General features: G+C 40.0%; 2 protein-coding genes across 2 annotated transcripts; both read left to right on the forward strand.

Annotated features, from left to right (window-relative positions):
• The first annotated feature begins 322 nt into the window (after window positions 1–322).
• Window positions 323–4,257, forward strand: rerglb (RERG/RAS-like b). Its single transcript, XM_080496752.1, has 5 exons — window positions 323–454; window positions 1,147–1,203; window positions 1,725–1,798; window positions 2,140–2,288; window positions 3,230–4,257. The coding sequence occupies exons 1-5, from the start codon at window positions 403–405 to the stop codon at window positions 3,513–3,515; spliced, it is 618 nt and encodes a 205-aa protein (XP_080352878.1). The 5' UTR covers window positions 323–402; the 3' UTR covers window positions 3,516–4,257.
• Window positions 4,258–10,012: 5,755 nt separating this feature from the next.
• Window positions 10,013–23,370, forward strand: stk33 (serine/threonine kinase 33). The gene is made up of 14 exons (XM_080497773.1): window positions 10,013–10,144; window positions 14,057–14,173; window positions 14,701–14,814; window positions 14,950–15,054; window positions 15,215–15,353; window positions 17,204–17,286; window positions 17,949–18,036; window positions 19,652–19,727; window positions 19,810–19,922; window positions 20,050–20,135; window positions 20,222–20,294; window positions 20,591–20,760; window positions 21,093–21,188; window positions 21,489–23,370. The coding sequence occupies exons 2-14, from the start codon at window positions 14,087–14,089 to the stop codon at window positions 21,699–21,701; spliced, it is 1,443 nt and encodes a 480-aa protein (XP_080353899.1). The 5' UTR covers window positions 10,013–10,144; window positions 14,057–14,086; the 3' UTR covers window positions 21,702–23,370.
• The last annotated feature ends 48,719 nt before the right edge of the window (window positions 23,371–72,089 follow it).

Below are 72,089 nucleotides of genomic sequence, written 5' to 3' on the forward strand. Positions count from 1 at the left end.
GAAACATTGAGCCTTAAATATTTTCTTCATGTCATTAAACAAAATCACATTATTGACATTGGTAATGGCTTTCTACGGTTTATAACAATGTGCACAACAACGGACAATTAAATAGTGAATTAGCTTTGAAGCAAAAAAAAAAAAGAAAGAACAAAAAAAAAGAGCTAAATTCATGTTTAAAAAGAAACTCTTAAAACCTGTCAATCCTCGTGTTGGCTGACCTTTTTGCCTTTGTGCTTCAAAAACTCCTTCGACCGGCTGAGAAGGGGCAGAGACTCAGTTCTAGTTTTCACAGTGCAGACAAGCAGTGGTGGGAAAGCTTTTCGAAGACACATCCTCACAGTGGCAAGAAGACTTCAGGAGAGAAAGAAAGCAGACTGTTTCTTTTCTGTTTCCACCACGATGAGTGAGATCAAGCTGGCTCTACTGGGGAGTGACGGGGCTGGGAAAACAGGTAAATACACAACAATATTGTTTTTGCTTTAATGACGGACCCTGTGTATTGTTGATCTTCCTATTCATGTCGTTCATTCTGAATAGAGGCCACTATGCAGAATGATTAATTAATGTGTATCTTTATACCTTTTGGAGTTTATTATAGATCAAATGCAATGGGACATTTTGGGTTTGTTAACTAGCGGTCTGCGTCACATGGCTCTGGAGCTTCATGCACTTCAGGCTCCATGTTGCTTCCACAAATGTAAATAAACAATCATTTGTATTTGCATATTTTAATTAAACCAGCAAATCCTGTATTAGTTTTTATTTTAAAGATGTTCGTCACCTCCAGACAAATTTCATTTCACTGGATATTTTTGTAATCATGGGTGACATACGGTATTGTTCTGTAAGAAAAAATGTACAGCAGTCAATTAATAGCAACTTACGTCATATTTTTCACACTGAATGTATTGATTACAAAATATAATATAAAAAAAAAAACTTCAAGTCAGCATTGTTTTGCAATATGTTTGTATATTTGTAAATATACAGTATATTTCATGTATACCAAAACAATTTACATTGCATAGCAGGGTTGAGCATAAATGAATACACTTCTTTTCAACAATGCCATTATTTGAAAGTCTGGATTTGATAAAGAGAATGCAGCAATGACTACTTTTCCATACTCTTGTTTTCCAACAGCTATTCTGGTGCGTTTCCTGACCAAACGTTTCATCGGAGAGTACGCTTCCAGTGCAAGTATGCAAAAATACTCTCACTAAGCAAACAATGTTGCTATATCATTGAAAGACTATATTGCATATGACTCTCATGTGGTTTCCCTCAGTGTTTCTCTTGGCCTCATACTAATTACAGTATATCAAGTTAATGTGAATCAACAAAACTTTCTTTTCTGTCAGTTTCATTCAGATTCGAAATAAGTAATGATCTGCACTTTTTTACCATCTGTGTTTATTGCATTTATGGACTGTAATAGAAATGCAGTTTTCAGGGGGCCGCAACATTTCAATCCCTTTTCACTTGTGGTCTAAATTAATTAGGTTGTTTGCCTCCTCTGAGTAATTGTGTACTGCAGTAAACACAGAAATCATTGTTTCATAGTTCTGCTAAACTGGCATCATGCTGGGCTGATTGCCTCTAAGAGAGCCTTGTGCTTTTTTCATTTACAGTGTTTCACTCTGTATTTGTATCAATGTTACTTTATCAGAGAATATTTTACCTTTAAAATAAACACATATGTTTTTCTTGTTTCTCTCTAGATTCTTTGTATCATAAAAGGCTGTCCATTGATGGGAGACAGTTAAACCTGGAAATATTTGACCCTTGCTCTCAGGTGGGAATAATCTGATTGTTAATGAATAAAACCACTTCAAGCATCCAGAACAGACTTGAAAAACTTCTATTTTTGTATGTGAGAGTAGGTGTGTTTGCTATAAGCTGCACGGTTATGTTTTAGTGTCTCAGAGTTTTGGATCGGGGTCCATGGTCGTTCTCATTTTGGGGACTTGGGAGAAAAAGGGTTGGGATCCACTGCTCTAGGAGCATAGACTTAATGATTGTGTACCATACACTGTATTTAGATTTACTTTATTTTTAAGTAATCCCATAGAGTTCCAAACCTTCTGAAGTCAGGTCACTTGATTGGATCCCCTCATCCTACCTTTGCTGTGTCAGAGTGGAGGCAACAGCTGCATCCTGGAGGAGCCTGTGAACTGGGCAGATGGGTTTGTGGTGGTTTACAACATCAGTGACCGAACGTCCTTCCTTCATGCCAAAAGTGTCCTGCGGCAGATCAAAGAGGCCCGGGAGGAGAGCAGAAAGGGGTGAGTGACCAGAGTCAGCTGGTAATGAAGCTGAGCTGAGGGATTTACTTTTATGAACTAATGAGCTCCATTCCTGGAATAAATGTGTGCAGGCCTATCAGTAGGACGATCAGTGTGGTATGCTACCAGCTACAAACCACATTCCAAGATGCTGTATTGCACTATGTCCCAGCATGCAGCGTGGTTTCACTTTGCAGTCAAACAGGACCATTGTGCATAAAAGCATGGCGACAAAGACAAAGGATCTGAGTTAAACTCATATAGTTCATATTACAAATGATTGTGTGACATAAACATGTAGAACTTACAATAGAACAGTCGACATATCAAAAGTTGAAAAAGGTCTTTTATTTAGAAAGACTTGAAGCGGGCAATAAAAGTCTAGACAAGTCAGCGGTACAATTGACGTTTAATTTTGTATTCAGTAAGGTTATTCTGTAACAAGTTATTAAATCCTGCTTGTATGACTATGTTACACATGGTCCTGAAAATTTAACAACCACTTCTCATTAAACCTACCTGGCAAAATAAAAAATAACAACAACAAAAATACACTTGAAATTGTAATGCATTGGTAAATAGGCAAAAGAACACTTACATCATACTTATTTCTGTGGTATATATTAATCTGAATTGAAAGTAAAAATCACAGAATTTTATTTTTCTCATGTATTCACACTTGATAAATACTTCATGACAGTTATTTGTAAATCTGTTAGTCAAGAAGAGTCTTGAGTTTTGATGGCAAAAGAAATTAGTAAAATGTATATTTAGCAGTAAAACATGCTGTTTTAAAAATTGGACAGATATGTGTGACCAAATGTAGAGAAGTAAGAAAAACAACCCAGAAAAAGTACAGATATTTGAAAAATGAACAAACACTGACAACGTGTGTGCTTTGCATATTACCGCCTCTGTCTGAACTCCCCTTTCTATGACAGACTGGAAGATATTCCAGTCTTCTTAGTGGGGACCAAGCAGGACCTCTGCAACGCTCGGCAGGTGTGTGAGGAAGAGGGAAGATCTTTGGCCCAGGAGGAGCGCTGCCACTTCCAGGAAGTCTCTGCAGCTGAGGACTACTTGGGGATATCCAACCTCTTCACTAAACTCATCCGTCATGTGATGGACAACCTGAAGCACTGTGCAGGCCGCAGACGATACAGTGGCTCCAAGTCCATGGCCAAACTCATCAATAATGTGTTTGGTAAAAGGAGGAAGTCTGTCTGAGGATGGACGAAATCACTTCCTGCTCATTTTAATGTATGTCGCTAAACATTTTGGTGATCAGGATTCATAGCCAGCACTTTAGTCGCTTCTAATAATGTGAATGAGTACTCTATCTATCTATCTATCTATCTATCTATCTATCTATCTATCTATCTATCTATTTCATTTCATTTCATTTTATTTATTCTTTTTTCAAGGTAATGCAACCTAAAATAAAGCAACAATCCAACAAAAAACAAACAAACAATACATTCCATGAAAAGAAGAACAGGAGTTGGATGAAGAAAAAAATCTTATAAACTCCAACCCCATTCTTGAAGAAAAACGTACAAACTAGATGGCCTAACCGATGTAAAAAACAGCAACAACAAAAAAACAACAATTACATATACACATACATACACATACACATATACACACATATACATACATTCACCACCGTCATCATCATCATTATTGTTGTAAATTTTAACGTTTTTCACATTCGTCTCTGTACAAGTTAAGTGTCCTCTGTTTATACTTATATTTAAATTGAAGAATATTTGAACAACATTTTAGATCATTTTCTAGAGAGTTCCACTGTATCACACCAGATACTGAAACACACATTTGTTTAAGGGTTTTTCCTGCGAAAGGTTGTTTAAAGTCATTATTTCTTCTGCTTGTCTCACTGTTTACTGTAAAAAGCGCTTGCAGTCCATGCGGTAACAGGCAGTGTTTTGCCTTGTGAACAACTAATAAAGTTTGTAAAGAAACCAAGTCCTTCAATTTGAGTAGTCCTGACCTCAGAAACAGTTCTGTAGTATGTTCCCTTGGAGCAACTCCATTAATTATTCTTATAGCCCTTTTTTGTAAAATAAATAAGGGCATTAAATTTGTAACATAACAATTTCCCCATACCTCTAAACCATACATTAAGTATGGCAAAATAAAGGAGCAATATAGGATTCTCATTGCCTTATAATTCAACATAAACTTTACTTTACTCAAAACTGCAATGTTTTTACAAATTTTATTTCTTACGTAAGCTATGTGTGACTTCCACTTAAATTTATCATCAATGAGGACTCCTAAAAACCTAAATTCTGACACTCTCTCAATACTTATTCCATTTAAAGTCAAAGTAACACTTTCAGGGCATTGTTGATTTGTGAACAACATAAATTTAGTTTTGCTTAAGTTTAAGGACAATTTGTTTTTATTAAACCATTTCTGAAGTTGAACCATTTCTTGTTCAATAGTTTTCATTAATGTTCTTAAGTTCTTCCCTGATACAAAAAAATTTGTATCATCCGCAAAAAGAACAAAACGTAAAATCTTTGATTCCTCACAGAGGTCATTAATATATAAAGTAAAGAGTTTAGGCCCCAGCACAGAGCCTTGAGGGACTCCACACTTTACTGTTTCTAACTTGGATTCATGGCCTATATGCTCTACATATTGTTGTCTATTTTCTAGGTAACTACTAATCCAGTTTAACACCACACCTCTAATACCATACGTCTGTAATTTAGATATCAATATACCGTGATCGATCGTGTCAAAGGCCTTTTTAAGGTCAATAAAAACTCCAACTGTGTGATTTTTATACCCCAATTCTGTTGTAATGTCCTCCGTGATTTTCATCAAAGCCATAGCTGTTGAGCGGGTGCTTCGAAACCCAAACTGATTGTCATGTATCAAGGAATGTTTCTCAAGGAAATTGTCAAATTTATTAACAAAAAGCTTCTCCAGAATTTTGGAAAATTGAGAAAGCAAAGATATAGGCCTGTAATTTGTAAGACTATGCCTATCACCAGATTTAAAAAGGGGGACAACCTTAGCCACCTTCATTTTATCTGGAAAGAAACCTGTATTAAAAGACAAATTGATAACATATTTTAATGGTCCTACAATGCAATGTATAGTTTCTTTGACAATGTACATATCTAAGCCATCACTATCACATGAATGTTTACTTTTTAATCTGGAGACAGTAGAAATAATTTCACTCTCACTGACTTCGCCAAGAAATAGAGATTGCATGACTCTGCTTTCACCTGTACAGCTTTTATTTTCGTTATGTAGTGGTATAGATTTGGCCAGGTTTGGGCCAACACTGACGAAAAATGAATTAAATTCCTCAGCCATTTTTTCACCACTTACCTCAGTATTCTGTTGATTCATTAAGTATAGTGGCTGACTATAATTTATTTTACCGCCCATAACCTCCCTTAAGACTTTCCACATTCCTTTGATATTACTTTTGTTTTCCATTAACAAGTTTGTATAATAATCTTTCTTTGCACGTCTCATTACAGCAGTCAACTTATTTTTATAGGCTTTATATTTTTTTTCTGCATTTATTGTCTGATATTTTACAAAGTCGCGATAAAGCTTGTTCTTCATTTTGCAAGACTTCAATATACCCTTTGTTATCCAAGGTTTTTTTTTTTTTTTTCCTGCTATATCATACCGTATTTTTGTTGGGCAATTTTTATTATATAACCATAGATACTTTTTTAGGAATGACTCATAAGCTTTGTTTACATTATTTGTACTATAAACGTTTTCCCAGTGTTCTTTCATAAGATCATCCCTAAATTTATTTAGTCTTTCCTCAGTTCTGGACCGAATGACTTTGGGGCACTTTTCTTTGTTTGTTTTCACTTTACAAAAGTCAGTTACAAATATGGGTAAATGATCAGTTGTATCATTTATCAAAAGACCACTTTTGACAGTTTTATCAAGTATATTAACAAAAATGTTATCAATTAATGTGGCACAGTTGGAGGTTATTCGGCTAGGCCTGGTAATAGTTGGATAAAGGCCTCTGCTATATATTAAATCTAGGAAATCTGAACTACTGGAATGATTAGACACATTCAAGAGATTTATGTTGAAGTCTCCACAAATTATAGATTGTTTGTTTTCATTCATCCCAACTAATAATTGCTCCAACTTGTTATTAAATGCTGTAATGCTAGACCCTGGAGTTCTATATATGCATGTGACAACAATATTCCTCTGTTTGTTCATTTCGATCTCAACGGTTAAACATTCCATTAAATCTTCTATTGCAGTAGTCATACACTCAATTGTTTTGCATTTCAACTCACTATTGACATAAAGAGCAACCCCCCCTCCTCTCTTCTTGATCCGATTAACATAAAACAATTCATAGCCCTCAAAATTAAATTCTGCACCTTTCGCATCCGTTAACCAAGTCTCAGACAGAGCTATAACTGTAAATTTATTTTTTAATGTGTTCAAATAATCATGTATTTTACTAAAATTTGAATACAGGCTTCTACAATTCAGATGAATAAGAGAAAATGACCCAGCCGTTTCTATGTTACTATTAAATTCTGCGTCTGTATAATATTTACATGTATCATTTGTGTTTGGAAATAAATTTGACTCGGAGTCCAGTTCATCCTGGTCATAGACACGACCTTCTGTGTATTCAGCTTGTGTAAGGATATGTTCACACACTGCGGACATCGCACTTAATTTATACAAATAAGCACTAGCCACAATGTTATATCCATACCTTACTCGTCGTCAGTCTTTTCATTTTCATAGCCATCCAAGGAAACTCGAAGAGATTCAACACTGGCTGTTATTTCCCCAGCGGGAGCGTGTTTGCTCCTACCGCGGGGGGACTGCCATCCCGCAGCCCGCAGCGCTGAGTCCCAATCCGGTTCTTTTCTTGGGACTTCCATCGTTACGCCAAAGTCCTTTAGACCCTCTGCTGCTTCTCGTGGGTTTCCAAAAATCTTAGTCTTTCCATCCTGCAGAAACAGCATGAGTTTTGCGGGATAGAGAATGCGAGACTTGATTTTTCGCTCCTGGAGTTGTTTCCTTGCGCTCCTGTATTTTGCGCGCTCCTTAAACACTTCGGTGGTGTAATCCTCGTCAAAATATATCCGTTGATCCTTGATACGAATGTCCTTTAGAGACCATGCAGCATGTAGCACTCGTTGTTTCTCCTTAAAACTTCGAAAACAAACGATAATAGATCTGGTGAAGTCCGCAGCAGCGCGTCCCGCGGAGACACCTGTTGCTGCGACGCGATGCGCCCTTTCAATGTAAATCTCCTCCCGGATATTAAGGTGCTCACGAATTAGCTTTTCTAAGAACACAATCATATTGCTACCTTCTGTTTTCTCCGGTACTGCGTAAATTCTTAAATTATTTCTCCGTGAACGGCCTTCAAGATCCTCGCACTTCTCCTCAAGGTACTTTTGTTTACGCATCAGCTGAAACAGCACTTTAGTCAGATCCATGCTACGGTCCTCGTTATCTCCAATCCTCTGTTCGGCGTCATTCACCCTTGTTTTTAATTCTTCGAAGTTCAGTTTTATGTCGCTCACCTCCTTCCGAAGCACACCAAAGTTCCCTGCCGTTTCAGTTCGAAATAGTTTGAGTTCCTTCAGTATTTCAGACGTACCATCGACGCTGCCAGCGCCCTTTTCCTCCTGGCAGGTTTGGCTTGCTGGCGTGGCATCCAACTCGACTCGTTTTGGATTTGTTTTTGGCATTATTTGTAGTTCCTTTTTTCATTGAATGATAACTTGATGTTTCAAATTGACATACAGTTTATCTGAGTCCACAAACAGTAGTCAGTGTTTCAAGTTTTAGCTTTTGTTTGTCAAGCGTTTCACCCTGGCACCGGCTGTTCGGCCATCTTTGACGAGAAAAATCTATCTATCTATCTATCTATCTATCTATCTATCTATCTATCTATCTATCTATCTATCTATCTATCTATCTATCTATCTATCTATCTATCTATCTATCTATCTATCTATCTATCTATCTATCTATCTATCTATCTATCTATCTATCTATCTATCTATCTATCTATCTATCTATCTATATACCTACCTACCTACCTACCTACCTACCTATCTATCTATCTATCTATCTATCTATCTATCTATCTATCTATCTATCTATCTATCTATCTATCTATCTATCTATCTATCTATCTATCTATCTATCTATCTATCTATCTATCTATCTATCTATCTATCTATCTACCTACCTACCTACCTACCTACCTACCTACCTACCTACCTACCTACCTACCTATCTATCTATCTATCTATCTATCTATCTATTTTTTAACATTTATTAATGGAAACTGACTCTGTACTTCAAATCTCACCTTGTTAGATGTTGTTATGGAGATGGTTATTTTGAGATTTTGAAGCTTTCTGTAGAAGCTGTATTTTGATAGCTGTTCTTATGGTTTGTTTATGTTGCTTCTTTGATCTTACGTAGTAATGCAGGGTTTGAATCGATTAGTTATTATTTTCCTTGCCAACAATTTTGGTTGAGACCACTGATTAAAATGTAAACAGCAACAGAAATCAATGATGTTCAAACCGCTTTTAAAACTGAAGATAAAAGAACTGTGTTATATTTCATTAAGATTAAAAAAAAGATTTATACTTGAAAATATAGACTGATTGTTAATTTCATACTCGGAACATAATATAGAACTGTTAGAACACAGACAATAAAAGGATCTGTAGTCGTAAAAACTGAAAATTCTTTGATTTTGGCCAAGAGGTGAGCTAGATCCAATATATGTATTGGAAATATAATTGAGGAAAGCCTCCGAATTTTCCCTTCCCTTATTGCCACTATTGTGCACCCTTGAGCGAGGCTACTAAACCCGAGATTGTTCCCATGTTAGATGTTAAGGTTTTGCTATGAATAGGATGGGTCAACTTCAGGTGCACAGTGGTGCAGTGCTTAAATGTTAAATGATTTTCTGTTCAAAAGCACCGTTTTCCATGTTTAGCAATCCCAACGCACTTCTCAGTGTTAGTCAATGGTGAGGGCTGCCATGTGGAGGGCTCACCCTCCATTGGGAACAATTTGGCTTCAGGGTATTGCTCAAGGACACTTTCACACATGGACAGGGTGAGATGGGGACTGAACTCATACTTTGTAATTGAAAAATAGCTTGCTCTGCCAAAGGAGGCACCGCACTCTCGCTTCATAACAGGAATGTTTGAATTTGAGTGTGGGCTGGGCCTTTCTGTTTGAAGATTGGTTGATTGGTTGGTTGGATGGATGGATGATGGATGATGGATGGATGGATGGATGGATGGATGGATCAAATGCGGAGAAATAATCTAAAAAGTAATAACGGCGTTTATTCACATTGTGTGCGATATGTACCAATCCACCTCCTAATGGTTTTATGAACAGTCACAGTTGGTAAACTGCAAAAGATTCCACAAAGTGCTGACTCCAAAATCCAGTATTTTATGACAATTCACTGTGATGGAGAATATTAATGAGCAACTGCTAAAATCAGACCTTCAATTCACCCACTAGATGGAGACCATGCTCCAAGGAAAATGCCCGGTGATGCAGAGAAACATTAGTTTCTCGTGTCAGTAATGAGAGCCTTTAAGCCTTGTCCAAGCTTGAGAATCACTAATCGCCTCGGCGTGGCGCAGTTTACAAAAAAAAAAAAAAAGAGGTGAAGAGACGAATGAAACGCCAGGCACAGAAAAGTTCTCCCAGCATCCGGAGTAAGTTTGTCCTTCTTCCCCTTCCGTAGTCACTTCCAGAAAAAAAAAAGTTTTGACTCCCGTCTGCTGAACTGCAATGATCCAGTCTGCGAGGTAAGTAACATTTAAATACTTCACCTCACTAAATTCCAATCTTCCCCCTTGTGACCAAAGTGAATTCATCTTTATTTTTTTCCATGAGCTCGTATTTTTTTTTTTTTTAATCTTTGTTTGACAGGACACGTTTGTACCGCTTCATGTTACGTTGCCATGACAACGCGTGCCTCTGCTGACGCCACGTAAAATTACAATACACGCTTTTCTGCGATAATTTATCCGCACAAACAGGAGCCGCTTTAGGTTTGTTCTTTCCTCTCAGAGGCAGCTGACAAATGATCAATTAATTATCTGTACCTTTAATTGGAATATCCTAGGCAGCAGTTTTGTGGACGCACGTGAGCCGTTTGTGGTGGTGTTATTTCTCAGTTGCGCGCTCAGTGAAGGTTGTGCTTGCTGCTTTTAGGCTCCGTGTTTTTAAATTCACCCCAGGCGGTAAGTCAATTGAATGCAAAACTAACAGGACCATTAGAGATTGTTGCAATTAGAGGTAGTTTCACGTCCATTAACTAAGCCGATTAGTTTAATTTACCTGGCCAGTCGCTTTGTGGTTATGTGTGAAACGCTACTGAGCTGTTGCATAAATCCCCAATTGAATAAGACAATGATTCAGACTTGGTCGTCACCTTTTGTTCGTACACTTCAAAGTCTATCGAGTTTGCCAGTATGACACACTGAACAACAACATATTCCTATTTTAATGTGCAGACTCTATCTGGGTTGCCACTGAAATGAATTAGATTTGTTCTTGTTTCTGCATTGGCCTACATTTTTCTAGATGTCTGCCTCCCTTGCTTCTCAAGGCTGAGCCCAGCAAGGGCAGAGATTAGCCTCAACCAGGATTAAACCAATAGGAAAATTTGAATTTGTTGGCCCTTATCTCCCAGCAACATGTGGAGTGCCCTGAGCAAATGGCAGAATTTGATCTTTAGCTTCCTTTTGGCAAAAAGCATGTTTTCTTGCCAATAGACACTTATCAAGCATGAGCATTGAAGACAGGAGGGATTCTTGGGGGTGGGGTGTGTTGGCTTTATAAAAATTTGTTTATATGAATTGCTTAGTTCATATGTAAGAATTGTAACTTCAAGTTGAGGCTCCCTTTTCTTCATCCATCAGTTTTTAGGTACAGCATATTTTCGTAGCTCTTAAGTAAGTCTGCTACATGCTTTAATGGCTTAATGTGGATGTGTTCTTGGTATATTACATTTAGACCACAGGCTTTCATAATCTTTGTGCATATTATTAGGATTCACTCCATAGTGTAGTGAAGTAGATGGGATATTCGCATTCTAAACATGCAATTTCTTGCCTCATCAGGTAATGTAATTCCACACTTCATTAGGACTGTGAAGTTTATCATTTGTCATCAAAGCCAAGCTGTCAATAAATGATTAAGTTTCACATGAGTAAAATGTAATATTGGGGCTCAAGCAAAACGGATAGCTGTGTACATTTTAATTGCAGTTAGTGAGATTCTGTGTATGTTTGATTTTCAGGCTGTATTTCAACAGATGCTTATTGCAGCTAGAGGCAATGTGACAGAGTTTAAGCCTAATTTATTCTACTGTTTATGCAATTAGGGAAAGCAGTCTTCTAATGGCCATGGACCATAATTGAAATGTGTCATATCTTAACGGTCTGGTTGAGATTGAAAAAGGCTTACTTTATCTTTTTTTTTTTTTTTTTTTAACTATAAAACTACGATATTCTCACATTATGTATCTCCCTAATTGTTGAGGTAGGTATAGTTTAGAATCTCAGTTGCAGTTTTATTGACATTAAGGTTTGAAGTGAAGTGAGTTTTTGTACATTACCTCTGGTTAGGGTGAGGAAGCTGAGGAGGTTTACAGGATGAAACCTCTCCCACGATAGGCGCCGTCCCTTGTGTGTTCCCAGTCTCTTTGTTCTGACATGACAGCCATTAGGTAATATGTACGTAGAATCACCCAGTTGTGTAAATAACCAAAAATTGGCGTTTGACAGAATGATGGAGAGGTGAGGCAAGTATGGACTTGACCTGTGATGAACTGTCGGCTCTAATTACTTCCTGCTGAAACTGGAGATGAGGCTCAAACTCATTGTAAAACGCTAGACCTCAGTCTGCGTCTCCTTGAGGTTGAGGTGTGTGCTAATGTTTGCTCATCTTTCAGTGTTGGTGGATGAACAAAGACTTTTGTGTTTAGATATTGTTAATTCGTGCCATGCACTGCCAGTTTGTCATTGTTCGACCTACTTGGTAATTATGTATTTTTTCTTTGGTGAATCCATCATGAAGGTAGAAATGCAAAGAGACACATACACAGTCTCTGGTCATACTCTGACTTATTTAGGTCACAAAAAGAATAATTATGCAGTCTAGACTCGGTCCTTCAGGGAGGTTTTTCCTGTTTTAAGTACTGATGTACAGATATCTAGTCAGAAAATACAGCCTTAATGGACAGTGTTTTAGGTGCACATGTGGCACGGGGGCATGATTGTCGCCCAGTCGTGTTGAGTGGTTTAAATCCCAAATGGAGTTCCAGCAATTTGGTCATGCAACAAACACAAGGGGTCACATTTTGTAAATGACTAAACAGTCCTGTCTTTGTCACTCCATTAGCAAGTGTTATTTAGAACAGTTTTGCCAGAGTAGTGGGATTTGGAAGATATGAATCTCATGGCTTTTGTAGTCCACTACAGTTATTTCATATTGTCACAAAAGCTCTTATATGTTTCAACATAATTTTAACCTTAGCAATAAGGCACAGTTACTATGAATACTTGTGCGAATTCTTACTTCTGTCACTTTGGCTTCACAACGCAAGGCCTCACTTTCTGTGGTTCAGAGAAAGCTGATATGCAAAGTGCCAGTTTAAATTCAACAACAAGTGAAGAAAGTAATCTATCTGTGTTTTGACTTGTGGTTTGACCTGTAGTTTTAGAAACACAGATTAACCGATTGTAGACAAGTAAACCTGGCTTAAAGCAATTCAAGTCCCATGTCTGTAACTGACCCTGGTTGAGGTCAAACTTCTCACCCTATCCTGATCTTGATATCCGATTTCCCTTTGCATCGGAGATCTGGTGCCAAGGACCAGGCCCCTCTGTCTGGGAGGCACCTGCGGCACACAGGACCGTCCCCCATCACTCAAGTCCTCCATGATACACTCGTCACAAGCCGCTGTCTTGCACAAATGAGCTGTGATTGAGGTGATTGGAATTTCCAGAGGCTGTCACAATCGTTTTGATTGGGAAATAGACAGGAGATAATGGGAGAGACAGGCCTGTTATGAGAGCCCTGTCATGACTAAAATAATGCATCAGAGTGAAGAGGTTAAAGACACCGCTTCCTTGTTAATAATTAATTGCTGTGCGTGTGGTGGATCCACTTCATCGCTCCCAGTCATCACTTGATAATTGCTTTACATTTAATTTGGCTTTAGAGACTGTTTTTGAAGCTGGGTAAATTGCGCTTGAAGTGAATATGGACTCAGACAGAGACAGCAGTTTGCTTATATACCATGAGTTAAAAAGTGACAAGTTTGACATGAAGGAGTAAAGTTTTAGTTATTCTGCACATAACTTTGAAAATAGACTCTTGGAATGAAAATGATCAGCATATTTAACATACATTTTGAAATATCGATGAAGCAAATTTCAGCGTTCATGGTTACTTCTATTAGTTAACTGGGATATTTAGATGTGCAGCTTTTTTCTGATTTGTTTTAATGCAGCATTGCACAATGGTGCCCATGAAAGAACGAGGAAAATATGAAGATTGGACTTATATTTTGAAATTTCATTTAATCAGTTCCCCCATGAGAAGTTGTGGGTTGGTCTTCATGGAAACACATTTCATGAGAGCAAATATGTGTCCTGTAACTTGTTATTTCTGAAGAGATAATGACTGCTCTCTCCCTCCTTCTACAGATGACCAATTCTGATGTTAGTGGATGAGACATGAACCTGGTGTCCGCTCAGACCAGTAAGGATCTGCTGAAGAGGGATGTGCCAGTTAATCGCCTGGAGAATGATGCAGACCTCAGGGTATGGAGAGCCTCTATACTTGACATAAGTTGTTTTGTCACCACTGAGGAAGGAATACATGATACAATTTATAGGTCACTCTAAGTACTGCATAAGCGGAGGGCCAAACTTTACATTGCTGCTGTATAGCTCCCCTTCATTTGGGGAATTTGACTGCTCCCTTTCCCAAACCCAAAGCAGCTACTGCTCACTCTTGCATGCACACAGATAATAATCAAGTTAATTAGACCTGAGATTGAACGAGCTGCAGCAGCAACTTAATCATTTGTGACTTGATTAAAAATGCTATATTCTGCAGCTCCAGAGACCAGACAACTTTAAGTTTTTTTGAGGAAACTATAAATTAGCATGTACTCCAGAATTCAGGGTAGAGTTAAAACATAATGTTTTTAAAAAGTAACAGTGAAATGATGCTCAGGTCTCAAATAAAGGCTCAAGAGAAATCCTCTGCTGTTTGACTGACACTGGGCAGGCGTAGATTACAAATGCATTAATGCTTTTTTTGTGTTGTTTTTCTATCCCCATAGGAAATTTATGAATTTGGAAGGAAACTGGGTCAAGGTAGCTTTGGAGTTGTTTATGAAGCCACCCACATTGAGACACAGACAAAATGGGCTATTAAAGAGGTTTGCAGATCAGCGGTGAGTCTATCTGACATCCTTCTGGGAAGCCGTTTCCTTTTCAATGTGACGAAGAAAACCAGTTGCACTAATAAGAGAAGTTAATGTTTTGAGAAAAACCAAACACAGCTGTTATTGGACTTTCTGTCACACTAGGCTGGAAGTTCGAAAGCAAAGATGCTGTGGGATGAAATAAACATTCTTAAAGAAGTGAATCATCCTCACATAATACAGGTTCAAGCAATCTACCACACCACTAAGGTAAGACATCATCCCAGAATAAGCACATTAATTTGAAAGGGTGAGTGTAATGTGGGTAATATGATATAATCTCTTGTTCTGAATACATCTCTGCACAATGATTACTGACGACTGTGCAAATGGATTCACTGGTAAGAAGCACTTTTGTTCTTGTTTTTAGATGATATATCTGGTGACTGAACTGTGCAGAGGAGGTGACCTGAAGCAGCTCTTGCAAAGGAAGACGGTCTTCACAGAGGATCAAACGAGAAATATAATGTGTAGCTTAGCTGATGCCGTTGTCTACCTTCATAAAAGGGGTAATGCTGTTTTAAACTGCAGTGAGAAACTGATTTTGAGGTTTGTTGAAATCAAAAGCAGATTTTGAGAATTTATTTTGAATAAAGTACTAGTAGTAACTAAGTAATATCGGCTCACCAATATATCCATATTGTTTTTGTTCTAATTTGCAATGGATTTCCTGCCAACATAGTGTTCAGTAATGACAGAAATGACTCTTATTTGCATAAAATAGCCACAATGAATGAATAAAAAAAAGCAATAAACATTTTAATTAAATCTGATTTACTTAGAAATGGAGTTTCACTCCTTAATGGTCAAACTTGTGGTTAGTGGTAATTTACTATGTTGCTTGGCAATGAGGCATCATTACATTGGGCTAATGACTAATTTACAACAAGCTAGGGAGCAATACTGATTAACAGGTGTCTCAGATGGAGAGTCCCTGTGTGTGGGTTTTCCTCAACTCATCAGAGACTAATGAGGAAGCGCTGGCTTTGAATTACAAATCTGGAGCCCTTTTGGCCAAATGACCGATCTTGATAGTCTCATGCCCTGAAATTCTTCAAGTAATTCTGAGATTATTGATTTTTTATTTTTACCTTATTCAGCCTCAGCTGCTATTTGCCTCAGACGTGCTTTCAGGCTGCTAACGTTAGGCCTTGTTGCGCCACATAGTATATTTGTCTTTTCTGTGTAAGTCTTAACAGTGCACATTCATCTTTCTTTTTTTCCAAAGTTGCATCATCTATCCTTATATCTGTCAAATCATTTAAAATATACTATACCAAATGTTGAATTATAGGTGGCTATTATAGTGATATTTATTCTTATTAGTCCCCTCATAAACCAAAAAATTTAAACTAAATAGTGTAAAATGTAAACTGTATTCCAGAATTGGTGAATTTTATTATGATTTGATTATGTGTAAAAAAAGAAGAAGAAAGAAAGCGTTTTTAATATGGAAATGGAAATTTAGCAAATCAAAAAATATGAATTCTTAAAATGACAAAACCCCAGTCAGGTGTAGTTGTATTGCGCAGCTCCTCTATTGTACTTTCACACGACATCAATACTGCATGTATAACATTGTATACTTGGTTAGTTCAAACCGTGTACTGCTCACAAAGACTGCTCAGGGCTGTTTTCAGCTCTGTTTTCCGCCTGCCTTCACTCACACCACCAAGTTTTGTTCGCAAAGCCCTTTAGTCAGGTCTGCTTTCAGCAAGTTTAACAGATCGCTCCGTAAACATGTTCAAACTACAAAACATGGTTTATCCTGAACAAATAATTCCACCCTAGACAGGTCACCGGTCCATCATGGGGCAAACACAGAGACAGGCAATCACACACTCACATTCACACCAACAGGCAATTTAGAGACATCAGATATCCTCAAATGTCTTTCAACGCATGGGAGATAAAACCGGAGTACATGGGGATATTATGCACAGGCAGAACATGGAAACCACGCAGAAAGGCTACTAACTGGATTCAAACTGGTGATATTGTAGCTGTGAGGCAGGAGTGCTTAACCATTAAAACCACAGAGCCATCCTTAGTAATTCATATAATCCATAACTACGATGAACAACTTCTTTTCCAGAGGTGTAACAGCCTCCACATCGATTTATATTATTCATGGAATGAAATCCAAAATAAGGTGAAGGAAAATGATTATTTTTTGCTGTGAAAGGTTGATGAGGCCATATTTTGTGGTAAAAACAGGTTGTTTTTTTAAACAGCATTAGTTGCTAGTGCTGAATGCCCAACCATACCTTGTTAATTCATCCAATCCTGTCACGATCATTAATGGAAAAAAGAAGATTGAAACCCATTGCATCAAGGTTTTCTTCTTTTCCTCCTGAAGATATAGTGCACCGGGACCTGAAACTTGAAAACATTCTTGTGAGAGACTCTCTGGATGAAGATGATGAGAAGATCAATATCAAGGTAAAACAGTGACATCAACTGTAAAACTTTCTTGTCGTTTCTTTGCTGGACTGATCGGTACTTTCTTTTTCTTTCTCGCCCACTGCCTCCTCTATAGTTAGTGAAGTCTTTAAATACTGCCTCATTATGACAGGCTCCCCCCGGTCTTTTTTTTTTTCTAGTACACCCTTTCAAAGAGAGAGTAAACTGTGTCTTTAAAGAAATCACAAGCAGTGCGCAGCATGTTAGGCGCATTGACGATAAGCCAGCCACAGCAGATACCTGGTGTGTGAGCTGAAACAAGGCTCGGCCACAGCATAAATGTTTATCTCACTCTGTTTTTTTGTTGTTGTTGTTTTTGTTTCCTTTGTGTGAACGCACATACATAAACAGAAACTTGCTGTACATGTAAGAGAATGTTGTCATGGCACAGCATAACTAACTTTGAGCTCACAGGACTTGGATGTTTTTCTTTTGCAATGATGTGATGGTCCTCTATAAATATATGGACCTGTAGCAGCCAAGCTTTTCAAGTAAAGAGCCAGCAGTCTGTGTTTATGCCCAAGCCCTGGCTTTGTCCAGACAGGGGCACATTTAACAAAGACTTGAATACGGGTTGTGTCAGCGCAACTAAATCATGTTTATTTATATCACCAATTTCTCAAGTGCTGTTCTCTACCCAGGTGACAGACTTTGGATTATCTGTGAAGACAGAAGGTGTAGGGATTGCGAAGGGAATGAGGGAGGCCTGTGGCACTCTTATCTATATGGGTAAGTCACCAGTGTTACCAACAGCAGACCGTTTTGAGCCACAGGTGCCCAGGGACGCTATTCACAGAGATATGATGCTCTTAAAGAATGAGTTTAAATCTGTTGCTGTGTACTTAACTTGTATTTATACATATTTAGTATTTCTACACATAAAGTATTGTACTGGTAAAATACTGGTAAGTAAGGATACTTTAAAAATAACTATCAAACGATTAACGCAGAATGATTCGTGTAAATTTTCATGCATCGTTTCAAAAGACATCAACACAATTTGAAGGCTGTCTTGTTTCCACAGTTTTTCTGTATTTGTAAAATGTCTCCGTTGTTTCTTTTCCTCTTTGCGTTTTCCTCCATGGTGTTAAGACCCTTTCCTCACCTTGTACCTGGAGAAGGTGCCATATCACTTGGCTTTAGTGTGTGTGTGTGTGTGTGTGTGTGTGTGTGTGTGTGTGTGTGTGTGTGTGTGTGTGTGTGTGTGTGTGTGTGTGTGTGTGTGTGTGTGTGTGTGTGTGTGTGTGTGTGTGTGTGTGTGTGTGTGTGTGTGTGTGTGTGTACAGGGCTCATCCGTATCGGTGCAGAACAAATGTTGGATTAACCAGATGTGTCTGTGACTGTGATATATGGTGAAACATTGGCTTGTTGTGTCTTGTGTTGGCCGCAGCTTCTTATCTGACCACTGTGCTTTCAGTGAGTGACCTCACTTTTTTTTATTGTGGCTGCACCTCACCTGGTGTTGCCCCCCCCACACACAGCTGTTTCTGTCACAATCCAGCCAAGTTAATGGTATAGTTCATTAGCACTTATTTGGAGTAATGGTCCAATCATGCACTGGGGTATGTGCATAATACATTTCTAATGTATTGCCCTTTCAGCTTATTAAGGTCTCAGGCTTTTGGAAACATAATCATATAGAACTCTAGTAAAAAGAATGATGATTTACTAAAGACACACTATATTTAAATTACATTTTAGATAATAGTAAACTTGCACCCAGCATTTTACACATCTGTTTGAGACCTACAGGTAGACTATGGCTGTATAGGCATACAACATGAAGAAATTCCATTATGTCTTGCATGCCACCTTATAATTTTTTTTCACAGGATTTCTCTCATGAACACCTGATAATGAGGTTGTGTGAGGAAAGACACTATATGTCGGTAAAAAGTCCTTCACTTTGAAGAATAGTGTTTTACACTGACACATTTATGTGTTCACACTATAGAAAACCACTAACCTTTTTAGTCCTTTTTCCCGACAAGCTGTATTCCCTGACCCCTCCCCCCCTTATAAAGAGGAACTCGGTTGACTTTTTGTGCAAGAAATTGGTCGTAATTCCCGTTGAACGGTCCAATCTCAGAACACCTATTAACATAGATCCAAAAGATTTCAAAGTGTCAAAAAATGGCTTTTATAATTATGCATTTGGAAGTTAAACATTTTCAGCAGATCTTGTGATTGTCAGTGATTATACATGTATTTGCATTTTTTGTCTCACTTGGTGTTGCCACTAGTGATCATTTCAACTAATCTAACATTGTATTCCTACGCTGCCACATTTCAATGTTTTATTCAAATTACAATCAACATATTTACACATGTGTGTCATTTACAGCTCCAGAAGTCATGAGTGACCGTGGTTACAGTCAGTGGTGTGATGTGTGGAGCATAGGAGTTGTCATGTACATGTTGTAAGTAGACAGACACAAGTAACTTTCAAACATATACGCACATACAGTGGAAACATGCACCAACATGTCTGTTTCCCTTTAGACTGTGTGGAAAGCCTCCATTTTTCACCAAAACAAAGTCAGCCCTGCTTGAGAAAATTAGGAAAACTCAACTCAAATTCACTGAACCCATCTGGGAGACAGTCAGTGATGCAGGTAAAACTTGATTTTCGATGACAAAATCAATGCAAATTTACTGTACAGATGTAGCATGCATTCAGGTTGATGGGGCACATTGTTGCTGATAAACTCACTGACTGGCTTGAGGTCTCTGTCTCGACAGCAAAACATGTACTGATTTGCCTTTTGAAAGTGGACCCCGCATACCGCATGTCTGCCAGTCAGCTCCTAGAAAACCCCTGGATCACAGTGAGGCGCCAATTCTGCTAGCTGCATTCATGAACTTTACCAAATGAGTCACATGAGGAGCTCTAATAGTGTGCTCTGTGCAACAGGGCGACACTGATGTGCCTGCTGTACAATCCAATGTGCTGGAGATGATGCAGCATCACCTGGAACAGGAAGAGAGTAATATTTCATATTTATTCAAAATTTTCATCACTGAATCACCATAGTACCATGTGATGATGAAGGTTGTTTTTTTTTAACCTCAGTAATGGATAAATAGAAGCTGGAATTGTTTGTATTTCAATCATTTCTGCAGTGTTTGTAAAACTCTTAAACAAAAATTATATGATATGCAACCCAACTATTACAACAATGAAAATTGCAGCATAAATCAGTATGACAAAATATTTAAATAAGGCGAGATTTCCTAAATCTGCGCTGTAGCTGGTTGTAAAATTGTAATTTCTTTCACATAGGAGAGCAGAGTTTGGAAGTATTATCCCCAACCTCTTCTGAGGACATCCTGGATCAGATCCCCGTTCCCCAGGCTGTTTCCACAGAAACAAATACCAACTGCAGTAGCCATGCCAAGCACAGCCCCAAGAACAACCACAGTACCTCTACATGCTCCACATCCACTAAACAGGTACTTTGACATTCAGACCTCACTACGGGGGCCTCTACATTTGACAGCTCTTTAAGATTTGTCTTGTCTATTGATCAACTGCATGTGATTAATCTAAGTTCTGTGTTGTATGTTGTTTCTGCCGACACATCAATTACCTCTTTGGGTTAACTATGTGTTATTAAATCTAGACTATGAACATGTATTGTTTTCGTCAGCATCTCTTTTATGCAAAAAACTCCTCAATCTGTCCAACAGACAGTTTCAATACAGAATGAACTACTACTAGATAGATCACAACCTGTCTATTTTTGGATATGAGCTGTGAACGTCTCATGTTGTGTTTTGTGTAGAGTGGAGGAATGAAGACTCAAGTGAAAGGCTGTGGCCTCCTGCAGGACACACGCCAAAGCAGTTCTGACATCTCGGTACAACCACCCACAACACAGGTTTTTTTACACCCTCCTTCACTTCTGCCTTTTCTCCTTCAATTTTTTTTAGATTTTTGGTTATTTATATAGATTTTTATATGCATAATCTATTAAAAAAAAAAGAAGAAAAAAAAGCAAATGTCTTCTGTTTCTGAATTTAAAATGTTCTTTATTGGCTTTGATATTAAATCACCACTAGATGGTGCCAGACTTACCTCTTACAGAAGATGCTAATAAAGGTGCAGCCATGCAGCTGTTTTACATGAAAGTCATAGTTAATTCTGTTACGTAAGATGAACATGAATCTTATCCCTGCAGCCTCATGCTGGTGTGAAAGCGCCCCCACTGCCGAGTGCAAAGCCGCGCAAGCCTCAGGACAGGAGCGATCCCGGCACAGGACAGAAACCTGCTTCCAGCCAGAGTAAAGCAGATGACCACAGACCTTCTACCTCCAGTAAAGTAGGCCCGGGTTCTACAAACTCCCAGCACTCCCAAAAACCACTACTTGCTCAGAACAAAACAAAAAAATGAGCTATATCACATAGGAAAATGAGGGAAATGTTAATATTTGCTCTATAGTATGCTGTCACGTTATTTTAGCACTGACATGAATGTAACCACTATGAAATGTGCAATCCATATGTTGATGACCAATGACCAAGAGGTTATGGCAGTGCCAAAAAAAACTGTGTGCAGGTGTGAAAATTACGCATAAGTCCAAAACCACTGCTGCTGAGGGTTCAGCTTCAGTACTACTTTGTGCCAAACGAATTGTGGTCTGAGATGGTAAAAAAATTGCTGGACAAATGCACACAGCAATACACATGGAGAGTCTCACCCTTCCTAAATACAGACAGTTATAGTTATATACTGTCCAGCAAATGCAGAGAATGATGAATTTTGTCAGATATAGCTGATGCCTTTATCTTAGATTATCTACCTTGTTAGTTATTTGGGTGAAGCCAGCCACTTAAGAGATCCAAGCAAAGCACAGTTCATGCCTTAAGGATTTTTATGTTTACCCATATCCCGAGTGCTACAGCTTTTCTTCTAAATTAATTTGATGTACAGTAACCCTTATTACAATAAAAAATGTTCATCATGTATGTTTAGGGTATATATGCATAAATACAATTGCAATACATTGTCTTGTGCCAAATATATAGCACTGCACATTTTCAAACACTAGATTCATTGCGAGGAATGAGTGGTATTTTCAATAAATGCGAATAAATGGGATATTGTAGATACAATACCACAGAGGATACAGGAGTAGTTACTGGATATCATTTCACAACACAAAAGTAAGCAGTGGGAGATTTTCTTCTTTTCTCCTCTGACCTCTCAATTCCAAAATGTCCTATATGCAGTGACTGCACCCACTCAGTGTCAAAACAGAAAAACTGTCACACAGGCTGGTTACGCTCCATCTGAATGCAGAGGATTGGGACTGAGGGCAGCCACGGGTCTAATCTCGTTTGGAGGCCATTGAAAGCGGTAGGAGCTACTTTGAGGGCACTGCCATTCAAGCACAGGTTTTTCCGCTGTCGAGAGAATAATCCCCAGCATAGATACAACATTAAAGTATCCAAGCATAACACACAGTGGGTGAATTTCAAATCCACCCATTTGCATCTTGAAGTGAATGAGTGCCAACAAAGGGGCCCTGTGCTCATGTGCTGGCATCGTGTTTTATTGTGTATTTGTGAATGTAGCCTGCATTTCTTTTTTTTGTATTGAATGTTTCTGAAAGTATATCAATGCCAACATACTGTGATGATCTGATGTTTCTTGATTTAGTCAGTCGATATGCAAAACATTGTTTTCACTGTTTATTTTATTTTAATTTTTAACTGAGACTGAGAATTAACAAATGACATGTGAATTATCTTTGATTTAAGCTGCTTGCCAAAATGACTGCTACATTACTGACAGGCTGTACGACTGTGGTTTACTCAGACTGCTGAAAACAGCAGATGGAGCTGTAGGAAGTTGCGGAATTCATTTCTTGGAGTCCTTCTGACAGGAGGGTGCTGTCCCCAAAGCTACCTGGTTTTGTGCATGAAGATGTGTAATTGGGACTGATTGCTTGAGCCACTGCCTATTAAGAACTGTGATGCCCATGTAATGTGTCTCTAATTAATATGCTGTATGCTTTTATCTTGATGGTCCATTGAGGCAAATTAAACCGTTAACTGTGTTGTGATTTTGTTTGGGCAACAATTCCAGAGATGAAAATCAAGAACACACTACAAGGATTTCTCTCATTACTTAAACCTCTTCATTTATGCTGGATTTGCATGAAATGTACTAATACCTTCAGTTCAATTTTTTCAGAGGAGATGAGAAGAAATGGCATTCCCAAGCTTATTTTCCTTGTTTTTATGTGCCAGACATTTATGAATGTGACCTTCAGGAAACTTCGGGAAGATATATGTCCGGCTCAGAGTTCGATTTATGTAAAGAAGCTGAAACACAAGTAATGTAAAAATAATGGCTGTTTTCAAATATACTAGCAGCAGTTTCCAGTGTTTAAATACTGTTATCCTCTATTGTTGCAAGGAGACAAGATCCCCCCCCCCCCCCCAGTTTTGCTTTTATTCCTTTTGCCAAAACAACAGAGACAAGAGATGGTTGAGGAGGGGGGCAAAATGAGAGGCTGTATGGTGGATAGGTTAGGGGCGTGAATTTGGGACAAAGCATGGAGGAAAAGGAAATTAGAAAATTCGTCGGGATGGAACGAGGGATGCGCCCCTTCTCTTCCCTACAAATCCTCCCCCCAGTTCTTCCAGCAGTGCTCCTGACAGATGGAAGTAAGGGTGGGTGGGTTGATGGGCTGGAGGGATTAAAACTCTGCAGCCCCATTTTGGAGCCTGAAGAGAACGTCACTCCCGCAAAGGTGGGGTGCAGGGAGGCACTTGTGGCGAGAGTTGTGGGCCGTGTGAAGTGGGAGCACGCTGGCTAATGTCAAAAGAGGCAAGGATGCTTCCCCTCCCTTGGCCTCCCCTTGGTTCCATCCACCCTCATCCACTGAGGAGTGAGGGTAGGGGGAAGGGAAGGGGGGTGGGGGGCTGCATCTCAATAACCTTAATAGAGCTCCTTTTAATTAATCAGCTCATCTGCAGAGGCCCGATACCTGCAGCTGACCCCCCCCCCCCCCTCAGCCCACCCACCCACCCTCCGTCCTCACCCCCCGACACAACATCCTCACACTGCTGCTGTGACATTGTGGTAATGAGGTAACACAGCTACAATGTCATGGAAATGTTGCAGAGACGTTATCTGTGGGAGCTCATCACACATGCTGATGTTCCTGATCCCCTTCAATGTTTGCGTTGTGTGCGAAGAAAATGCGTGTGTCGTACGACAGTGGAAACCCCCCCCCCTTCGCACATACACAAGCATGCATGCACGCACACACAAATGACAGATACATACGGCCAAATGGCGGGAGGAAACCATGATGCTGCTATTACCACAGAAGAAGAGGGAGGGGGTGGGCCCACGTCAACTAAACATTTGAAACAGATGGCAATTTCAAAGCAAGCCTCATCAATCTTTGTTGACACTACCCCCCTTTTTAAAACTACTCTTATTTGGGATATTTGCAATTATAATACATACTGTAAGCTCATTTGAATAGCAAATTAATTACTGAACACACTGGAGTAAATACCTCTTTTATAAGTCCTTGTTAAAAGTGAAAAGTTCTTGACTACGGTTGGGTGGTGTGTTAATTTACAGTGATATCTAATCCCAAGTTACTTCACATAAAAGGCATTACTATACATATTTTAATAGGGAGGTGGTTGTTTTCCAAGCAATTTTCTGCTAGAGTACATTTTTAATTTATTCATATTAAATTTATTGGTCTCTGCATACCCGCTCAGTAAAACTAATCAACACCATGTATGGCCCTCTTAAAGCCACATCTCTCTTTGGCAGACAGACAGGCAACCTCTGCATTAGGATAAGCTCTCCTCTCTTGTGCACAGAGCTGGGTGAAATGCCCCGCATTCAGTCAAGCAGGAGGATGCCACCTCCAAGGAGACTCTTCAGTTCTTGCAAACAACCTTTTAATCAGACGGGGTGGGGGGGAAAAAAGGCTGGAAAATGAAAAATGTGGCTAGCCTTGAATGATCCAAAACACTGCAATTTCGGGCGGATGGTGACCATCTCCGCCGCTGTCAGAATACAGTCAGCTGGGGACAATGCCTTTCCTTCTCTCTTTCTGTTACTTCTTGCCCTCAAACTCATCTGCCCTTGAATTGGTTTTATGGAGCTTTGGCAGTCATTTAGCACAGTATGACTGGAGTTCTTATCACCTGACTCCACTATACACTCCAAATATCTATCGACCCATTGACACACCTTGAGGAGGAATCTACACAACCTTACACATGGAAATGATTTCAATTAATTACCATTCCCCTTTGACAAGGCAGACAGGAAGGGGGAAACAAAGGAGCTCAGACAACAGGAGCATTTCTCTGGTGTAATGTGCACCATGTGTAATGAGCAGCGGAAAGGTCATTTGACACATTTCTGCCAGAATGAATTCATTTATTTCAAGTACTTAATTCTGTAGTCACCTCATTGGGTGGCAGTGCACTGAGAGGGTGCATTACCAGGAGTGGAGGCTTAGCTTCCTCCCAACAGCTCATAGTGACCACAGGTCTGTGGGAATACCTGAAGAACAGAGAGATAGTGAAATGGAGTGTAGGAGATCCAATCACCTCCTCTATCATAGGAGAATCACCTTCATCACCTTCAGCGTAATTGGAACATTCATTACAGTTCAGTAAAAATGCAGGTCGCCATTAGATGAGCAATTTAAAAGTCGGCTTCTGGAGAATGAGAGACTTGAGGGGTCATGATACGGGGTCACAGTCAAGTAAATAATAGGAATTGGTCCCGTGAGACTTGGAACACCACAAAGCTCATGGTCACGCACCAAAATACAACTCAGGAAAGGAGGGAGAAATTCAATCATCAGACAGAAAATAAAATGCCCCCTGTGCCCTCCCAACATCTCAGTAATTAGAATTAGAAAAGCAGACTGTAATTTGCTGTCATAAACGCACTCGAACTTGATGAATCTTGAGGCTGCCGCAGTGCTTGTGTAGAAGTAATTTTCTTCTTTCAAACAAAAAGTTTCCAATAAACATGTACAATTATTTTGTACCTTCTTGATAAGAGCCTCTACTCTTATCTCAGATTTCCAACAACATTGCAGTGAAATGAAACACTGGTGGACATAGCCACTAACACAAAGGTACATACACAAGAGCTTCAACAAGGGAGGCATTTGGCATTTTCTGGAGTCTGTTGTGGAGAGATACAATGTGAGCTTTCTGACATAATGTGTGTAGAAGTAGCATCAGAAGATGGTGCATTGAACTCATAAAGGGATGGACATGGTCTGCAACAATACTCAAGTAGGCCTTTGCATTTAAACAACAGTAAATTGATACTGAGGGACCTGAAATGTGCCAAAGATTTTTCTTCACATGATTACAGCATTTACAGCAGCCTTCATGTTTTTCATATGGAATCCAAATAGTGCAGAAGAAATGGAAATGCCTCAGACAAGGAACCTGTTTCCAATTTTCTATCATCAAACTTTAGTTACCTGTGCAAACTATAGTCTCAATTTGCCTTTCTTAGTTGGCAGGAGTGGCACTTGGTGTGGGTTTCTGCCCACAGCTTCAAGGTTCGACATATTGACAAGGCCTTCTTCATTGCTTGGTTCTAATGAGTTGTTTTTTTTTCTTCGAGTTACTGCAGCTTTTCTGTCATTTTACAACCAGTCTGCTCATTCTGCTCTGACCTCTGGCATCACCAATTCATTTGCTCCCAGGGAACTGTCTTGCGCACTCCACATTTTCTCTTTTGGAAACAGGTCTTTGTGAACTTTAGAGATGATTGTGCGTGGAAATGTGAGAAGATCAGCCGTCTGTATATAGTCCGGGCAGTCTGTCTCGTACCAGCGACCATGCCACGGCTGAAGTCAGTTCTTCACTTTTCTTTCCTGATCACTCTCGGTGTGAACTTCACCAGGTCATCTTGACTATGTTTGCATGCCTAAATCCAGTGAGTTGCTGTTATTTGATTAGCCGATTAGCTGTTTCATATCGTGAGTAGTTGAAGGGGCAGGTAAGTGTACGCCACATGATAAAAAACAAAAAGTTCTGATGCATTGAGAACAAACTGCAAATACTGCAAATATCTTTGGCACCTTCCCAAGAACACTCCAGAAATGGAATTACTGGTTCAGTCGATTATCAAATTCAACTATCATCCACAAAGTTCTCACAATAAAGATCAGGTTGAAGTTTAAGAGCGGTTTGGATGTTGCTGGCACTAAAGTCCTAAATCTGGTAGAACTTTTTTTTATGTCTACTGTTTTGGAATACTTTTTTTTTTTTTTTATTTCTCTACAGGGAAACATCTCACTGTAAGCAAAACCAGTAATGTTAGTCTGATCAAAGGAAGCATATTTAATATGTTTAGGTTTGAAAACGGAGTTGTTACTTTTGTTCTGAAGGTTATTTTTATAAAACTTTGTTCTAAACAAAGAAATCCTAACAATAGCTCATTGGCTTATGAGCTGTGGTGCTTTGCGAACTGCAAACATGCCTGAAGTCACAAGTGATAACACGATTTCAGATTCTCTTTGAGAAATTTAAACACTCACAACAAATCTGGGTATTTATTTCTTTGTGAAGCTCCCACTAATGACCATGTTTTTGCAGGAGTAAATGCGTCCACATTAAATATGAATAAACACATCATGATGAAACAATTAGGCAATGGTCCTCTGTGTAGCCAGCTTAAGTATCTGCATGCCTGAAAAATGGTAATAACAAAAAACAAAGCTGCAGAGAAGTATTCACCAATTAGCATTACTTCTCTCTGGAAAAGAAAGTAATTAGTGAGTTTTGCATTGAGAAAACCCACACAGGAGCCTCTCACGCCAAGAACCTTTACGATTGATGGAATAAGATAATAATCAGTAGTATGATTAGCTATTGTGGGGGAGCCCAGGGTTCATGGGAGGATGACACACGGCCTCAGAGTCAGGAGCTCTCATGCAGCATATGGGGGGTGCTTCACTCTCAGTCCTTTTACCACTCGGGAGGCAGATTGGACTTCTCACTCTCAGCTACTCCGCATTATTGTCCATTATCACACCGTGGTCCATGTGTAAGGTGACAGTGGTGCTCTGATGGAGAGGCGACAGGGGGACCTAGGCTGCAATAACATATTATTAGCTTTTTTCACAGCTCCACTGGGCTGGATTTACACTGGATATCCAGAGACCTCTGAGGGCAGCCCACTGTCACTGCGGTGTCCTCCAGCGGAGCAATTGCCTGAGATGCACAGGTGTGTGTGTCTGTGTGTGTCTGTGTGTGTGTGTGCGTGCGTGCGTGCATGCGCATACACGTGCTCCAAACTGCGCCTTGCATAGGTGCATGGCCATTCAGTCCACACACACACACACACACACACACACACACACACACACACACACACACACACACACACACACACACACACACACACACACACACACACACACACACACACCGAGGATGTGTGTGTCTATAATCAGTGACCGGCCCAACCAATTAGCCTCAGTATGCTGTCATTCTTGTGTGTTATTGTAGTGCTACATGTTTTCCTTTAGTTCCGTAAACACAACTACTGCCGTCACTGCAGTAGGTCAATACATATAGATAGATAGATAGATAGATAGATAGATAGATAGATAGATAGATAGATAGATAGATAGATAGATAGATAGATAGATAGATAGATAGATAGATAGATAGATAGATAGATAGAAAGATAGAAAGATGAATGTGCTGCCCCTGTTTAATAGGAGGAGCTCTTGTCCTTGGTAATGTTAACAGTCTCCCTTGTGACTGATGCCTCTTGTCCCAGCCCTGTTTATAAAACAGTCAGAACTTCGTTAGGGGACAATAACATCAGCCAAGCTCAATTATGGTGACATTTTGCTGACATGCAGATTGCCTCCCCTCAATCTTTTTTGTGTGTGTGTAAAGTAGTGGTGTGCCAGTCACATATGGATGGATGAACTTTGGGAGAATCAATGGTATTGATGATTCATAGATCATACGGGACAACAAGACTGACATCAGGACAGTGAATTCATTGCAGACGGACAGTCAATATTAAATTGTAATCATAATCAGACAAAGTGAGTTATGTTTAATCAATAGCACAATTATGATAGAACAGAGGCCTTGTCCTTCTAATACAGACAATAAGTGAGTTCAAACAAGCTGCATTGTGTTTATATCAACATGAGCATGTCCGCATGCCTACGCATTGTTACTGGCATCTCTCCAGTTGTTAGGGATGATGACACATTTTCTCAGGCAGTGTATTTGATGAGAAAACTGAAAAGGTGATCAAAATCAATCCTATTAAATGCACCAGCTGTATTGTACTTGGGACAGAAATATTTCAAGCAATTATGATAGATAAAAGTTACCAATTCCATTGTGAAATATGTCAGGGAGATATTCAGAGGAGCACAATAAGACTTGTAAATCTAGTTAGATGATGACATTTATTTGTAATTGGGCTCTGATATATGAAAGTATTGTATAGTGTTTCACTGGAGCAATACTCAAGTATGTTGAGTAAAGAAACCACCCAGTGTTGGTATTGCAGTTTTCTGTGGTGAGTTCACTCTGTCTTGGGAAAGCAGTATTGGGAAAGTTTGTATATGAGAAGTTAGAAGCAGAGGACCTTGAGAAAGGCCAGAGTCTGCTCTCAGTGGATATCCTGCAGAGGTTTGGAGCCAGCCTTAACAACCTTCCTCAAGAGTTAAAGAAAAGCAACAAACTCTAGTAGCAGGTGGCAGTGGCTCGCATAATGTTTTGTTATCAGCTTCTGTTATGATCTGGTGGTGTTTATATATATTGCTTTATATTGTGTACACGTATACATATATATACTTACGCAGAAGGCACACGTAAACTTTTGAAAGTTGGACTCGTGGAGAGCAACAGCAGTATCTAACTTTTGTTGTCAAAATGTTTTTGATGTTATGAGTCAATGTTCATTTACTGAGATGGGAGGGTCAAACACATGGCCCGCGAGCCAAAACAGGCCAGTGTGAGGGTTACATTTGCCAGTGGATGAGTTTCTGTCCAATTCATCCACTGGCAGTTGTACTGTTTTAGCGAGAGTAAAAGAAAACATGACATATGTCTTTTCTTAAATTGATGGTGAGTTTGTGAAAACAAAAAAGGCCGTAAGAATCCTGTCATGAAATTGTGAACACCATTCCAGGTTCAATTCCAGAAGATTTTTTTAAAAGGACAATTTCAAATAGTATATTTTGTAAAAACCATTAAATATGAACATCTTCAGGATCCACTTCTGCCAACATCGATCAGCATTCATCTCTATCATTTGGTGTAATTCAATATGCAAAATGCCCAGTGAGATGAAGGTAAAACACTATCTAGATTTTTTATTTTTAGTTAGTTCAATTTCACATTTGCATAGAGAAAGGTTATCTAACTAAGATACAAACTACTATAAAAACAATTGGCACTATAAAAGAAAGAATCAAGTTATTCTTGATTATATGACTGATTCATCTTGAAAAACTGCTGCAATCACTACAATTACTCCATATGATTAGTTAAAAAATGTGAGGCTGAATGAAAAGTCTGATTCAATTGTTTCCCGGGCTTCAAAAGTATAAATTTGGCATAACAAGAAAAGTTTCCACAACTATTTTGTTTAGTATGCTTTCACATTTATTTTCCCCATAAGTTTACTTTTGAAAATTCATTTGAGTCAAACAATATAATTATTCTAGTATTTGTGGTAGTCAAATGAACTATAACCTGAGAGGACACTGTGTGCATCATGATGTGTAAAGGTGAGCACACATTTATATTGTGCTCTCTCTCCTTCCCTCCCTCCTTTCCCCTCCTTCCCTCCCTCATGCATGCACGGACGCACGCACGCATGCACGCACGCACACACAAGGATTTTTCAACTCAAAGAGACAATAATGTAGTTCAAGAGTGAATATAATCATCAAAACAAGCGTTCCGCTCCTCTCTTGCCCGTGACTACAACAATAAAAAGCATTACATATGACTCACATGATGTTAGGCCCCTTTGCCTAATAAATTCTCTGGATTCTCTGGAGACAACCTAAGTCATCTTCATTAGAGGATGGCAGTTTTTCTCCATCAAAAAGTTCATCTTAAGGATGTGGACGCGCTTTGAATCAGACGCTGTAATTGCTAACCACTAAAAATACTCAAGGTTGTGTGCAGTGTTCACCGAGGCCTCCTTTTCCATTGTGTTCACTGCAGTTGGCTACAAGGTCCAGAAACCTGGCAGGTGCACACCGCTAAAGTTCATCCACCCCTCTTGTATGAACTTCCTCCCCCCTCAATATTTCCACTTAACTACTGACAGTATTGAGGCTGCACATTCTTTCTCCTCAAGTGTTCGCTTGACTGTTTGGTGTGCAACAGACGAATTGAGGGGCAGCGCATGAGCTACATAACATGAATGTAATATTCATTTGATAAAAGACATGGGAGGTGGAAGACCTGACCCTTCGTGACTCTCTATTAGACACCTCTTTGCCCTTCACTCTGTTGTCTTTCATTCACTGGCTTTTGTTGATTAGCCATAATGAGGTGGCTTACTATAGCACCCCAGTTTATCCGCTCCACCCCTCCCCTCCCCCTGCCTTAGTGCGGTGGTACAGATAAAAAAGTCCATCCAGGCAGCCGTCATAGGGGGTCAGCACAAATCAGATGGAGGGGCTTTCTTGTGCCTGGCAGCCGACACTTTCAAATGTTAATGGATGGGGGCGAACAAAGTTGAAGTGGGTCTGAAAATGCTAATTGTCCCTAATTCATGTAAATAGGTTTCTTAATGGAGGAATTAAGCATTTTAAATATGCAATTGGAGGCAATCAGTCCTTTCATTTGGTAGGGTGGCACAGGTGTAGTGGATTGAAATTCATCTTTCACACAGGGTGGCTCATTTTTCATTTGGCTGTGTTCAGGCATGGATGACGGAGACTGGAAGAGAGGTCCTTGTGCACTGTTACGTACAGATATCGGTGAGTGAAACACGTTGCAAAAACCTATAATTGCGTTCTTGTTGTTGACCGTATCAAGATGGAGGGAAAAGCAATTAACACAGACTCCAATCAATACGGGTAAATACAGCCTGGGAAAAAATATAATTTGTTCTTGCCACTTAAAGAAGTAATACAGTGCATGGATATTTATACATTTAAAAAGATTACCATTCATATTTGTTTGCTCATGCTGTTTATATGAAAACTGTACATACTCCAGTTTCTATTATGATTGCTGTTGTGTACAAACTGTCAGGTTTGGATATAAAAAAAAAAAGAGTGTAGCGCAAAGCAGCGCTAAGGCCTACACACATAATGCAAACAGAATAGCAGCGAATGGACAGCTCTGACTTATTATTCTGATCATCTCAAACAGACAATAAACCAGGAGGTCACACTTCAGCATGTAATAACATGGTGTAGCAGCAGGACCTGAGACACAAGGAAACTCACACAACACGTATGGGCTATGAATCAACTGGGCAATGCATTGTGTGTGTGTGTGTGTGTGTGTACTGTGTACACACACATGCACACATATGGATACTGTGTCTTTGAGGTGCAAATAGCCGGGGCTCTGCGGAGAAGTGGAGGCAGCCCCGGTTAATGAACGAGACAAGAAAAACCTTGTTTAAAAGGACAAATCAGATCACAAGATTTCAAACCCATTAGCTGCTACTCACATGGAATGATAATAATGATAAAAGATGGTGGGGCCTTTTGATTTCAGAGTAGCAAACTGTGTTGTCTTGGGAGAAATCTTTTCCTGGAGGAGAATCAAAGAGCAGTTCATTTTCACACTGACCTTCAGGGCTCAAGGCGGCCAGACAAGGGCACAAACAGATTGAGAATTAATTGGTGCAATTAACATTTTGTGATTATAAGGACTTCAGATCAATACCCTATGCAAATAGCAGTATTGATGTGCAGCAGAAACCTTGTTAATTGTGTTTGGCGAACAAACAGGCCCCTGTGTTACTATTCCATAATGGAACAGGAGGCACGAACAGGTTCAAACTGCTGACCACTTTAGATGCATGAGGACATGTGGCAGTCTCTCTCTCTCTCTCTCTCTCTCTCTCTCTCTCTCTCTCTCTCTCTCTCTCTCTCTCTCTCTCTCTCTCTCTCTCTCTCTCTCTCTCTCTCTCTCTCTCTCTCTCTCTCTCTCTCTCTCTCTCTCCCACCCCCCCTTACCGTCCTCAACACTCTTTGGAAAAGTTGCAGTCTTGGTTGCTTTTAAGTTGGCCTTTTAGTGGCTCTTTGAAGAAGGTCTTAAAAGCTGGATTAAGATTCCTGTATGTTTCTGTTTCTGTGATCACCATGCTCATGTCAGGCAGCAGCAGATTACGCGAATGGCCTTCTGCCTCCTTTCTTTTACAGTTTTTAAGAGTGGGAATGGGCATGCGGGGAAGAATTGAAACACTCTGCACCGACAGCCATTGAAATGAATTAGTTTCAGCTTTATTGCTGTGGACTGGATTTTCCACTCTCGTTATTAAACTGCGTTAAAAATGCACTTTCATTTCAGATAAGTACCAGTAATCCTGTTTGCAGACCACAGCAGATGAAGTTAAATATAATTTAAGCAGAAACGGAAACGGGTGGAACAATGTAATTACTGAAAGTGAGATTGAAGTGATGCTATTCTTATCATTATTATTATTTTCATTACTGTCAGTGTGGAAAGACACTAGTGAAGGCAGAAGCAACAACAAGCAGGAGGTGACAAAAGCAGAAAAAAACCCCTTCCATCCAATAACTATCACAGCCAATAAATCCCTCCTCACTATTACCCATCTCACATTTTCTGTCTGTGACAATTGGCTTGCAGATTGTTGCGCAGCCAACATCCTGTGGCCTTGAAGAAGCACACAGAGCTGGCAACATACAAAAAGTACCAAGCTACTGTTAATTAGCTGAGTTTACAGGCTGAAGGAACAGTTAGCACGGCCTTTTATGTGCCGCACTGCCCGCTGTGGCTGTGGTGTTGGTGTAACGATGCTGAGCTTCATGTGGGCTTACCGAGTGTTAGGTGTTGTGTCACATTTGCTAAAGGATGCTACATAAAAGGTAAAGACCCCAGTGAGAACCAAGCGGAGCTGTGAGAGGAAAATGCTGGTTTTTGCTTTGGGTTCATTTGATGATCTCACTTTACTTGAGTCAAATAGAATAGCGAAAAAAATAATTCTCAATTTAATTCCATCACAGCTGAAAATGAGATTCTCAAGAATACAATTATGGGACGTTTATTAAAAGTATAACAATTATCATCATATTATCCATTTGTTAGCGTGGTTGCTAATTACAGTTAATTCTTTTCAATTTTGGGCTGTGCTCCTTTAGGCATTAGCTTTAATCTCCCTGGTGATGAAGTTTTGTATTAAATGGAAGGCACAGGGAGGGAGGAGACAGTGGACATGGAGAAAAGCCATTATGTGTTTGACAAACATTTTGGAATATATTTGATAAAAACATGTTTTCGAAGAGGAGCTATTTAAAATTAGTAATAAATTGACTTTTGTATCATCAACAAATCCATAAACATATTATCTTTCAATGTTCAGATGTATTAAAAGAATAATATTAGAGTCAGATTAAATAACAGGTGTGTCTAACTGAAGCCTGTGCGCCGAGTGTCAATGCAGAGGATGAATTCAAACACTGATTGTGCCACAGTGGGGCAACAAAGCTGCTCCATTTTCAAAGGCTTCTTCTGGGTGTGTTCACACTTGTCACTTGTTCGGTTTGATTGAAATAAAAACCAAGTGTGATTTTTGCATTAGCGTGGCCCATTTGAGGAGGTGTGAATACCACAGTGCAAAACCTTGGCGTGCACCAAACAAGCAGTTTGTAATGGCGTCCAGCAGATGTGATACCAAATGGACTTTGGTGCGATTAAACAAAGTTGGAATAGAGGATAAATAAAAGAACGTGTCGGGATTCAGTTATGTTGTTAATAATGTGCACAATGGAGTGTTTGTAATGACCTTTTTAATACAATATATTAGAAGGTGTTGATGAGATTTTCCAATAAGCGCCGTATTGCATTCAGTCCAGAACATAACACTTATATATGTCACAGCAGCTGTCCAACATGCATTCAGTTCTTCTTTGGGGGTCTGGTGATAAAACTGGAAATGTGAGCAAAACATAAAAAAACATGTTTTGATTTGGTACAAATACATTTCTGACCTCACATGTCAGGTCACTCCTATACTGCAGCAGTAAAGAATAAATCAGGCCATACACAGTGCTACATGATGAAAAGTAAGTGTACATGTTCTCCATAGACACAACTGTTCTTTGAACTGATTTCATTAATCACCTTGAAAAGCCCCACCTTTTTTAAACTACCCATGGTGTGTCACCTTTAAAGTGTGCAGTATATGAGGTGTTCAAGCTGCATGGTTCTCTGTGGACCAAATGCTTTGTTGTGCATGAAAAAAAAAAAAAGTTTATGAAAGCAACTGCAATCTGATTTTGTTCTATGTGATGTGAGCCCTTTTGTAAAGTTCAAACCACTGGTCACATGATCACTTGCAAACTACCTCAACAGAGCAGTATCTTTCAAGGAAGGCTGGACCATCCCATGATATTTGAAGAGATGGCTGTATTATAATGACAAACAAAACAATTTACCATACAAACATGAAGTGTAGTTTAATTATATAAGAGATTTTACTTAGAGGGTTTTTCTGAATGGTTTCCTTGAAAAACAGAAATAAATGTTGACAATACTGATATTATGTTGTTAGTTGCGTAATGAGGACTTGTTCAAGTTAAATATAAGATATACGTGTCCTCTTTATGAAGAGAAATATTAACAGCCAGCAAAAGAAAGATGAAGAAATAATAATATATCTAATAAAATAATAATAACTAAGTTACACTTGGTAGTCTAACTATTAAAACAAAAAAACACATCCAGGGCCTTCTTTTCAAGCACTTTCAGGTGCTCACCAAGTTGACAACAGCTGTGGTCACCATTAAGGATTTGTTCGATTCCCTCCTGGTTGACAAAGAAAAGTAAAAAGTGGTGAAAACAAATCACCCTTGCCCTGAAATACAAACTGTGGGTTAAATTCATTGCCCAAACAAACACCCAACAACTTCAAGTTAGATTTCAGACCCTGGGACATGACTATTCTTTGTCTTGAAACCATGTACTTAATGTGTGTGATTATTATGGATATCTGAGTGCTACAGAGGCGCGCTGCGACCTTTTGGCCTTGTGGTTTCATACAATTTGTAGAGGTTGATGCAGTTGCTTCCCGATGAACTTCCCGCTCACTGGATCAATTAATGCCCACGGTCAAGAATGTATAAATCAAGACTCGATAGAACTGCAAATACATGCGGATGAGGATCAATCCACAAGTAAACATCAATGAAAGAAGATTGAAGCGCTGGAGGTGGAAGCTGAAGCCCACAGTAAACAGTGGTGGGTTGATGAAGATGATAGCAGCGATGATGCCTCTGATTTTATCTACTATTGCCCTCTGTAATAAATTGATTGGCTTTCTGTGGAGGAGGAGATAAGTTATCCTGCCCAGGCAATAAACATATAAAAAATACATAACGATGACATGTGAACCATTTCCCAAACACTGTTATAGAGACAAAAATAATGCAGATAGTAAATCATAAAAGCAGCAGTCCAAATGCTTATATATGGTCAGGCTGTGGAGAGCAGGTGAAAAATACACAATGGTATTGCATTTTTAGACGTGGTTCAAAAAGACCTTGTCAAGATTGATGTAGCTATAGTTAATAGTAAGGGAACACTCCTGAAATTAGAATCCACTTCTTTCTAAATGCACCACCTGTGAACCGAGGACATCTGAGGAAAAAAATGGAAGGGTACATGTCATTTCTATAGGTTTCCAAGACACAGGCAACGGAGAACAGCCAATCTGTGAGGTGTAATGGATATGTCAAGAATTGCTAAATCATAGGTGTCCGAGGCAGAAAGACAACTAACCCAAACATAATGTCATTGTGGAGGCTGGGAAGGAAGCCACTGCAAGCCAGACGAAAAGGGAAAACAACACGGGCGGATAAAATGTTGCATTTAAATTTTGGGGATCTGAAAATGAGGGAAAGATATTGACTGTTTATTTTCCTGTGTACTCTTCTTTATTATTACCTATTTGGCATCTCTGTCTGGGTGCATTATGGAAATGAAGTAATGCTACTTTGCTTAACAATAACACACTGACTTTGAATCCTCTTACTTAAGGTTTGATTGCTTCTTGACGGTGGTTTTAAATGAATTGTGTTGAGGAGTGATAAAGAGCTTATTGCCAGGAATAAAAGCCCAGAGCAATGAAGAAAAGCTACACATGGAGTGGCTAGGCGATACAGGCTATTACGGTGAGGGAATGGTGTCCTTGACTGCCAGGACGGCTTAGAATTTTATTTCATCTTGTTTTGCTGGCTGCTGACAATGATGCGTGACTCTGGCACCGGAGGAAGAGGGCAGGCATGAGAGCCATTTTAGATCTCATTTACATATACTGTGTCTATAACGGCTTGAAAATAACTGCGATGGTATGTCTGCGCGCGTGAATACGAACGCACGGTGTGCACGTTTTGTCCCGCGTGTGCACATGCAGGTATGTTTGTGTATTCAGGCATTTCAAAAGTTGGCAATTGAATTTTCCACACAGTTGTCATTCTCACAGTGTCGCCTTGTGTTTCTGAGTGCAGACTCGATTTGACCTCCACCACTCACATGTACTGAAGCCCCCAAACCTCATGTAAATTTGGACAGTGGAGGAATGGGGGACTCTGGGAATTGTTGTTTATCAGTGCAGTGAAGAGAACGGTTGAGCTGTAATGGCTCTCCTGTGGGTTCAGTATGCAAACTTCTCTGAGTAGCAGTAGTTTGAGGCCTCCCCTCTGAGCGGCACATCCCTGTCTCTTTTTGGTTGGCTGCTTGATTGGTATGGAACCAGTTCATTTGGAGGTTATTTCTGCTCCGTCAAGGTGAGTCAGTGTTTGTTTTTTTTCTCATACAAAGCTTCAAAAAACAGGTTTGAAGAAAAGTTTCCAATTGACTGAAAACTCTGATGATTGCTACAAAGTTTACTTCACAAATTGTACCGTTCAAGAAATTAATCAAAAGAAAATAAATGTTTAAATTGTAAATACCAGTGATTTTCGCTACAAGAGCCACCTTTGCCCCAATTCAAATACTTGAATCGACTAATGACAGCTTGCTGAGACCTGCACTCCATTACTTCTCATTTTCTCAGCATATACAGTCAGTTGACAGGAATATTGATTTATCACTTTAAATTCTCAATCATTATTCAGGAAATAATAACACCTTCAGGTGTCAAATGTGACATCAATAACCAGAAAACTGCAGTGTTTGAGATATAAATTTGATTAAAGCCATCAAAAAAGAAAAGCTTTAATAAAAAAATCACTTGCCTACGTTTTAATATTCCACAGCAATTAGTTGCAAACAAATGGATTTGATTAAGAAATGCAATTAGTAGCCATAATTACGATAGGTAAGTCTCTGTTGTTAGGGAGTTTCAGTAGATGATGAAAGTTCGGCTAACAGCAACTTAATCCATTAAGGTACAGAAATTGAGATTTGAATTTTAGTCAAGCTCCATCCTGTGTCTTTGTTTCGCTTTGCTTATATACTCTAAGCAGCAAGTGTTTGAGCTCCTGTTTCCGGTTGCTTTGGTCACTCGAGAGCTTTGAAGACCAGATGCCGCACTGTTTTTTGCTAATAAGTACTGTGCTGGGCTTGCTTCAACTTCAGAAACCAATTTGGTGCAGCAATAAAATATTCTTCAGACTTTAAAGTAGCTCATTGTGATGCGATGTCCGTACTGCTAGCTACACTTTGAACTTGGTTTGCTAATGTGCAGCTCATGTTAGAACAAAGCATTCCTTTGCTTTGCTTATTCCTCAACAGTTTGGGCTTCAGTGGGGTGAAAGATCAATGGTGCAACATATGGTTACATACAGTTTTAAGCCTTGTTTACAATGCAACGTTCTCAAGTGAAAGCTGAAAACTTTTGCCACATTTGGGTTTTTAGTTTAGACCACAATGGTGATTTGGAGCTACTGAAAATATAACTTTTTGGAAATGGCACAGAAGGTGGAACTTTTCAAAAACGACACAAATCCATTTTTGGCTGTAATTAAGGAAAACACAACTTCTTTGAAAATTCCTCAACTCTCTCCGTGCAGATGAAAGCCACCCCATAATAAGCAATCCATCTTTGTTTTCTGGCCATACAATATTTTTTTCCAATTGTTAATGTTTATAGTAAATGGTTCTCTGTGTGCAAGTGTATGTGGTTTCATTACAAAAACCAACAATGGCACCAACCTAACATGAAAACATCAGCCATTTCCATGTAAACAGACATTGTTTTCCAAACATTGTCGTGTAAAGTTGCTAAACATTTCTGAAGTGAAAACACAAAAATAATTCATTTTCACTTGAAACATTTTTGTGTGCCTAAGATGCAGTCGTAGGCAGTTTTCAGTGTTGTGGTGCAGAAGTAATAAAATACTCTTTAAGTTGTTATCCTGAGGCTAAACTTGGGGCAGCATCAAGGACTCAGTTTTTAGTTTTCAAGATGGCTGCATGTATTGTGACATGCCGGCCAAAACATAGATGTCCTTCAGTTGTTGATTATAGGCTCTGCTGCAATGTTTCTGTGCATAAAATTACCCTCTTCGTGTGAAGGAAATGTGGCTTTATGGTTTCATAAGGGCTAGGACTTAAACAAGTTCATTTTCAATAATTGATTACAGAAAAATAAAGCGCTTTTAATCACACCTTTCACTGTGCTTCGTTTTTACACTCCAACACAGAACAGTTTTCAGTGCCTCTGAGAATGTTCATTTCAGTCCCCAGCATACCAATCAAATCGATCAAATCTCCATGTGGGAAGCAACTGAGAATAGTAGCAGGCTACCAGATGCAATGCATACAACAGATGAGAGACTCTTTTAGCCCAGTGGATCATAAGTTTAATTTTTAAAAACTGCGGGATGGAAGTGTGGCTAAAAACCTTACATCACTGAAGCTATTCAAGTGAACGTTTCTTTGCGAGGAAGTGATGCCATCCAAGTTAAAAAATCATTTTAAAGCAGCATGAATCACAGCAAGGGCCTGCACATGTTTGTCAAGCTATGGTTGTACATGTGCTACTTGAGGGAAGTAGTTACAAAAAACAAGTTACACTATTACAGGCAAGTTAGATTCACCAAATAACATCAATCACATATTTTTTGGACAGTGGGAGAAACTCCACACAGAAAGTCTCCCAATCACTACCTGGACTCAAACCAAGAACCTTTGCACCATGAGGCACGTGGGAACCACTACACCACTGTGCAGTCTATCCAAACACCAGGGAATAAATGAGATTTTCACCAACTAGACCACGAGATTGAGCTGTGTATGTGCGACATGCTGAGAAAGATGATGAAAGTAAAACCAGAAAATTCTGACAAAGTGATTTATTCGCTGGAGTCGATTCAGTACGCTCAGAGAGAAAAAAAGCTCAAAAATTAGATTTTCAATGCATTCAACATACATTTTAAATTTGAGCGCCTGAAGGATTTAAAAAAGGGGGGGAGGGGGGGGGACAGACCTGTATAGTATCACATCAATATAAGATTGTTTGCAGGGAATTAACAACATTGAACTTTGAGCCAATAATTAAAACTGCTCTGGTGTTGATTAAATATTACAAGTGAAGCTGCAAAACAAAATCATCTTCATGTTTACTGCTGTGCAAACAATCACACATCCAGTGATGAAGGAAACGGTTTGTTCTTAGCCACAAAACCCCGAGCTCCCACTTCTTGACTCAGTGAGTCAGATATGCCAAGAGCTGTTACTCTTTAAGTAAAGTATATGTCCAGTAATTATCTCATACGATGCTGCGTGTTTTCAGGCATATCAAAAATAATGACTGCGTGCCACAAAGTGCTTGAAAAATTGCTGGGGTGAGACCTCTCCCTCTGATAGGTTCAGGCATTTCAGACGCTCTTTTCCGAAGAGATTTGGTCAGAGCCTTCCCTCCACTTAAACACAGAAACACTGAGGATCAATTTGTGGGATTAGTGGACACTGCCATGATAAAGTTGGTGCTGAAGAGGCCCACATGACTATTGTCCCCCCCAGTGTCCAGCTAAAGTCCTCTTAGCTCCATTCCTGGCCTCAGACTAAGCCCGTCCAAACCCCAAATGCAATCACAACCCCAGCTCAGTCCGGCCCCTCAGAATGATCATCACCAACAACACAAGCCTAAATTGCAGCGCCGTCCCCGATCTGCAGCCCTCCCCGTCGCGCCTCCTCCCAGAAATGTATTTAATGAGTGAAGTTTTGCGGTGGGTGTTCAGGGGTCTCACACCAGGCCTGCAGCAATAGAGGAGGAGCTTTCATAAACCATGGGAGAACAAATGGGATTTAACACACAAGAGGCACTGATGGCCTATTAATTCTGCTTTGGCTGGAATCCAGAATGAGCCCAGCCTCTCTCCTAATTCATGGCTAATTTCTATCAGAGGTATCAGGAGACTTTTTTTTTTCTCTGTGCAGGATGCATCCACATAACTTTAATGGATTCATTCAAGGGCTACGGCACGCAGACATTGATTAGATTGCCTCTGAGGCCCTGCTGCCGGTCGCTTGACATAGGCAGCAAATGAAATGTGACCTCTGGTAAAAGGCCTGAACCAGCCAGCTCCAGTCTAATCCATTAGCTCCGAACCTTTCCCAATCCCATCTAATTAATGAAGTGATTTGAAAAAGCATTTACCAATCCCTGGAACTGGAAAATAGTGGGCATATAAAGTAACAGAAACAACAGGAGCCACACAAACCCAATACAGGGAGATAAAAACAAGACATCCAAAGTGAAAGAAGGAGAGTTGGGTTGCAGAGTAATTGTTTGCACCGAGATGGAATATTATTGCAGCGCTGAGACAGGATGATCCAACCACAAAACACATACAGATGTTAGGTAATGAGTTGGGTTCAGGAAAATTACCTTTCCTTGGCGGGTTTGTTTAAATATTTGTCAGTAAGAGAAAAAGTCAATTTATTTAAATTCATCAAAGCCAAACAGTGACAGCAGGGGAGGAAGGGGGTGGCGGTGGGCACAGGAAGTTAATCAGTGAAATGTAAAACAGAAGAGTGGTAAATATTTTCCACTTCTGATGCAGAAAGAATTTACCACCATGTTCATCTTGGCCAAGCAGCTGTGATTCACACCACCTCAAATCGGCTTTCTGGTGTTCACATTTTCTCGTTGAACATGGACACTCCTCCCTTGTGCATGTGCGTGTGCGTGTGCGTGTGTGCGTGTGTGCGTGTGTGCGTGTGTGCGTGTGTGTGTGTGTGTGTGTGTGTGTGTGTGAGTGAGCTCTTAATTCAGACAATTGGAATAAAAGGCGTTTACCCAAAGCAAAACGTCAATGTCAAAAGAAAGACAAACACAGGATCTCTGTCAGCGCATATGTTACATTACTTATTTTTCTAATTGAATTCGTTTATTTATCTCCAATTAATAATTTATGATGCAACACACAGTGGTATGCAAATGAACAGTTTAAATTTAATGAGTTTTTAATGACCAAACAAATAATTAGTAGAGCCTGGTGTGGTGTGCATGTAATTTGAGAAGAAATGAATTGGAGAGCTTTGTTCACTGTTTGAGCGCAGACAGGCTAATTTACCTATAGTGAGGCTTTTGCAGCAATGGAACTATGTGCTATATAAAAAAAGCACTATAAAGTCATTACCTCAAGGTTATTAAGAAGTCCCCAAAAGGCCTGTAGTGGACATATAATGCTGGGGAAATAATGCAAACCATTATAGTCTGCACAACTGGAGCACATAGCAAAATAGAGGCTCTTGCAACCGAATATAACTCACATGTTGACAAGGGAAAAATCCACTATGGATATCCTAAATATTCTAACTATTCCCATTGGTGTGAGAGAAAAAGGCAGAGGGCGACATGCCACTGGAGCCAAATGGCATTTGATAATGGCTTTTTTTTCCCCCTCAGCAAACCCAAAAGACATTGTTAAGATTTACATTTTCAAATATATGCTGACCTTTTTTCCCTCTTCTCCTCTCTTCGCTTGTCATCAGCACTGTAATTGAATCAATATATTTCCTGATCAGCCCAGAGATTGAATAAGGTCACAGGAAGCCATGTGTGGACATTAAAAATCATTATTCTACTCAAATTGAGCAGAGATGGCAGAGACCATTCAGGGTTCAAAATGAAATTATATTAGAGTCTATTACACTTTTACAATTATAGAGACGTTCCAATATTACAACGGGAAATGAAGTCATAATAAAAAGCCCAGGGGTGTATTGCAAAGGAATGGCCCAACTATTTTTTTCACTTTCACACTATTATTGAACTGATGAAGAGAACTTGGTGACATTATGCTCACTGAAAAGTGACCTTATTCATGAAGAATAGGGGAACTTATTTTAGTTGCTCCGTTTTACTACCTGAAATTTCAGCTGTTTTCCCACCTACAAGACCACAAGTAAGCACTTGGGTGTGTTCCCATTTACTCTCCTCACACATGCTTTACAGTACAAGCAGCATTCGTCTTGCAGCAAAAGTAGTTACTGCTTTAATTGCCTTTAAGCATACATTTATTTTAATTATTCATTTATTTTTGTGGGTTATGGGATTTTGCTTTATGCACAAGACTGTGCAGAGAAAAAAAAAAGCCTAATTAAATAGCCCAAAAGAGTTGTGCAATTGCAAGACAAAGTTTCAATCCTTTTAATCCAATACTCCAGAAAAAAAAGTGTAAAATTGAATTAGACCATACTATTAACTGAGAGTTTTCAGTCTAAATTCTTGCAAATTATGTCTAACTATCAAATTAGATAAAACTCTCTTTTTAATTGGCTTACTCATTGTAATGAATAACACTTATCAGCGATCAACTTATCAGTGCTGCATGAAATAAAAATGAGCAGGACCAGAAAATAAAAAAAAAACTTTCTTGTGGGCTTTGCAGTCACTCTTATGGTCCACTTTTCAAAGGTTTCCACATTTAAAATCTGGCTGTCTGTGTCACAAATTACACAATTATGCACGAATAGAATGGTGACCTGCAATTTGTCTGCACTGTCACGTCCATCTGCGGAGGAAGAGATTCATCTCTTCAGTTCTTTCTCACTAAAAGTGCAGGCCCTTACTGGTCAATTAGGCGTGATGGTCACAATATCTGCAGTGTTGTAACGTTTGCGCTCCTTAAAGCCTGTCAAACGACAGTGGGCTGGGAAACCCGGTCGCCTGGAAACGACGCCGGCTCCCACAGCCATCACCATCATCGCTGGATGTAAATAGCCTTTCATCTCAGGTGGAACAGAGCCATTGAGCACATCTATGTTGCCCTGTTTAAACTCTGCATACAGAGGGATGAATGGTAATGAAAGGGCCATTTGCACCCTCTATTCCACCTCCACCTCTCCAGATTTTTTGAATATAAAACCTCAGAGTGGAACGTTTATGAAACACATAATGACAATCTAAATCAGTGGGCGGCTTCACTCTACAAGGATTAGTGGGCTTGATGTAGTTCAACACGTGAAGGCATACTTGTCGCCCTATTACTGTAAAAGCTTCAGAAGTCCTCCCCGAAGGAGTTAGTGAGGGAGGAGGAGGAGATGGAGGAGGAGGGGTGAGGGGGGTCACTCAAGTATGCCACTGATCTCTGGCAGCAAATTATGGACTCTATTCAGTATGGAAAGATGGGGCCACAAGACAGTTGGCCCGTTACATTTTCCACATACAGAAGATAGATTTCTTTTAACTATTAAATGCTTCAAACATTTCTGCTTGTAGACAGCCAAGAAAGGTTGACGTGATTGTGTACAACTGCATGTTTGACACCTGACAACTAGCATTTCAAAGTGTGCAAACACTGCAGTGACATGGTAAGAGTAAAGTAACGATCAATTTTGGATTGATGAAGAAAAAAAAACCTCCTAATTAAAATGAACAAGGATTTAAACTATCAATTGAAAGTCTGACACAGCCTGTTTAGGAATTACACTTCGACATATGTAAGTAGACACCTTACTGACTCCTGCTGTCTGTTGATGGAATTATTGCGTCTTCATGGCTGCCATCTTGCACGAGGACCCACTTCGCCCAACACATATCACTTTGAATTGAACTAAGGTGTCCTTCTTCCTCTTCAGATCTGAATTCACAACAATTCTGTAATTGATACAAATGCCAGGCTGCATGTTAAACTGCACAAGTGGTGAAATGTGAATCAGTGTATTGTGTTCGATTCAACACGATTATGTTGTGAAAAGTATGCATTAGAAAAACCAGATAACATGACTAGCACAAATAGACCCACAAACTAGCTATATTGTTTCATAAACTGAGGTCAGGGTAAGTCTACATACATACAGCAACAACATATTATTAAAACCTTAAATTTTAGAACAAAATTTATTGAAAGTGTAATGAGATCAATTAAAATGATAAAATACGCCTGAGGGATACATGGTGATGTTGTGATCTCCCCCCCACAGAGGAAATAACCCCTGTTCGTGTATGGGCTGAGGAACTATTCTGTGCAGTTTGCTGTGCACAGTTGCATGTTCTCTCGCTTGAGCGTGGGCATTTTCTGAGTTGAATAAAGCAGTTTAGAAGATGGATGGACAGAAATACGTTTTAGAGCACAACTATACTGGCAACATTAAGAAATCAGACATCCAATCAAAACAATTACTCCTCCGCGAGAAAAAGCATGTGTGGCCTGACAGTTTGAAAAACCCTGCTATCGGGGATTTGTGTCATAGACTCATTTGAAACAACTATTGATTACACTCAACAACTGAATGTGCATATAAGCAGGCAGCACATCAACACTCGCGCAATCTTCAGTTCACATAAGGCGCTGTTAGCTGTCGTGCTCTGCAGTTTGATCATCTCCTCTTTCAGCCAATCTGGCTGGCTCGCTCCGTCACCCTGGTTTGTTGGAGGCCCGATGGTGATGAATGTCTTTTCCTTTTTGTGAAGTCCCCTTTACTGCTACAGCATGCCAGGCAGAATGAAAAACAGATTAAAGAGGCAGGAAACCGACACAGAGAGGATGTTTGGCTGTTGGCTATTGAGTTATCAGCCCTTTTCACACCTAATGAAACAACTTTCAGCACTGCAGCTTATTAAATATCCCCCAGTCACTGGGCAAAGCTGCAGAGTTGCCAGGCCCTGAGAAAGCAACATTAGATTTTAATTAAAAACAAACAAATTACCCAGAGCTCCATGCATCCAGGAAATTTAACTCCGTCCAAAGCACACAACTTTTAACTGTGGAACGAGAGCTGCGAGAGGACCGCAGGTACACAAAAATATCCAATAATGCTGAGAGGGAGGTTAAAACATCAGAGAACTTCAATAGATCAAACAACATGCAAATGGCATGTGATAAGATGGTAACGAGAGCGTGTCCAAACATCAACAGATACATCCTGTGACCCCAGCAAATGATTCACTGTCTGATTTATTATTTGATAATCAATCTAATCAGTTTAACCTTCACTGTGGACACTTCAGCGCATCCACAATGTGCCTGGAAGTCTCGCACACATGCCCGCGTGCGCACGCACGCACAGGCACGCAAGCATGCACACACACCGATTAAATTTGTTCTCAGTGTTCACTGAAAAATAAAAGGGTTTTGATTTCTAAAACTAAACATGCCCTTTGAGTTGTAAAGGTGTCACAGTATGGATGCCATTTTTCCTGATCTTCAAAATAGAAATTCAATCAGCAGTCTATACTCGTCTGTGTTTATACTGGTGGTTTAAAAAAGTATGCTCGTCACTCCATCACTTGGTTAAACAATTTCTCCACGTGGAGATCAAGTTGTTTCACTGCTTTGATTTTTGTTCTGCCTCCAGCCTGCTGCCTGCTCTCATACCAGAGCAGTGTTTATCGTAGCGGTGGATATACAGAGCACATCCTTCATGTGAAACAAATTCAGCTCATTATCGAAATACAGATGTGAGATGCTGCACGAACAGGTATATTAACATTTTTTTCTTTGTAGCTGAATTGCAATGCGAGACAAATGAAGACAGAGGAGAGGCAAGGAATTGGCTGCAAGGCTGAAGGGCGTCTGTCACAGGCAGCCAAAGCACTGTGGACTACTTCCTCATCTCTGGGCCTTTTTCTTCTCTCATCACCGCTCCTTGTCTCCCCTTTTTCTCCCTCTGGATTTCTGCTGTCCTCTAAATGCGCACATAGCTGGCTTGTTCGTTTCATTTGGATTTGACCCCTGCTTACCTTACTTCCGAGTGGGCTTCATTAAACGTCTTTCTGGTTCTTTCAGGGCCTCCTCTCCCTCTCTCTCTGAGACACACACTAAGTGGAGGAATTGTAACAAAAGGGAAGCCTCCAATGTGCAATTCTCAGTGGAGAGGGTGACCCCAACTTTGGGGAGAAAAAAGAACCTGAGGATAATAGCAGATGAAGCCAAGGGCTTCGTTAATGGGCAGGCACAGCACACTTCCTGGTGCTGCTTTAACTGACAGACATGTATATTAATACTCAGCACATTTTTTTTTTTTTTTATCGAAGTGGAAGATATATGAATATTCATCCTCATTTATATTTCAAGGCATTTCCATTCCTGCGGGGGCCTTGGTAGGTTTTGACCAATTTCCATCCCCATTACGAAAATGACAGCTCTCACTCTTGGGCCCTGACAGAGGTCTGCCCAATGCACAGGAGGTCCTACGAGGAGGGAGTCGGCGCCCGTTCCCAGCTGTCCACAAACACTCATTAACAGAGGAAAATATCCAACGGAATCTCTGTGAGAATTTTTAATCACACAAAGGCCTTGCTAATTAGGCAGCTGATGGGGCATGGAGAGCACAAGGACGAATTCTTTAAACAAAGGACTAGAAACTTTAGGAGCCTTAATTACTCGGGCAAAGAGTTCATTCCAGAATGGCAGAGCACATCATTCCGCTAATGAGACCAAGTGGCAGCACATATTAGTGAGAAATAATGTGGAAAGTTCAATTATATTGTGCTTTTGGAGCCTTTTCCCTCTTTCCCTCCCTGCTACTTATGCACACACATAAGACAAAGCCCGGGCCAACGCAGGAAGGAGGCAGGGGCGGAGGACACATAATCACTGGCACCAGCACTCCGTTCCTCACGTGTATCTTGGCAGGCTTGATCATCTTAATTGCCCATTACAATGTTCTCCTGTTTGAAAATGAATATCATTATGGCACCCAGTTCTGGCCTCTGCTGGAGAAAGACTTGCTGCTGTTTCTCCATTCAGCGCCGCATGTGCCTTGACTTCCAAACACACAATTGACTACCAACCGGCAGCAACGAAACACTTTGAAATGTTATGAATTAAAAGGGCATAGGTAGAGTTAATTACCAGGATGTAAGATTAACTCTTTTCTTCTTGCTACATGCACAACATGTGTGGTCTTGCTGTTGCCAATACTGCTGTGAATTGAGACTACTTGTGCCACATGGCGCAATTGCTTCTTTCGGGACAGGAAACAAGGATAAAATCTTTCTCTCTTGGTCTTCCAGACTCAATGTGCTGCCTGTTATTGCTTTTACTGTTATTCAAAGAGCTGTGTGGTTTGGTGAAGCAGGCACACCATCACACTTTTGTAGATTTGGTCCCATTTCAGAGCTGTTTTTGGAGAAAACATCAAAGTTTCGGAGTCTTCTGATGATGTCATTATCATCATTGTGCAGCAAGAGTGTGGAAACAAAGTTATGCCCACTTGTCTTCAGCTAATAACATTTGCCACAATCTTTAACTTTGTTTCACACTATGCATGGGTAAATAATTGTGAATGACAATCAAATGATGTGCTACTGAAAGGGTAATATATGCACTTTCTCACCTGTGTAAAAGATTGTATTAAAAATCCTAATGCCCACATCAGGAGGTGCATACATACCAATTACTGCAAGCAGGAAGCAAATTTCCCGTGAAATAAAACAGCTAATGGGAAATGGAGGGCGACAGGCAGCATTCCTTATTGCCCACTAAGCTGGAACAAGAAAAAGAAGCAGGCAGAGCAAAATGTCCACGACTGGCTTGGTTTTAACCACACAGGATTCATAGACATCAAATGGGCAAGTGGAAGTGGGGCACATAAATATGTTTGCCTTTCAAGATGGTGTCACTTCTTCTGTATTCAAAGTAAAAAATACTGTGAAGTCACTGCTGAAGTGCTTCATAACACTAATATGAATAATTAGTTCAATCACAAAAAAAAATATTTGATGGGATAGATGAATAGCCAATAATGAACAGCTTTTTTTTCCTATTCTTATTGCTCGCTCAATGAAAATAATTGTGAAAGAGTGGGTTTCTGGATGTTGTAAAGCTGCAGTTCCCAACCCAATCCTCAGGACCCCCTTGGTCAACGACAGAACAGATCTGGGAAACTCGCCATTGCTTTTACTTGAAAGGCTCCTGCTTTTCTGTGCTGATGTCAGTGCACATGTCTGCCAGTGTTTGGATTCAGTGTAATTTATTGGCAAATCAGAGAACGAAGAGGTGGTCATTCCGAGAGGAAGTCCAGGGTGTTCCAGAAACTAAGGTGAGGAAATACTATCTTAAAGCAGCACGGAATGAAGGTCGTATATGTGACGTTGCCATGCAAGTTGTCTAGCAAGTTGTGTAGCCTATGTAACGTGTGTGGCAACGTCATTCACAAGTGCAGCCAGCAGGAAACGTGGCACCCAAGAGGCACAAATGCTTGACACAAAGTGTGTATTCCATCAAAGGGGGAGGAAATGCAACTAACATTCATAAACAATTGCACACACTGCATGTGGCAACTTTGAATGAATGTTGTGTTTTCGATCTGCTGTAGGGTGAATCTCAACCCAGCAGCAGCGGCAACGTTAGCACGTCCTCTGCTGTTAATACTAACTAAGTAACTGCCTAGCATGGCTGGGCCTCCTAAGACCTTGCTGTTGAGTTTGTAAGGTCACGCTACTTCTAAACTCAACAAAGATGATGCTATTTTATCTGTTTGTTCTCTTGTTTTCCAAATGAGAATCGACAAGACAATCAATAAAAAAACAAAATGTTTAGCGAATATTGAATCTTAAAAATAAATTCCCATCCTTACTTCTGACAGACAGTTTGTTATGGATTTGGGAACATGGAAAAACTGTATTTCATATGAATTTTGTAGGTGAAAATCTTTTGTGTACCATCTGAGGGACTGATACTTGAATACACCAGTTTATGTACAATGGTCTCTCTTTTGGGAGAGTTCCAGCAGCTTAGCAATGAACTAACAGTACATCCATTTTCTTTGCTGCTTTGTCCAACTCAAGGTCGGGGGTATCCCAACAAACAGGACAAATGCAGACAGACAATCCCACAAACACTCACACCTACGGTTGACTTGAAGACACCAAATCACATAACACGTGGAGACAATGGAAGAAGACCTGGACATCCACAGTCAGAACATGAAAACTGAACAAAGAAAAGCTTCCGAGTCCACCAGGGAACCTGGGAGCTCACCAATAGACCATTGCATTGGTCCATTTCATACAATCTAGGAAGAAAAAAAAAAAGACTAAAATAATTGCCATAGTTTCCAAGCAACCTCACTTAGAGCCTAGTGGGGGGTTTCAAACTTCAAAGGATCTTGCAATTACGAATTGTTACTCAGTAATGTCTTTTATATTATGCCCCTCCCTGAAAAACCATTTAAATGAGTCTCTTGAGTAATTGTTTCAGATGCAAAAAAGCCACCAACCAGCAGCATAAGACATTATAAAAGACTTTTCAGACATTTCACAGGCTGCTTGGTTCATAAATGGAGTTTCACATGTGAAATTGGTCAAGGGTGCCTTTAAAACATGAAGACAGAATTACACTAGTCTGATAACTCGAACCAACCAGCATTGGTGAGATGAACCCACAGCCAAACAATTTTGTGCTCTTACCGTGTGGCAGTATGGGTTAAATGCACACAAGCTGCATTCACACTGAACCTCCATTATAAAAGAAATTTGGGAATCAAGAGGATGTTGACTGTGTGCTCCCCTCATGTGAGCAGAAAACCAAATCCAGAGAGAATAGTCTGACCAGAGAAGACCCACCAGTGAGGGAACCTATTGATTTCCACCCCCCTCCATATTCTCTCAGCCAGAGTTGTTTGTTTCCTTTTGCCCATTGCCCCTGTTTTATTTACAGACAGCGGGATCAATAGAGACACTTCCTCACTTGCCTGTTTTCAGCTTTATAAAAACACATCTTTCAGCCCCTTAAGCACACTAGAAAATCTACATCATTTCTCCAGTGGTTCAAATAATTTGAGTTCAAATGATTGACAAGTGTAATTGTGCAAGAAGGTGGCTTGCAAAACAAGATGAAATGGTGCAGCACTGACGCGAACTCGCTGTGTGTGTTCGATGAACACTCTTCTGAGCTGTCATGAACTTGCACAAGCCTCTCCTGAATATTGACCTTTGCAGCTGTGAGTTTTTAGGAGAAACAAGTAAATGAAGTCTTTTGTGTTCCAGAAAGCCTCAACAATTATAAACCTGACTAGAGACACAGCTGAGGCATTAGACAGCCATACCGTTGATGGTGTACACCGTCACTTCTACTGCTTGCTACTTAATTCTTTATTAGTGACAGCACTTTAACGGAGGCATCTTGTTCCCCTCTTGTAAAGTAACAAACAAAGAATCAACAATGATTTAAAGGAGGCTCCCAAGAAGAAAAACAACATTAACAGACAGCACCAGAAAGAAAAAGAGAGACTGATGCTTTTATCGGGCTAAAAACGGCACGATGAGGAAATATATACGTGTGAAATTCGATTGGAAATAAGTTTATTTTCTGTTTCCTGCAGATAAACCCAAAGTAGAGAAATGGTTGTTTGATTGTAGTTTTTTGTTGTTGTTGTTGTTAGCAAGTTTAGAATACTTTCACCGCTACCACCATAAGCTACACCAATTAAAATGCTCATCAGTTCATTGGTTCATTGCATGCCACCATTTCAATACAGGTATGTCTGCAGACATGAACTCGTCCACCTACATCCAAATGGACTCTGTAGCTAAAGTAAGTTTTAATGTTGCAGTGACATAACAGTGTGTTGTGGATGTGCAGCCAACCTGCATCAACTGTGAGATGCTACCTTGTCTATGAACAAGAATCTCTGAGGAATGTTTTCAACATCTTATTGAATCTGTGCCACAATGAATTGAAGCACTTTCACAGGGAAAAGGTGTCCCACCCCAGTACTAGTTAAGTTTATGTTAATAGTTCCCTTGATTAAAACAAGGACAACAGGCAATTATATTCAATAAACACAGGCTTTGCAAAATGATTCAACATTAATGTTGCGCATGGCAATATAAATATACTGACATTAATACAAAAAGAATGAAAAATTATATGAGTGCATGGGAAATTACTGTGGCTGATATGACGTAGTTACATGAACTTCAAGATTTATGTTGGTTTCGATAAATTCAAGAATTCAAGAATTAATTGAGACACTGAAACAAATAGCATCAGTGTGCCGTAGGTATATATTAGTTCAGTATGTGGCGTCACACTTTTTCATGAACTTTAACAAGTTTAAGAACAACAACGTCTCGAATCTCTGAAGCAAATTTGTATTTGTATTTCATGGACCGGCTCTCCCACCTCCTGTTGACTGGCAGGCTGTTCCTGCCCTGATGCACAATGCTTACACACTCATTTTGGTGCAGAGGGTGCTACACATTGAATTAAAGGAGTTCTGATTGATAAGGTAGTTGAAGGCAAATCTGCTCCCACTAATTGTCTTTCAAATGCCCTCATTAATCAAAGCAGAGCCGGCCCGGTGACGGGCGGTCCTGTCAGCCGCTCTGCTACAGGCTCTCCTCTGGCCGCTCACCTCCCAGCATGATGCCTGCTTCCCCTCTGTCAGGCGCCACTGTCCGAGGACTACGGGAGCACAGGCCATCCGTCCGTCCGCTGCACACCTGCCTTCTGCCAGACAGGATCTGACTGCCCCCTGCCACTAGGACAGCCCCAGAGACCAATTTAGCAGCCACTTAATGATTCATGACTTCAAGTGGTGGAAATGAGGGCAGCATATGATAACAGGAATAAACACATTTAATTAGCTCCTCATATACATTATTTATTTATTTACCTGCACTCTGATTAATTTATATATTTTGTGTTGCGGGAATTTTTGGTATTCACAGCATCTGGCAGACAGCCTTTGTTGTGTGGTGGAACAGAGAGACGCTGTCTCACACACACACCCTTGTGTGTGTGTGTGTGTGTGTGTGTGTGTGTGTGTGTGTGTGTGTGTGTACAGGGGGTGGGGTGGGTGTCAGGGTTAGCGGCATACCTTCTCCTTATCGGGTACCTCCTCCTTATTGGGGGACCTTTTGCGGGGGTGCAGTGGGGTGGGGTATCAGTAGGGATTTGGCAAGCCCCCTACAATGAAATGAAATGAAATGGTGGTGAATATTAGACTTTAAAATATACAGTTCCCCATGCTCTAAGTAGCCTTGTTTGTGAATTTCCTGACAGGTAGTTACTCCCCCAGTTTTCTTTGAGCATAGGGCATACATTTTCATGGAGGCACTAATCAAAGCTGTGCTGTGGCAAACAGCACAGCCACTGTAGGCCCAATCAAAGCCATGTACCTGGCACTTTTCCATAAGGCTGCGGGAACGCTGATGACAACTCTTACCCTAGCATCTGCCATCGCATCCATCACAGGTTGACTTCCTTCACTCTCGCTCTCGCTCGTAGGCACATGAGTGGAGATTGCTCTGTGAGCTCTCACTCAACAGTGTGAACTAGCTCGTGAACAACACTTCTACAGTAAGTTATACTTGCATGTGCCAAAGAAAATCATAATGAAAAATTACAGCTCCCTGTCAGTTATCTCAGATTTAAGCTGAGACTACTTCCATTTTGCACTGATTACAGAGGGTTAAAAAAAGGGAGGTGGTACACAGAGAAAAGGCTTTCGACAATGTCACTGATATTGTATCCTTTTAATTGGCTGTTGTTGAAGAAATAAAGTATAATGGTATGCATGGCTGCAAATTATAATGTCTTTTGTAAAACAAGCTCAGAAACACAATGTGGGAGTGACCTCTGGTATACTCTCCTCAAAGCTTGGCTTCTTGTGAAATTATTGTGTGCAGCGAAAGCTTGAATATGTTAGAAAGTTGAGGTGGTGAGAAAGGACTATGGTGCGGCCAAAGTAGGCGTAGGGATTCCCTCCCTCTGCTCTTTTCCACTTCTCTTTCCCGCGTCTGCGTCCCCCTCTAATCCCTGACCGTTGAAGACCTCCAGACGCCCTCCTCTCATAATGACACGGCTATCAAACCCAATTGCTGTGGCTCAAACCCAAGGCAGTGCATTAAACCCCTCAAAGTCTGATTGCTTCTCCAGAGTCAAGTGGTTGCATCCTCCCTGTCGTTCCTCTGGCCGCCGCCGCTCCGCCTGTTTGGAGCTGCTGAGACGAGAGCCCTCACACAGGCCTGGCAGACCCACTTATTCATTTGTACTGACCTCAAATACGTACAGAGCCTACACAAAAAGACACAGGGTCTCTCATCAAATGGCAAGCTGCCAGGATTGTTTTTGCTATAAATATACATTTTTTGTGATCTTCTGAAATGTCAAAATTGCTTGTAGATGTTTACCCTATGTGGCTGCATTGTCACATATTTTTTCATCCAACAACATGATCCATGATATACATTTCAAAAGAAAGTTGACATTCTTTAACAAAATGAAACACAATGGTATTGTTCTGCTTTGTCGCTCCAGCACAGTGTTGTAGCACTTTCGCTTCCTGTGTGAAGCTTGGATGTTGACGTTGTGTGTGTTTTTTTCTCCGGGTGCTCCACAGGCCACAGGCCAAGAAACAGCTGATTGATGTTTCTAAAATGCTAATGTGGACGTGTCCAGGTTGTACCCCTCCTTCACTCATAGACAGCTGGGCTCGGCCCCAACGTCCTGCATCCCTCAGCTGGATAGATGAATAGAGGATGGCCACTGCATAAAATACATCAACGGAACATTCAAAAATGTATATTATTGTGGCAAATGGACATGCATGAATTCACATTAAACACTGTTTAGTTAAGGTATGTATATGGTTTAACAGGTCCAGCATGAAAATGAGAAGTTATATCAGTTGAATAAAGGTCAAATAAAAGGTAAACAGGTTTTTATACAAATACTACCACATGTCAAAAATAAATCTTTGCAAAAATGCAGTCATAGTTAAACAATTGATACATTTTACTCTCTTATATTAATAATAATCTACAAGTGAAACCTTAATCTATTTGCTGCAAATACCATCTAATTACCTTAATCATTATTTTTTTTAAAAACCATACTGAGTCACTGAAAGACTTTGGAACATAATTGTGACTGTGATTTATTTTTAAAGCAACATTTGTAAGGGTTATTGACAGAAAATATGTCATGACATGCAAGAATACTAACACCAGTATAAAACTAAAAGACACAAATACACACTGTCTAATAAAAAGTGAATCACACAGAAAAAGATTGCTTTAGAAAACATTCAGACTTGAGAACTAATTACACAAAGAATGTTGCCTCAGCTCGTTACAGGAAGAATAAAAATATATAAATTATTTCTTCCAGATCCTTGGTCTCTCGTCCTTCACAAATCACACAGTAACAACAGAAATCTGATAATAAAATCCACAAACATGTTTTTTTTTTTTTTTGCATGAGTCACAGAAAGGTGTTGACAGTTTTTCAAAACATGTTTTTAATGTTATGCATAATTTATTGCTCAGTGTTGTGCACCTGCAACACAATAATGATTGTGTTAGGGCGCCGTCAGCAAACATTGCTGTAGGGACGTTCACACAGTGCAAATGGCAAAATGCCGGCCATGTTGGCTGCACACCCACTTGCACTGAAGGGAAAAAAAATAATGGGAATGAAAGAACAAATATCTGTAAGTATTTGTTTGTCAGTGTGTGTGTGTTCTTGTTAAGACTTGTGTACATGTGCATGAGCGTTGTATGTGTGTGTGTGTGTGCGTGTGTGTTTCTGTGCCAGTGCGTAAGATGGAGTACAGTGTCGGAGTTTGGGCAGAAGGTGAATAACTACAGTGCTTACAGTGTAATCATGGTTCCTGTCAGCCCTGCTGCAGGAGAGGAGGGGGCGACCAGCAGACTGCGCTCCTTGGTGATGAAGTACAGGCACCGAGGAGCGCTCTACACCTGGATATTTATTAACACAGGCCTGACAGTAATGAGGCCTGAACAGGTGGGCTGGGACACACATATCAGAGTGAGGAGCATCCGCCAGGAGGCAGTGGGGGAGATCGTGAAGACGAGTGGGAGAAGTTCACCCTGCAGAAACACGGCACTATAGAGAGCTGAGGCTGCACACCCACTCCTACCGACACATCCAGCTTACTAAAAGCAACAACAACAAACAACAACAAAGTGTTCATTCCGTCTATGCTAGAGAAATCTGCATGTTTTGTATGATTTTATTAGGTTTATTAACTATTCAGGTCAGACTTTCAAAAATGATAAAAAAGGCAACAGTTAGTGTTTTAACGTTTGTCCTCTTTGTGGCAGTTTTGTGCGTTGCAAGTGCTACGAATGAAACAGAGCAGGGACACATTGGGTTGTGTAATTTACAAGATAGCACACATAATAAATCAACCTTTGAATGTGTGGGACAGTCTAATGCTTGTTTCATTGTTTAGTTTGAAAGAGAATCACTGCTGCTCCATTTTTGTTCAAATTGTTTGTAAAACTTAAAAAAAAATAGTTTTCATATTTTAAGTGCAACAATATACTTTCAGCCGCTCTGCAATCCAAGTGAACACAAATACAGATGCATATAAAGAGTGGGTTGTGGACAGCTTATGAGGGGTCAGGGCATGCCTTTCCCTTACATGATTTTTTCCCCTTTACATTTTGGAGAATAAATCATTATTGAAATGTTGCAATGGAAAATAAAACTATTGTTTACTGCATGAAAAGATGAATCTTAAAAAAAACAAAAAACTAATTCCATTGTGAAATGAATACAAATGAACTTATAAATCATAGAATAAGCATAACAGTTAAGCATTTAACTCTCAAGGGAATAGCGCATCTATTTTTTTTGTACCAAATCTTAACGTAGATATGAGGGGCTGCACAATTGCCAAAAGCTACTGACCTGCATGCATGTTGTTTGTTGTTTTTGTCATTGTTGTCTTGACATTTTGCTTTTCTGTTTTCTATTTAATTTAATTTAATTTAATTATTATTGTTTCGAGTTTGTTGTTATAGGACCCCCTTGCAAACGAGAATGTTACATCTCAAGGGTTATCCTGTTAGTAAATAAATAAAAATCTCTAAAGGAGAAGATGTATGCTTTTCATTGCCTATGGATCTCAGCAGTCATTAACAATAATGTTAAGAATTCCAGTATTAATCTAAGAATTGCATGTTTAGGCAAGACAAAGCACAAGCTCTGTGAGGGGTGGCTCATCCTCCCTCTGTGAAAGGTGAATCAAAAACAACTCCCTGTGTGTCTGGTGTGTGGATTTCAACAGCAGAGATGCTAAGACTGGGGAGCTCGATGGATCACCAATAGCGAGGGACATTTTCCAGACCTCATTAGGGTTAAGGACAGAGCCATAGTTAGGTTAAGGGTAAGCGAGTAAGGTAAGCATGGAGAGAGCATGTAGTGATTACTGCTGGATGATCCGGTGTGTTTGTGTGTCTGTGTTCACCTTGTGCTGCCTCTCTGTACTCCAGTTGTCTTATTAAGACCCTGAGTGAGGCTAATCAGTGCTGTCATCTGATGCTGAACAGATGCGCTGAACAAAGAAAAGGAGGAGACCACTGCAGGCCCAAGGTGCATCTGCGGGGGAGGAGAGAGCTCTGCTGCCTAAGCTGATGCTGGCTGATGGCACTCCCTGTCAAGTACGCCTCTCAGAGTCTAATGGGTGGAGAAAAGGTAGAGGGTGACTACGTCCAACATTTCATGTCAAATCCACCTTAATAATTCGTCATTGCCAGCTGTGACTGACACAAACTGTTGGTAAGACGGCTTCTCATGGCACACCCAAAATGGCACATGGGGAAATTCACTTAACTAACACAGTCGACTCTGGACCCAGTCTGCAGTACTGTGGGCAATTTGAATTTCTGGTGTGTGAATAAAGAGTGAAAGTTGCGGCTTACAGAGAGGACATTTGAGAATGATTATGGTAAAGGGATGGATGATGGTGCCATGTGAACACTTCCTTATTCTCTGTTGTTATATCTCACTTCACTATCAGTTCTGTCTCTAGCATTCCCTCCTCCGTCCCCCGTCTCCGCTTTCAGTGCCAGCCAATGACCAGAAAAACAAGGAGCTCAACTTTAACTGGAGACAGACTTTAAAACCAGAGCAGCAGCTATTAACTCATCTCTGCAGTCTTCCTGCTGAGTCTGCTGGGAGCTTACACTCATTTCCTATGCAGACACTCCTAACAGATGACCTTGGTCTTATCAGAACTGGTCTAGATCCCAAACTGGGAAGATGTAATAATACTATTAAATATATTTGTTGGAAAAAGAGACAAATATTCTTTGTTATTGTGTTCAGATTTAGCCTCTGAGAACCTTGTGGCAGAGTGCCTGTAACTTGAAGCCAACAATCTCTGTCATCTAATCAGCCACAACAACGTTTAGATAAGTCTAATTTCAAAATGTACGATAGATGCTCTAGCTTTTGGTTAATCTCTACAGATGTTTATCTGCCACCAATGGACCAAAGCTTCTTCTGGGAGTATGGGTTCTGGGGGAAAATTCACTACAAGCATGATTGGAACGACAGGCAGTCCACACAGATTTAAATGAATACCATACATGTCCTGTTTGACACATCACTAACAAAAAAGCTTTCTTTTGTGCTGCGGGTTCCATTTTTAGCCTTCTAGTCAAACCTGTCACATAAGCATACAATAGGGCTTTATTAGCCTATCCCCCACACTGCTGTGCAAAGACGGTCAGATCTCCAATCTGAAGAGAACAAGCAGTTCCCTTTAAAGATCTTGTGTCTGGGGCTAATCTGGTAAACTCCTATAAATGCTCCTCAGCACCCCAGATGGAAGGAATTAGCACCAGCAGACACTGCAGAGAGGCTTTAAGCCTGCAATATACCGCCGAGATTAATTAGCTTCCAACTTTAGATATTATTATAGTAACTTAGGTTGCTACAGAAACTACCATGTCTTCATCTCAATTAGACAGTTTTGTGCCGGAGACAAGGCAAGGAGCCGAGGTGCTTAGCAAGGCAGCGTCTTCTATAATGCATGTTGGCCTCGTCCGTACTCTGACAGCACTTAAGAAACCTACAGCCATTTGAGTGACAAAGATCTCATCTATTTTTTAGTTTTGACTCTTAACTGTATGAAGGAAGGCCTTATGTGCATGGTTATGTGTGCATGTCTCTGTGTGCAGGGACATTTAGATATATTGTGGGACAACAGCCTCAAATCTACTTTGAAATGATCTCATCTTGGTTTAAGTTGCAGTATCTATGTGTGTGAGTCACACCTTTAATGAGTCTCCCTCATGCATTCCTCCACGGCTTCACTCGCTGGCGCTGCAGATTCACAAGTCTGGTCTTTCAAATCTGTGTGTACGTGCTGGCTAAGGCCTCCAACTGAAGGAAGATGAGGGATATCCACAGAGACAGGAACTATACCTTTAAGGGGAGGAAAACAGGCAATCTCCTGCCAGTAAGAAATCTGTATCAAATTGTTTTGTGGAAATGACCCAGAGTGGACAGCTCAGACCTCTATCTGTGTCCGTGTCAGAAAGCTTAGATTCTGAGTCTTGCAATCATCCCCTATGCTGCCTTTGAAATGAATTTTATTTGATGTGGTTTAAAAATATATTATTAAAACCACCACGGCACACTATCACCACCAAGATAACATGCTGACTCTGATATATAATCAATTCATGTGAACCAGTTTCACTTAATTCTAAAAGTACTTTGCCTGATGCTTGTCTTCCCTCCTCCCCTCTTTGCATCGTGTAAAAGCTGCATCTCAGATAGGAACATCTTGTATGCCAGTTTACATTAAGCATTTCTGACGACGTCGTTCTTAATGACAACTTTCACTCTCACAAAGAGGCGGGGCTGGACACTCCATTAACGTAGCATTAGACCAAACTTTTAAGCCTCTTCAGACAAGTCATCTCTAGTGTTTGGCAGCTTCTGAGGTGGGCAGCTGCTTATTACACATTAAGTGCTTTTAGACACAAGAGCAGAGTATGTGGTGAGCGATGCATTAGGAGACAGACTGTCGAAGACATGTGCTCTCTCATGGATGCCACTTGTATTGATTTCTATAGCCTTTTAATTTGAGGCACTTTCACTTAAGGCCCTGACAAATGTGAGAAAAGGCCGACTGCATATTCAGCTGTTAATGCTACAATCATGTTCAATTAAAAATGCATGAGTTCACAGATGTAAAGATAGGTCTCTCAAATTGGATTGTGTTTGGTTGATATTAAATAATTGGAACAGGTTAAAAAACACACAGCAGAATGTTGGAATTGTATTTAATGATTAGCAAGCAACTTAAATGTAAGGAAAAAGTCATGCATCAGTTTGTGAGAGACCGTGAAGAAGGCAGAGCGAGGACAATTAATCCCTCAGAGGCTTCGACTGACTAACCAAGTAGAAACAGCTCGTTGCTGCGTGTATGACCTTGCCAAACAGCCTTCAAAAGCGCAGGTGACCACTCCGCTGCTTGATAACTTTCCCATGGCTGCATGTGCTAAGTGAAATTGCTGGTTTAAGCTACGGAGATATTAGATGGAGGGTTGATGACATGCAGAGAGAAAAAGAGGGAGGAGTGCAGACTAACTGCCTGTCGAGCAGGCCGAGGGCGCCCGGTGTCAAGCTCATTAACCTCGGCAAAAGAAATGTTGCAATGAAACAGAAGATACGCACGCTGCCGGGTCACATCCTGAAGTGCTGCTCCTTGTAAAACCTGAACTCTCACCAACTGACACAGCAGCGCCGGTATTTCATATATTAAACGTCTTTTTCTCTGAAGTGGTGGGATAGGTTTTGAGAGAATGGGGAATTGTGTATGATACTGTAAGTAGATTTAAATATGCAGATGCAGAGGTGGCTCAAGTCGGGCTCCTGTGAGGGCTGAGCTCTCTGCATGTCTTGTGATGGAAGTGGATGAATGTCATTATACAGGTACTAGGGCCTCTCAGCATATCTTCATTTATAACACTTTTCATACAGCGTCTACAATCCTGACCTGTTCAAACAAAGGCTTTGTCCCACACAGACACAATCAGGGTGATGAGTAAACACACACACTACGTCTATCTTGCCTATTAATCTGGGCACCCAGCTGTGAGCAGGGCTTTGCTTATGCCCTATCTCCTCTGGTCCACACTGCAGACCGTTGGTATTGCTGCCCATGTTTAGATTTCATCGAGAGCCTGGGATTGTTTCAGTGCAGCACAGATCAGAGCACCCATCTGCATGGATCGTATGAATATTTTTGTGAATAACTTAGAGTTTCCCTTTGGGATGAAAAACCTAATGTAACAATATCCTAAAGATATTGTTACATTCTACTAATGAAACTGAGAAAACTCCGTGGAGCAGGACCTTAAAGTTGCATCTCAAATGAATAAAAGGAACAATAAATGTAGATATTTTACCATTGATAAACAATGTGGAGTTGAAAAGGATTCTAAACTGGACTGCTAATGCAAATATAGCACTATTGTGTGAACATTAATAAGGCCCTTTTGACACGACGTCTACCTACACATTCACAGAAGAAATATTTACTACGGCTGTGGTGCGCATGCGTAGTAGAAACGTTTCAGAACCTCTTTGATTGTGAGTCATGTTGTACACTGAGAGGGGTTCATGGACTTGTTCATGCTCCCACAGTTAACCTGAAAATTTTTCAGTGTCAGAATCTTTTTCCTGTCACCTCATCAAACCATGTGACAACTGGTGAATCAAAGCTACAACCAACAGAAATTCAACAGGACATGTTGCAGTAATCAAAGGGACCAAGGAGGTAAAACATTGGCTTTCATCCAAATTCTCTATCTACTTCCATCCTGAGGTTCTTCCCTGTACATGCTACTTCAACAACTGCTCTATTCTCTGTTAGCTTCATTTATTCGTTTCCTGAAGGCACCATAGCAAACGTAGATGAGGTACAGGATAATGTTATTATTCTTGCATGCTGAAGTATTTGTAGCAGTTTTCATCTGCAGTTTAGTGGAGAGCGATGTTGCACAGTCAAACTCACTGTCACACTCATAGTGCAGGAGTGTAGCAGGTTGTAATCATACAGGATGACTAAAACTGAGTTTTTACATGATTGAAATGGCAAATCCCAAACAAATGATGGAGCCCACTTCACAGTCTCAGGTGAATGAAGTTTTAGTTCTGACCAACATGTTTATTTAGATTGATATGATATTAGAGTATCATAAATATCCTTGTACATAAATAGCACTGTCGTAGAGTACTTGCCTCAAAGAAATACAATGTCTACTCCATATTACACCCGACTTTTCATTGTACAAAACTCCATCAGCTGACCGTTAGTCCCCAAACTCTAAAGTAAGCTGTGCTTTAAATGCTGTTTTCTTTTTTTTTTTAAGAATGTATTGAACATGAACTCATTCCTCACAGATGGTAGCATTAATCTGATGAGTGGAAAGAACCACATTCACTGGCGTTGATTTCCATTATAGCTTATGGCTTTCTGTGGTATTCAGCCTTTTTTGAAAGTTGATTTCAATAATGTCGTAATGTGTTGCCTGTCATCCATTAAAGTATATGACAGTAGAAAAAAAACCCAACAGGATAGTCAAGGCACTTTGCATTATGGGATACAGTTGGTGAGGTAGATTGGCTTGTTGCTTTCTTTAATGGATTGGTGCAACAACATCCAGGTCTTTGGCATGCTGCACATTTTGCTTTTGAATGTGACACAGCATTCTAAATCTTATCTGGATTGGTACCTATAGCCAGCCATGATGGCATTTTGGCAGTGACTCCTGAAATGTATTGTATGAGCACTTTATCTGTCCCTTAGAAGACCAACAGATGTATCAATAGTTAATTTAAAACACATGTACCAGATTTGTATTACTATTATTATTATCATTATTATTATTATTATTATTATTATTACACTGGGTTCTTGAATTGGTTAGATGCAATATGTCAGTAAAAATGAGTAAATATCAAGATTTGTGTATTGATAAAATCCACCAAGGAATTGATAACATTCTAAACCAACTTTAGCTCCAGCAACACTACATGTTCATTACCTGACTTCCCACATTGTTCATGTCATACATACCTCCTCTACTTGCGGTCAGAGGAATTTTGAGAATTTTGATTGTGACATTAATTTTGATATGTGTAGACTGCACAAGTCCTACTGACCTCTACAAGTGCTACAGGTGGTATCAGGAGATAGGCAAAGAAAGCTATCTAGGAAAAGAGCCACTGTTTATGTGATCTTTATGTGTAAGAAAAACTGAGAAGTCCATCACAACGGCCGTCTGTGAACCACACTGTGCCTCGCAGGACCTCTGGCTTCAAGGTTTGAATATAATATGATGACAAATATTCATCTTTTACTTAAGTGTTTCAACAAGCAACCAGTATTTGAAGACTTTAATTGACATACTTTGCTATGCTTTAATTTAAGAGACAAATTCTTGTAAAATACATGAATATCCCCAAATATATTTTGAAGACACTAAAAGAAAACAGAATAACACACAAAAAACCAAATATTTTTTTCCCTATGATTCACTTTTCCCTCAGAGAAACAGTAAAACTGTCTCACAAAATTTCAGAGCGAGACGTCTATCCACTTTTTAAGTGAGCAGAGCTGTCACATGCTTGTAATTTTCTATGGACGGGTACTTTATGGACCATTATTTCAACAAACTACAATTTCTGCCGGACCAAACCACTTTAGAGGGGCTCACTTAACAATGGCTGGTAATGGCAGGACTGGACAGGTGAGTAGGGAGAAATCACAAGCTGTCACCATTTTGGTTTTAGTATCTTTCAAAGCTCATAGAAGAACACGCTAATATGTTATTTTTTGTAAAAATCCACCTTAAAAAATGTGATTCTGGAAGAAGTGTGGACATTTTATTGTTTAGCAAAGATAATTTAGACAAAAATGTTGATGAGCATATGCTTAGGATCTTTGAACATGCTGTATTTGAAAAAAAAAAAAAAAAACCCAAACAAAACAGATTTGTCTGAAAGCACGAATGAAAAAAAGTGTTGGAATAGAGGTGAGGTCTGTGACTGTGTAGGTGAATATTCCATGACATTTCATCTGTGGTACTGTTCGGGTGGGTGTGGGGTTGGGGGTGGGGTGGGGGGGGTTGACACTGGCCATGCGAGCAGAGGGCTGGTTGAAGCATGAAATTCATTGTCAAATACTTTCTTCCAATTTGTAAGATAAAAAAAAAAGTGCCTGATATGAGAAACATGACAGGAAATAAACATTTACTGACGTAAATAATACGAGATTGCTACCTTAATTTAAACAGGAGGTCTTGAAAATCAACAGACTCTGCATGTCTCTTTTCTTTGTGACCACTATGCCATATTACAATCCACCGTGTCATTTTGGATGGCTCAATTCATGGAGCGTATGGACAGATTAATAGAATATAACAGAAATCCTATTACTCTTTTGAATCGCTAGGCAAAATGCATAAATTGTAAAGAGCGGGTGTGTAGGGGGATGAGAGGGGCACACGAAACCTGTTAATGAAGGGCTCTGATTAGCATTTGTTAAAACTCAGTGAAGTTCTTGCATGCTAAAGGTCAGGCTGCTGTTCTGACACGAGGAGATGAAAACGTTCTACTTTTTGGGGGAATGTCATGATTTGAATTAAGATTGTCAGATTGGCTGTAAGCTCGTATCACAGTGCAGGCGTCATGTATGACCTTTTCAAGGAATTGTCATTTTCCGCCCCTGTGATGCCACCATGGCTCAGTGGGGGAGAGGCCCCTCTTCTCTCGCCATGTAATTTGTCCTGGGTGTTACCATTCACACAGCACTACTCTCAGCCACTCAGCCAAATGCCTATGTATCTACAGACCAGCAGGCTGCGACTGCAGAATAACAAGAATGTGGCTGCTCAGGTTCTACTTTACGCTCTGAGTGAACCGGGAGAGGCCTGTGCTGTGTGCTGCTGCTGGCCTGAGCATCACACAGCTCTGCAAAGCTCCAGCACTGCAGCAACCACTGGTCTAAAGCAAATATGATCGCTGCAAATGATATTTACTACACTTGCAACAACAGCTTCACCGGTGAGTGATCATGCACTGATGCCTGCTGTGGAAAGTTGTTTTGTACTTTGCAGCAAACTCTTCTTTTCTTCCCCCTCACAAAGATGTGTGTTCAGAACACACAACACAAGACAACACTTTCTATTGTCTCATTGCTTGCCTCTCATGTTGTCTCATTACTGTTGTAACACCATTCATGAGAAGTCAATATTTCCTCATATAGAAATTAAAAGAGCGTACCTACATACGAGCTACTATACAAATGCTTTATTTTACTTCTGTATTGCTGTGACATGTATGGTTGTCCATCCCTGATATTTCAGCAATGCAATATTCATTTGTTTTGATCTGACCTCTGGTATTTATTTGATGGACTAATTCTCAGTAATCCTCTCAGTAACATATCATTTGTTGAGTGTTACAGTGTATTATATTGTGGTACACAATTCAACCCACTATACTAACCGTTCATCACATTATTCTTGCATGATAACTGCACTCATAGTTTGTGTTTGATCTTTTACCCACAATGCTGTGCTTGTCAGGTGGAAACGTATTGTCCCGGTGTTGTGTTTCTACCCTGAAGAAGAGCCTCTGAGCAGTGATCAGTGTTTGTCTCTCTCGCCTAAGGTTTTGACTCGAGACCGGGCCTTTCTGTGCATGTTCTCCCTGTGAATGGGTTATCAAAGTTTACTCTGTCCACAGCTCAAAAACCTACATGTGAAGTAAATTGGTGACCTTAAAATGCCCATAGGTGTGTGAGCGACTGTTTTGGCCCGTTTGGAACTGACTTGAAGATGCGTTTCAGGTGGCAAGCCCCGACGCAGACTGTTTACACTTGTCTGCATCATGCATTTTGAGCTAACCACTTGAGAGTGGATTGTGTTTCTATCTCTATGTCACTTCAGCTAAATGGCCCACGGCCCAATTGTGAGTCATTCAACTTGCACTGAACACTTTTCTCTGGAAAGACTGTGTAACAACTCTTAAATGAAAAACATGGCGCGAGCTGATGATATTTACATAAGATGTATTTTTCTACGATGCCACCGTTCCGGAACACATTTGCGATGCATGCTGTTCACACACTACAAAGCCTACGTGGTCAGATGCATCCCTGACCGCCTACAGGAAGTGATTTGATTGAAATCGCATTGGTGCCAGTTCACAAATGTCTTTAGGGCTTGCCACTTTTAATCAGATCACTGGAAATGCTTAATGTTAATGTCAGGTGTAAACGGACCCACTCTCTCTCTGTGTTTGTCCTGTGTTGGACTGCTCACATGTCAATGGTTCTCTTGATAAAGCGGTTTTTGAGCGGTAGTGTATAAAGTTACTCTACTGCTGCGTGCTGGCTCCAGCTAGTCCATACCATTTCCATCACTCGAAAAAAAAAAGAAAAGAAAAAGAGAAAACAAACAAACAAACAAAAAAGATAGCTATATTTGTACTCAAAGAACTGCAAAGAAAACTCAGTTAGCAGTTGTGCCTTCAGCTTTACGGATCTTCACATTGGTGAAAGATGTGAATCCTTCAAAATAGATCATCCCTTTCTTTCAAAACACAAAGAAATAAGCCAGGCCACAACAATACATTGTGAAGTGCTGCTTTTTAACAAAAGATATATTATCAAAGAGAACGATCGAGTAGAAGTTGGTCTTTGATGTGCCCCCTAAGGTAAAGAAATTGCCCTGCCTTGCTCAAGGTAGTGTATGAAGAGCAGATCCATTAATTCTAAATGACACGGTTGCAGTAAAAGCACTTTGTAAACAGATCTACACAAATACAACACACATTTCCCAACAACAAACATAACATGAGTAGGCTCTTCGCTCACACATAAACACAACAAAATACTAATGACACAGCAGGATAAAATCATCCAGACATTTAAATTAATTCACTTTTTTAACCACATCAAGCCCAGCTTGAACAGACATACACAGATATTTGGAAATGTGAACCAGGACAGCCCTTCATTCACGAAGACTTCAACAGTTCACTGGTTATTAACCAGTGAACAGAGTTTTGCTTGAGTTGACTATTTCCAAATAAAAAATTTTTTTCCTACTATACCAGCTTAAAAGGTTCTGGCATTATTGTCTTGATTCAATTAGCTTGATAAAACCGTGAAATTAAAAGGTCACAAACAATTATCACTTCATAGATTTAGAAAACCCATCACACTGAACTTAATTACATCTTAGGAGCAAGTAAGTGGTGGAGGGGTGAGCATGCGAATATATTCACAGTGACATTTTAGGTATTTTCTGTTTTTGTAATGTTGAGACTGTCAACATCTCAAATCTGAAGGCAGGATTATAAACTAATAACTGATAACTGATTATCACAAGAGGGGATGAGGGAAATGTTTTGGGACAATACAACATGGCAACATGTTTTCGTGGCCTTTAAGGGACTTTTTGCTTGTCATGAATTGGAGGTTTGCACGTTTAACCATTGTGACACGACTTCTACAGTCTGTCTTCTGAGATTTGCACCTACAATGAAGATCATGCAGCATAGCAGCACTATAGCTGATGTGGCACTGCTGCCCTTTCACAGCTAATTGGTCGCTCTGCGCTCATCATCTGGTTATCAGCAATGATTGGCTGATGGTAAGCTGCGACTGGTCATTCGAGTGTCACTAGCCTGTGTTCCTGTAATTAAAATCTGTCAGCCAGAACCACATCCCTCGTCGCCACTAAACCCTTTCGTCAGATGGCAGGGCTCTGATAAACTGTCCTGCAGCTATTTCTCTGATGAGAGAGTAGCACCACTCACGGTGCCAAAGTTTGGGGAACTGAGGAAATGCTTGAAAAAGTCCTGAAGTTGGTCTAATGGTATAAAAATAGCCAGATCAAAACCTGAGATATTTGCACCCTTAGTCGCACAAATCAAAGACACATTTATTAAACAGAAATGTTGCAGTGATTTGTTAACTTGTTTGTATTGATTCATGCTGCAGAGAAAGGATGTGTAGTCAGGTGTTAGGTGGGATCGACTGGACGGCACGTGGACTTTTTTTTTACTAAATCATTTTAATCACAGTGTTAAAACCACTCCGCCACCAGAGTGGACTAAACACAACAAATAAATGTGTTTTGGATTCCAGGTAAAGCAGAGATGCTAAATCTCACAAAGACTGAATATCACACCATTACCTCCAGATCACACGCTGCTATACAAATAGTGGTTGAAGTGAGACTTTCTTTCGCCAACGCCTGTGGTCATCATGGAGTGATTGACCGAGTGGCACACAGTGTGGAGCTGGGTACGTTGGTGAAGAAAGTTTTTGAAAATGTTTTGTGAAGTACAATGCAGAGAACATTTTATAAGAAGGTCCACAAACAAAATTCGTGGGGAGCCAATTGAGGAAGTGACTCTACTCACAATAACAGCAGCATCATTGTTGACGTCTGGTTCAGTTCGTGCCTCCTTTTCAAATGTGCAAAAAAAAAAAAAAAAAAAACCTAACCCAAAACAAAACAAAATAACAACAACCCCCAGCTCACAACTATAAACAAAGTGTTTTCAGCAGTAGTAAAATCACACTGTATGTTGTATTTTTGTTTCTTCACATAAACGCCTTCCAGTGATTAGAAACTTTTAGTCAATCAGCCTATTTAATGTCAACAGCTGTTTGGATGAACATAGTAAAGAAATAAATATAGAAATCTTATATAAATAAAGTAATTTTGCCAGTCAGGGTTTCCTCTGTCCCAACTCTTAAGAAATGGTGAAACTACTTACTTCCAATATGTAATGTTTTCTGTTCTTGTTATTAACAAGTCTTTCTGCAACATGAAAATCATTGTATCCTTTACAATTTACACATTGTCCCAACTTTTTTACAGTTGAGACTTATCTTTTATATCTGAACTATCATTGAATTGAAATATTTTCTAAGTAGAAAAAGCTGTTGCCACAAGTTTGATTTTGACAGAAGTCAGGTATTCTTCTGTGAAGACCTGCAACTGTCATATCAGCTACACTTATGACTTAATTATGATTTAATTAATCGAATGTCAACATTTAAAAAGTGAAAGATAAAAACAAGCTTTGCATTCCACTCATTCATATTTTGTATCTTGTAAAAACTATAGGAAATATACCTTGTAGGTAATGTTCTTGCAGTTGTTCTTATCGTGAATGTAAAACATTACCGCCTGATGTAAACTGTTGTCCCACCAAAAAAGGGGGAACAAAAAATGTGACATGAGTGACAAGAGACTGCAAAAGATACTTGATTTTTTTTTTTTTTTAATGATGTTGAACATTTGTCGGCGGCTTTAACTACTGGAGGGCACTTCACTGTAGAGTTTCCAGCACGCTGGCCTTCAGAAATGTGGACTACCGAAATCTTTGGAAATTAATTAGAGACAAATCCCTTCTCGCTGCTGAAGTGTGGCATTTAAGGCATTGTCCTTGGTGCTCGTATAACACCACCTTTCAGTGTCAACCCTTCTCCTTCCACCAGCTGGATAATGCAGCCTAATCCACATTAGCAATCACTCCGGTCCCTGTTGTGTAGTGACAGTCCTTCCTAATTGCTTGGCATTATTAGGTACTTTACTTGTAAATTTGAAGAGGAGAAACATCATTCTACTGCATCCAAGCAGCAAATGATCCAATTTGCTTAATTTCCAACAAACACCAGCCAGTGTCTGTTTCCTCCCCTCTCTCTGCTAACGCCTATAGTTTGCTGAGGGGAATGGTGGGCGAGCACACATATCTGATTTGACAGTTGACTCATTTATTAAATTCATCATATGAAATGGTTATAAATCTAGGAATAATTAAACGTACACCAACCTATGAATCAAGCCATATTCCCAGACAGAGAGCAATAAACAGCAAGAATTTCATCAGATTTGGATCTTTTCTGTGGCTCAAGAGTCTGACTGAAACCAGTCTTTATTCAAATGATCTGGCGCCTATTGTTTAGAAGGAAGCAGAGTACCTTTGATCTAATATAACATCTTTCTTTCAGCACCGCAAAGCTGTTTACTTAATTAGATTAGGCAGATGTGATAGCTAGTACATCAGCGTCAAGGCACGAATGAGCCTCTAAGATTCAAACACTGCTGATTTAGTGAAATAGCGGCTCTCACCCAAAAATATGTAAATATCTGAGTCACCTCATGGGAAACTCTGGCACTGGCCTGAAGGGCAGGGAAAGGGAAAATCGCCATATAATCTCTAATCCACTGAATCTTTATCTCTCTTCTTTTGCTTTTTCTCCTGACACACTTACACTGCCTTGCTTTCTTGGTTGTCTTCTTCTCACCCTCGATGATGCTCTTTTAAAGTTTTACAGTCACTGTCTCGCCTTCTGTTTCACTTTCACTCTTAAAGAGATTTACATATGAGTTGTTGACTGCGGGTCGCTCACTATTTTTCTGTCTGCATTAAAGGAGAATACGCAGGCCAATCCGGCTCATCTCTCCTTCTGCCTGTCAATCAGCCAGACGGCCGGTGTCCCTGGACTGCGTGTGGAGGAAGAGGAGAAAGAGGAGGGGATTCGACGCGGCCCAAGGCGCACCACTCCAGACCATTGGGGAACAAGGCAGACATGACAACCTGATGACACTTGCTTTTGTGGATCGTATCATTTTACCAATCATCTGCATTTCATTTATGTGAGACTTGGTACTCCAACGCAAAGTGTCAGGCCTGTTGGCCTAGTTAGGTTGAGAGTGAAGTTGGCTGGGTAAAAAGTAAGCTGATGAAACCCTCCTGTCCGTGGCCCGCTGACAAGCCAGGCACTCCAAATGAAAGTGGAAAGGCAGCCTTATTACAGTACGATTCACACAGCAAATGGAGAAGCAAATGTGACTTGATATCCCAGGATGCCCTTTGTTGTTGTTATTACTGCTGTTGCTATTGTCAATAATGGTGATGATAATGCCGGGTGTTTTGTTTCAGTGCTCCCTTTTGTTGTATTTTTGTTGTTCTACCCTAACAGGCTTTGTTGGCAGAAAAGCAGCTGCGGCTGGGAAGAGACACATTTTTCACATTGAGGGTTGCACTTTGTTATTGTGCTTCTCTCTTTTGAATTTAAAACATAACATGAAAATCCGAGATCCCAAGCTCATCTGTCTTCAACAGTGTGGTAAACAAGCGAGCTGTGGATGAGCGTGAATTTGGAGTTGAAGCACAAAGTTTGGTTCGTCTGTAGATTTCACACTTGCAGCAAGGACTACCACACTTATCGAAAGATCTTTTATATTTAAAGTCCATCTGATAACAGCAGAGAAAAGTAAGTACAGATACAAGAGTAAAACAATACTTCAGTAAAAGTAGAAAGAGTATTGATTTCAATAGTAAGAAAGTTA

This window comes from Blennius ocellaris, assembly GCF_963422515.1.
Source record: "Blennius ocellaris genome assembly, chromosome: 1".
In the NCBI taxonomy this organism is placed as follows: Eukaryota; Metazoa; Chordata; class Actinopteri; order Blenniiformes; family Blenniidae; genus Blennius; species Blennius ocellaris.

Bases quoted from the DNA above. Each gene is read 5' to 3' on its own strand.
- rerglb (XM_080496752.1), top strand. From the start codon at position 403: ATGAGTGAGATCAAGCTGGCTCTACTGGGGAGTGACGGGGCTGGGAAA. The intron at 1,204-1,724 runs GTATGCAAAAAT...GTTTCTCTCTAG, and splicing joins AGAGTACGCTTCCAGTGCAA to ATTCTTTGTATCATAAAAGG. The intron at 1,799-2,139 runs GTGGGAATAATC...TTGCTGTGTCAG, and splicing joins TATTTGACCCTTGCTCTCAG to AGTGGAGGCAACAGCTGCAT.
- stk33 (XM_080497773.1), top strand. From the start codon at position 14,087: ATGAACCTGGTGTCCGCTCAGACCAGTAAGGATCTGCTGAAGAGGGAT. The intron at 14,174-14,700 runs GTATGGAGAGCC...CTATCCCCATAG, and splicing joins AGAATGATGCAGACCTCAGG to GAAATTTATGAATTTGGAAG. The intron at 19,728-19,809 runs GTAAGTAGACAG...GTTTCCCTTTAG, and splicing joins GGAGTTGTCATGTACATGTT to ACTGTGTGGAAAGCCTCCAT.